The sequence below is a fragment of the Loxodonta africana genome, chromosome 9 (genome assembly GCF_030014295.1).
Source record: "Loxodonta africana isolate mLoxAfr1 chromosome 9, mLoxAfr1.hap2, whole genome shotgun sequence".
In the NCBI taxonomy this organism is placed as follows: Eukaryota; Metazoa; Chordata; class Mammalia; order Proboscidea; family Elephantidae; genus Loxodonta; species Loxodonta africana.
The window spans coordinates 94,937,581-95,009,669 of record NC_087350.1 but is presented as its reverse complement, the minus strand read 5'-3'; positions in this window follow the sequence as shown (position 1 = coordinate 95,009,669).

Below are 72,089 nucleotides of genomic sequence, written 5' to 3'. Positions count from 1 at the left end.
GCTAACACAAAGTTTGTCAGTTTGAACCTACCCAGTGGCACCACAGAAGAAAGGACTGACGGCCTGCTTCCATAAAGATTACAGCCAAGAAAACTTCATGGCTACTGTCTACTCTGTAACATATAGGGTAGCCATGAATCAGAATCAACCTAATGGCAATGGGTTTGGGTTTTGTTTTTGTTTTTTTCAGCTATTTCTTAGGCCTGGGACATGTCCTCTGGTGGTGTGTTGTGCCATCAGGAGGCTGAGCCAGGGAAGACACTTGTGTAGCCCCAAAATAAAGTTTCGTGAATTTGGGATAGAGAACTTTGGGACCTGTGTATCAGCCCACGGCCTAGAAGAAGGACTCACGGGGTCTAAGTGGACCAAGCTTCCCTTGGTCTTTTTGACTCATTGACCTGTGGGAAGGGGCACAATAGGGAGATTAGATCAGAGTAATTTGAAATGCAAGCTATAAAAGTGGTACTGGGTCTTACTATGACCTACTTTATCAAATAAGAAAATAAAAGCTCAGCCACTTCATGTGATTCAAAAACCTAGTAAGAAGAAGATCCGGAATGTGAACCAATGACTTTTAAAGTAAAATCCAAGACATCTTCCACTATACCAGTTGTCCCATTATGTTTCTATAGAAAACAACAAACCTCCAGAATATTTAACAGCAACAAATTCTCTCAGCTTCTCTGCAGGTAAGGCTGGACATCATTAAAAGTTTCACATCAACTTTATAACCTCTGGACCTCTGACCTCCAAAGAAGAGAATGGGGCTGATGGAGAGATACGAATTTGTAAGGGCTTCTGTCTCCTGTGGAGCAGGACTGTCAAAAGTGATGCTTGTTGTGTTGAAAGAAAATTGGAGTCTTGTAAGAGCTGTAATCAGACGCTTCTCCTTATCATAATAGGTCACTAATGCAAGTTGGATTCCAATCTGGACTGGATTGTGGGAAATGCTGGAGCATTTTCTTTCTTAGCCGTTGAAAGAACAGACTGAACACCGAAGGAATTCTTGCTATTTGTTTCTCTGGGTTCTAATTAATTTCCTATTTAAAGATTAATTCCTTTTAACTAGGTTTTTTCATTTTAAACATGGAGAGGGATACATTAAAATGTGAGGAAGGACTGGTACTAGTTAACTGGTGTTTCATGTTATTCTCTTTATGACTTAAACCTTCTCTAAACTGAAGAGGAAGATGGAGCATCTTATGGGTACGGCAACCCAGGCGCTAGGCAAAAATTCAACATAAAGTCACCAAAAATATGTGAAACCAGAAAAGTCTACCCCATGTATTTTTTAATATGAAAAAGGCCCATAAGCACATAGAATTGCCTATTGAAAAGTATTCAGATTTAATAAAGCCTTATTTATAAAAGAATTTTAAAGCAGAAGCTCAACTGTTTTCCTTCTACACTACTTAAGACGTCAGTTATTTTAAGTGAGTATTCTTATTTATATGTATTTGTTATTGTTTATAGAGTATTTGACAGTGATTTTCCCTGGTTACCTGAAAGTCAACTTAATGGAAGTCAAATAGGATTCTCTTTTGTCACAATGAACCCACACTCCCACATCTTCCTAGGATGTGCCCCTAAAATTAAAATGTAGTTACATTTGTGAAATATGTACACAAAACTATTTTTCGTGGATTCCAAATTAATGTTACTTATTAACTCTTTTAACATCATTGTTGTTAATATTAATTGAGTACTTACCAGAAGTCAATACCATCAGTTCTTGATCATATGCTGAAGAAGATTAAAACAAGTCCATGACGGCCAAAGTATGACCTTGAGTATATGCTATCTCCTGAAATGGTTAAACGTTGACCAATTCTTTTTGGTACAGTGACTCCGTGTATTCCTTCCATGTTCTTTTAATGCTTCCTGTGTAGTTTAATATTTTTGCCCACAGAATCCTTCAATATTTCAACTCGAGGCTTGATGTTTTTCTTCAGTTTTTTCAGCTTGAGAAATGCTGAGTATGTTCCTCCCTTTTGATTTTCTAACTCCAGGTCTTTGCTTATTTCATTAAACTACTTTGTCTTCTCGAGCTGCCCTTTGAAATCTTCTGTTCAGCTGTTTTACTTCATTTCTTCCATATGCTTAAACTACTCGACGTCCAAGAGCAAGTTTCAGAGGCTCTTTTGATATCCATTTTGGTCTTTTCTCTGTTTTAATAACCTTTTGCTTTCTTCATGTATGATGTTCTTGATGTCATCTCACAACTCATCTGGTCTTCTGTCATTAGTGTTCAATGCATCAAATCTATTCTTGAGATGGTCTCTAAATTCAGGTGGGATATACTCAAGACCATACTTTAGCTTTCATGGATTTGTTATAATTTTCTTCAGCTTCAACTGGAACTTCCATAGGAACAACTGATGGTCTGATCTGCAACCAGCCCCTGGCCTTTTCTGACTGATGACATTGAGTTTCTCCATTGTTTCTTTGCACGGATATAGTCGGTTTGATTCCTATGTATTCCATGTGGTGAGGTCCACATATATAGTCTCTATTTCTTTTGCTGAGAAGGTATTTCCAATGAATAGGTCATTGGTCTTGCAAAATTCCATCATGTGATCTCTGCTGTCATTTCTATCACCAAGGCCATATTTTCCAACTACCAATCCTTCGTTGTTTCCAACTTTTGCATTCCAATCACCAGTAATTATCAATGCATCTTGATTGTCTGTTTGATCAATTTCAGACTGCAGAAGTTGGTAAAAATCTTCAATTTCTTCATTATTGGCATTTGTGGTTGGTGCATAAATTTGAATAATAGTCATATTAACTGATCTTCATTGTAGGTGTGTATATCTTCCTATCACTGACAACAGTGTACTTCAGAATAGATCTTGAAATGTTCTTTTTGACAGTAAATGCAATGCCGCTCCACTTCAATTTGTCATTCATGGCATAGCAGACCATATGAACGTCTGATTCAAAATGGTCAATACCAGTCCATTTCAGCTCGCTAATACCTAGGATTTTGATGTTTATGCATTCCATTTCATTTTTGACAACTTCCAATTTTCCAGATTCATACTTCATACATTCTATGTTCTAATTATGAGTGGGTGTTTACAGCTGCTGCTTCTCATTTTGAGTCATGCCACATCAGCAAATGAAGGTCCCTAAAGCTTGACTCCAACCACATCATTAAGATCCACTCTAAGGAAGACGAGCCAGCTCTTCCCCAGTCATATTTTGAGAGCCTTCCAACCCGAGGGGTTCGTCTTCCGGCACTATACTATGCAATGATCTGCTGTTATACATAAGGTTTTCACTGGCCAATTTTTTCAGAAGTAGACTGCCAAGCCCTTCTTCCTAATCTGTCTTAGTCTACAAGCTCCGATGAAGCCTGTCTACCATGGGCGACCCTGCTGGTATTTGAAATACCAGTGGCATAGCTTCCAGCATCACAGCAACACAAAAGCCATCAAAGTATGACAAACCGACAATAACAGTTGAAGACTGACCCATGCCATGCTATTTTCAATCACCTCATATGTGTGTGAAACCTGGACAGTGAATAAAGAAGACTGAAGAAGAATTGATGCCTTTGAATTATGATGTTGGCAAAGAATACTGAATATACCATGGACTGTCAGAAGAGCGAACAAATCTGTCTCAAAAGAAGTACAGCCAGAATGCTCCTTAGAAGCAAGGATGGCAAGACTTTGTCTCACATACTTTGGACCTTATCAGGATAGACCTTATCAGGATGTCCTAGAGAAGGACATCATGGTTGGTAAGGCAGAGGGTCAGTGAAAAAGAGGAAGAACTCAGTGGCTGGAATGACTCAGAGATGGAATGACACAGTGGCTATAACAATGGGCCCAAACATAGCAATAATTGTGAGAATGGCACAGGACCAGGCAGTGTTTTGTTCTGTTATACATGGGGTCACCATGAGTCAGAACTAATTCGAGGGCACCTAACAACAACAACCGGTACTATATTATGTGCTTTGCATATATTTTCTCCTTTAATCCTCGCATAACTGGGAGAGGAAATTTTTTTTTAAACAAATGTTGAAAATGAGGCTCAGAAAGTTTAAGTACTTTATCTAAAACAACTTAGCTAAGAAGTGGTTAAATTGGGATTCAAACCAGGTGGGCCCACCTGACTCTTCCTTAGCTATTTGTCTTTTATATTTAAAACTCATCTAATTGAGATTGAAGTATTTTTATTTATCCATGTATTTGAAGTCTCTATTGATTATTTTGATGCAAGTGAAAAATGGATCGTATTTATGTTATCAACCCTACCACAGGGTTGATAACATAAATATATCTCCTTACATGTATTTACAAAGCTTTGAGGAGACAACTATTTTCTTTGACATCTACCTTCCATGCTCCAAAACAAAGAAGATAGTTAAAAAAAATTTTTAAAGCCAACATACTGGGCCTATACTTGAGAAACATATGTCTAGATTTGTGAGCCTAATATACAATTTTACTTTACTAACCATCATGTAGTAAGTAGGCAACAAGTTTCCAGGTCTCTGTATGGGTCGGCACAGGACCTGGACAGGTGTCTAGGTTTCCTCCAACTATTCCTAGTTGTGCCATAAATCCCAGCAGGGTGAACTGTGGGTCATTTTGCATTCCATTTTCAGCTCATCCTGGAGGCTTGTTGGAAGCTCTCGTAGAGGGTACTGATCATTCAGGCTTCCCTGCCATGCAGTCTCTCTACCCTTCCGAAAGCACATATCCCAGAGGATGAAGTAACTCATTTTTTCCTTAGGGAACCAAATCCAAACACTAGACCTTCTCTTGCTGCCTGTAATTAAATCTGGTGGGCAGGTCACCAGTGCCACTGGGTCAGGAAAGAGGAGAGAGAGGAAGTGAAAGAAATGGCATTAGTTTCTTGGCTGGTGTTGGTGCCTCTCTGAGAGGTAGACTCTGGCAGCCACACAGTACAGTCCCTGTGCCCAGAATACTTGTGCTTGCTTGGGGACTGCCAGCTGGCTCTAAAATGGTTCTTCCCAATCAAGGGCTTGCATGCTCGCTCAGCACTTGAGGCTGAAGCACTTTGCTGGTGGTCTGTTGCTGGCCCAGAAGATCTTTTTCCTGATTCATCACTCAGATTATAATACAGCAGAGCTTACGAAACTTTAGCATGCTTCAGACTCATTTGGAAGGCTTGTTAAAACACAGATTTCTGTACTCCAGGCCTTAAAGTTTCTGATTTAGTAGGGCTAGAGTAGGGCCTGAGAACCTACATTTCTTACAAGCTCCCAGGTTATGCTGATGCTGCCAGTTCACAGCCACACTTCATAGTACCACTGGAGTAGAGTACAAGGGGCAGTGGTGGTTCAGTGGTAGAATTCTCACCTTCCATATAGGAGACCTGGGTTCAATTCCCAGCCCATGCACCTCAGGTACAGCCACCACTTGTCTATCAATAGGGGCTTGTGTGTTGCTTTGATGTTAAACAGGTTTCAATAAAGCTTCTAGACTAAGACAGACTAGGAAGAAAGGCCTGGCAATCTACTTCTAAAAATCAGCTAATCAAAAGTCTATGTATTACAATGGTCCCATCCCACTGTGCATGAGATTGCCATGAATTGGAGCCAATCAACAGAGCTAACAACGGTAACACTATAGAGTACAGCCTGCAGATGGTCAAGGGTGGAGAAAATAGTTGGGATCAAGTGTCCAGAGATTATGAAAACAAGAAGGAACTTAAAAGACGGTGTCCTGGGGAGGATGTGGAAGAACTCTGTGGTTCTTCAGGCTTAAAATCTCTTCCATAATTTTCTTCCAAACGATAATTGAGGGTATTGATTTTTTTCAACAATTGAGTAACTGAGGAAAACTTCGTCTCTTTTCTAATTACATAATACGAAATGCACAGGTATTGGTGTAAAGTTTGATGATTTTTGACAAAAGCTCACACCCATGTGGTCATACCTCTGTAAGATATAGAATATTTCCATCACCCCAAAAAGTTCCCTCATGCCCCTTCCCAGGTAAATCCCTCCCTTCACCCCCAGGAAGCCACTATTGTAATTTCGCCTACCCAAAATACTAGTTTTTCTTATTCTAGTTAGTACTTCATATAAAAGGAAAAATACAGTATATTCCCTCTTGTGTCTTCTGGCTTCTTTTGCTCAGCATGGTCTTTTTGAGATTCTTCTTGCTATTGCAGGTATCAGTAATTTGTTTTTTTTTTATTATTCAGTGGTATTATCTCTGGAGAAGGACATAATGTTTGGTAAAGTAGAGGGTCAGTGAAAGAGGAAGACCTTCAACGAGATGGATTGACACAGTGGCTGCAACGATTGTGAAAATGGCGCAGGACACGGCAGTGTTTCGTTCTGTTGTACAAAGAGTTACTGTGAGTCAGAACGGACTGGACCACACCTAACAACAATGGTATTCCATTGTATGAACATATTACAATTTTTTTATAGATTGCCTAATTGATGAATATTTTGGTTGAGTCCAGATTTGACTTTTTTGAGTAAAATTCCTATAACATTCTTATACAAGTCTCTTGGTATAGGTAGGTTTAACCTTCTCCAAAGTGGTTGCATCATTTTACACACCTATCAGTAGTAGCACATGATAGCTTCTAATCCTTTCCACCATTTCATGTTGTCAAATTTTTTTTTTCATTTTAGCTATTCTAGTGGGTATATAGTGGATACTATTGTAGTTTTAATTTATATTTATTTCTCTGATGACTGATGATGTTGAGCACTTCTTCACATGATTCATAGATGAATATATATCTTCCTTTTTGCTCAGTTTTTTTCCCACTTTTAAATATTTGAGGTATTTGGCTTTTTAGTTTTGAGTAGTATGAATTCTTTCCCCTCGTGTCTGTCAGTTTGTCACACTGTGGTGGCTTGTGTGTTGCTGTGATGCTGGAAGCTATGCCGCCAGTACTCAAATACAAGCAGGGTGACCCATGGTGGACAGGTTTCAACTGAGCTTCCAGACTAAGATTAGGAAGAAGGACCTGGCGGTCTACTTCTAAAAAAAATTAGTCAGTGAAAAACCTAACAAATAGCAGCAGAACATTGTCTGATATAGTGCCAGAAGGTGAGCCCCTCAAATTGGAAGGCACTCAAAATATGACTGGGGAAGAGCTGCCTCCTCAAAGTAGATGCATTAATAATTAGTGGTGATTGGAATGTGAAAATTGGAAACAAAGAAGAAGTATTGGTATTTGGAAAATATGACCTTGGTGGTAGAAATGATGCCTGAGATCACATGACGGAAGTTTGCAAGACCAAGGATGACTTCACTGTAAATACCTTTTTGAACAACAAACTGCAGCTATACACGTGGGCCTCATCATTTGGAACATACAGGAATCAAATCAACTACATATGGAAAGAGATGGTGGAAAAGCTCAATATCATCAATCAGAACAATACCAGGGGATGACTGCAAAACAGACCATCAATTGCTTATATGCAGGTTCAAGATGAAGTTGAAGAAAATTAGAACAAGTACATGAGAACCACGGTACAACCTTGAGTATATCACACCTGAATTTAGAGGCCATCTCAAAAATAGATTGGATGCTTTGAATGCTAATAACTGAAGACCAGATGAGTTGTTGAATGACATCAAGGACATCATACATGAAGAAAGCAAGAGGTCATTAAAAAGACAGGAAAGAAAGAAAAGACCCAAATGGATGTCTGAAGACATTCTGAAACTAGCTCTTGAATCGAGTAGCTAAGGCAAATGGAAGAAATGATGATGTAAAAGAGCTGAACAGAAGATTTCAAAGAGTGGCTCAAGAAGACAAAGAAAAGTATTACAATGACATGTGCAAAGAGCTAGAGATAGAAAACCAAAAGGAAAGACCAGGGGGAGAGGTAGAATTTGAAGACGTAAGTCCTAGAAGAGGCTGACTATGGGAAAATAAGGGACTTATTAAGACAGGACTCTTTTTTTCTGAAATGTGGGTGAGGGAGGAGAAAGACAAAAGATAGACCTAAACAGGTTTGAGATGGAGAGAGGATGTTCAAGGAGTTCATAAAAGACTGAGGTTTCTAAACAAAGTTGGAGTTGAGGAATCTGCTAGAATTATGAGTTTAGGAACATGGAAAGAGAATGAACTGCTGCTCAGGGCTAGAAAAACATACCCTTGCTTAGCAGTAGTGAGATCCCAGCTGAGGTCAGTGAGCATTAACTTATAATAAACCAAGGCTTCGTTTTGGGGGGATTGAAAGCAGAGAGGGAAGACAACATGGGTTTTCCCGGGCTAGTAACTGATACTGTGGTCATAACTGCAGTGTTGGCCCACTGACCAAAAGTGATCATTTGGGATGATGTATAAATGTCCCGTGAGACTAGTGGATTAAGAGACCGTTGAAGAGTTCAAGAGAAAAATTATAATAAGAATCAGGAGCAGACCCAAGTGAAGGAATTGGACAGACAGAAGAACAGAAGGCTGCAATCAGAGAGGAAGATACAAGAGCCTGAGAACTTTGGAGAGGGACAATGTAACTGCCATGAAGAACAATGAGGCTAAACACTGAGCACAGTCAGCACCATGATGATGAAGTCACTGACACCAGTGGCTGGCGATGAGATGAAGGATGAGACAGAGAAACAGGTCGTGAGCCATGTAATGAAATAATTGAGAATAAAATAGAGAAAATAAGAAAATTAAGTTGGAGAGAGACTATGCATGGCTCAATAATAACAACGTGACAAAAAACAGAGAAATATATGTATTTCAGTACTCTGCTACTGAATACACACACTATAATAGGGAAGGTGGCAACACAGGGCCAAAAGATGGTTTTGAGGAGGATAGGTAGAAAATAGCAGAAGCAGGAGCATTAATCTGCTGGTCCAATGTGAAAGGGTTTGAACTAAGTATCTTTCAACTCCATTCAAAATCTAAAATTTTACATTGAATTATGGCACAGTGGTTAAGTGGTCAGCTGCTAATCAAAGGTTGGCAGTTCAAACCCACCAGCTCCACAGGAGAAAAACCTGGAGATCTGCTCCTGCAAAAATTGCTGCCTAGACAACCTTATAGGGCAGTTCTACTCTGTCCTATAAGGTTTCTATGAGTTGGAATTGAATCCACAGCACACAACAACAACAGAGGGTAAGTCTATGAGAGATGATGGTGAGAAATTTCTCTTTAAGTAATTTGTCCAAGTTCAGATACTTACTAAGACAGCATTCAAGCCTGGATCTGTTTGACTCCAAAACTCATGCCACTGTGCAAAATCATATTGGCTCCTAGGGTTCAATTTGTTAACTTCTAAAGGGAAAGATTGCTACCAGATAATTCCTGGTGTCTCTTTTGTCACAAGCATTCTGTAATGCTACATGCATAGAGGCATAATGGCCATAAAGGATAGGAGAAATGGAAATACGCCATTGCCTCACCTTGTGACACCGTTTTCATTCTAACTTAATGTCACCTCCTAAATTATAAGAGAAATAGATGTCCAAATCCAAAGTTATAGGCAGATACCAATTCAGAATTAGCACTGAAAATTGTATGAATTCTCCAAATAGACAATATAAACTCTGGGTATTCATTCTCTCTATAATTCCCAAAAAAAAAAAAAAATTCTTAAAAACAGAAGCAAAATTCCACGATGTAACAATGAGCACATCAGTTATTAAAATTCTCGTTAAGAAGCTTACTCACCAGATTTCAAATACAACACATTTCTTTTAACTGAGAGATAATTAAGCCTTTAGAGCTGATTTTCTTATTTTACTCTGTTGTTACTGCAGTGCTTTGTACTTTGATTGAAAGCATTAGACTTGTCAACGTATTTTCCATACGATGACGGGGTAGGAAGATGAAATGAAAGACAGAAAGAATGAGCCAGGTGAACACTCATCTCCAAAGAGGGTAAATTAAGAGCAACAACATTCCAGGCAAATGGGTCATTTTCTTTCTACATGGAAAAGTATCTCTAAACAGAATATTACACATAGAATTAACTGGACTTAGGAGGAAACCACCCTTTTGAAAAATTCCTACACGGGCATTTACTAAATATCATGATGATACTTAAAAGAATTATTGCCATTTGCATTTCTAATATATGAAGAAATTATGTGATAATTACAGTACTCTCTACAAACGCGATCAGCAAAAAAGGTGAACACAGGCTTTATATTCGTAAATTTAAAAAGTAAGTTTTTGTTAACCTCTGAATTCAGTTTTCAAGGGACTCAGGTTTGCTCCTTTATTACTAGTGAATCTTGGCTTTGTAAGGTAAATCGAGTTTGAACTGTAGTATTGGCAAAGAATATTGAATATATAGTAGACTGCCAAAAGAATGAACCAATTGGTCTTAGAAGAAATACAACCAGAATGTTCCTTAGAAGCAAGTACAGTGAGATTTTGGCTCACTTACTTTGGACACACGGTCAGGAATGACTGGTCTCTAGAAAAGGACATGATTTTTGATAGAAAGCCAACTAAAATGAGGGAAACGCTGCAGGAAACGGATTGACGCAATAGCCACAACAATGGGCTCAAACAGACCAATGATCCTGAGGACGGTACAGGATCAGGCAATGTTTCGTTCTAACAACAGTATCAGCAAACCCATAAAAGTCTTACATTGGGCGAGTGTTGTTGTTTTACAAAAGGTGGCATTTTTTCTTTTCCTTATTTTCCATTATTTGTGAGTCGATATCCACTAGGAGTTCTGACCAATCAAGAGATCTGACAGAAAACCCTTAAAGCTCTATGCCCTCAGATGTCACTTTTACATGATAGTCCTCCAGCACATTTCATCATGTCCCCAGAATGCATCACAGGTCACTCTTTGATTATGCCTACATTGTGGAGTTAAGCAACACTTGGAAGCATCATTTTATTATATCTGAAACAGACCAAAACAAAATCTCACATACTCAGGTATTTTATTCAGAAGTGTTTTGAAATCTAACATGAAACATCAATAGAAGAAATGCTTTCTTTTTTCCTTGATGTAAGTTGGTTGAAGATTGTAAGTTGTTGTTGATGGTATGTAAGCAGGTATTTTGTTTAAATCTTAAAAACTTCTAAGTGATTCAGCTAATTCCTACTCATATTCAAAGATAGTATTCCACATGCAAGTATAAGAGCTTAATTTGTTAAATTCTCCTGTCCCACAGCCTGCCAAGCCGTGGGTGGAGGACCAGACTTGCCTAAACCAACAGGAGGTGAGAAGATTCCACACGCTGTACGAGGGAGCTGAGTGCTTCTGATCTGGTTGGGTGTGGAGAGAGGGAGACAGGTACAAGCACAGCTTTCTTACTTTTCCTCTCCAGAGAGCTGGGATAACAGCTTTTACCTCAGACAAAAACTTCGGAACAAAAATCGGGTTATACTTAGGTCCTGAGAAGTGTCTGCAAGATGGAGAAGGCAGTTCTCCCTGACACATTTGGGAAATACAGCATTTTACACCAGTATGAAAAACTTAGCCGGGCACTGGATAACACTTTAGAGGCTACAAAAATAAATCTTTTCTTTTTTTATTGTGGTAAATATATATGAAATAATTTGTTTGCCTTTATTACATTATTATATTAATATTAGTTATATTTCTCATGGAAAATTTGGAAATGGAATATTGGGAAAATAAGCATTTTCTGAACTTTCAACTTCTTAATTATGCCTCTGAAGTCAAATTATCTACCACAGAAAAGGTAAGGGAAATGGAGCTGCAGAGGATGCAAATTTGAGTCTAAATCCCTGAATATTGCAAGGATGGGCATAAAAAAAAAAAAAAATTTTTTTTTTTAAGGGGTGATAATTATGACTGATCTCTTCTGCCTTTCATGCCTACTTGCTTAGTCAGCTGTGATTAAACCGTAATCAACTTGGAACACAGTTATTGTAAATATCATAGCTAAATACACTGAACACTGAACGAAGCATGAAGGATTGCATGATTTTTATCAAAAAGGCAAGGTACAACTCATCTCTTACTTTCCTGTAAGTAAGCGACCTGAATACCACGCTCACCCACTGGAAGATTAAGTCCAAAATGTGTCATCCTTCCTGTGCATCTTCTCTATCAAGTTGTCCTCTTAGATTCTTTGGGTGACTCTTGTGAATCCTTTCAAAACGGATCAGAGCAAGCTTTGGGGTATTTTATCTTTGTGACACTATTTAAATGTTGGATTCAGTTAAAATTGAATTAAAAAATCATTCAGGTAGGTGGTAGAAGTGAAATAGCTGAGGGACAGTCTGACAATCGTCTTTGTTGATAGTATTTGAAGGTTTCTTTCGGTTTGCAAAAGCAATTCATACTTAAATATGATGTCTTTTTGCATAATTGCTCAGAGGAAGACTTTCTCAGGCTTCTGGTTTTTCAAACAATGTGGTGTTTGTAATAAATCCTGTACAACTCTAGCACAGAAGCAAATTTTCTTAAAATGAAATATTTTCTCTCTTTTTTTTTTTTTTTTTTTCCTTCTGATGAGAATACTTTCCATGGCTTCTTTGAAATATTCTGTAAGTAGAATATGAGTGGCCTAAGCCGAAATCGTGATTACTGAGGGTAAGAGAACTTTACAAAGGCACACACTGGCGTTGGTATTACATTTATTTCCAGATTCTCAGCTATGTAGACTCTGTCTTTAAATGTGCTTGAGTAGTGTTAGATTTCAGGGGTTTTTTTCTCTCAAAATGAAGAGCCAAGTTAAAGTCAAAAGCTGCTTCTACTGTACTATCAGGTTAAAAAGCTGTTTTTGCCTTGATCAAAATATTAATTTGATCAAGGTTATTTCGAGTGATTTTAATACTTAAGGAAACCCTGGTGGTGTAGTGGTTAAGTGCTACGGCTGCTAACCAAAGGGTCGGCAGTTCGAATCCACCAGGTGCTCCTTGGAAACTCTATGGGGCAGTTCTACTCTGTCCTTTAGGGTCCCTATGAGTCGGAATCTACTGGACGGCAGTGGGTTTGGTTTTTTTGTTTTATAAATATTTAAAAGGTCAATATTTAAAATATTAAACATATGAGGGAAATTTACTTTTCCTCTATTTTTACTTCTTGCTTGAAAATTAGAAAACAAAGTTAAAGTTTGCATATATTCTGTAAGTTTTCAGTGATACAAAACATAGTAATGCTGGAATAGAACTTAAATAAGTTTTATTTCCCTTTGATAGAAGAATTAGGTATATTCATCACCAGAGTGAGCTGCTATGATTTGAATTGCCTTTCTTGAAAGACAACTTCAGTGTGAACTTCGATACCAAATTCAACTTTAAAGTATATTAGGAACTGAACATTCTCATGGTTATACAACACTTTTAAAAGTACACATTTGTTTAATGTACATACATACATTTTCATGCGTGCCGCTATTCTTCTTCAAATAATTTCTCATCTGATAATCTGCCTTGGGTTTTTGTAACTTTTATAAGAATGAGAAAAAGAATCATTTTATTTTGTCTGGTTAAAAACAGAAGTTCCATTCTACGGTGATATGGGAGGCTGGAGGAGGGAGATCCCTTCATAACCAGCAAAGCCTCTCCTAAGAGATTTTGGGCTTTCCTACAGACTTCAGTCTGGTAAGCACAGAGGCCACACAGCATCCAGGCTTACAGCGTGCTTGATATCTGAAAGTCCGAACTGCCTTTCCCAGGGAATTCTGGCAGCATCCAGGCCCTAGTGTGTTCCTCTGGACAGTTAGCGTATTTATTCCTGCGAAAAGAGTACGAGGCAGAGGATTCTCCTTGGAACACTCTGCTTCCTGGAAACCAATTCCAGCCCTGAGAACAATGGTCTGCAAACTTTCCGCTTGTGCACTGCCCAAAGAAATTTTGAAAACGACTTGCATAAAGTTAAGCTGACTTCTAAAATTTGTCCAGAATGTGAATAGTTGCAAATTAGGTTACTTCCAACTTATTTTCGATACTGATATCCTTAAATAAAATTATTAATAATCTTTTAAATGTATCATATAGAATATAAATAACAAAATGATTTAATTTCCTTCCATTGTCTATCTAAAAATGTAGCAGTTCATAAATAAGACCTTTAATAATTGGACATTTTACATCTTTTTTTTTTTTTTACTCCTTGAATTCATTTTTCCGTTTTCCTTCCCCACCGGGTTTTATCCTCATTACATACAGTTTTATTCCTGAAAGTCTACTGACCATCCTATTACACTGCATCACAACAAAAATATAAACTGAATTAATTTTTCAAATTTCCTAATAGACTCCTAATATTTAAAAATTCCTCTTGGTTAATATCACAATAATTACAGTGAAATCCATGACAGCCAGAACTCAGCGGGACTCCTTGTTTTTCTGGGTTTCGCCAGTTTTCCGCCTTTGAATCGAGTGCAGTCTTATCACTTTTCTACTGCTTCTTTTAGTAAAAAATATTTGAGTTTTCCCTCTTTGACAGGTTTCCACCTTACACAGGTTCCAGCTTTTACAGGTTTTACTGTATTAGTAAAAAAAAAAAAATTAGTCAACCCTTGATCAAATGTTACGTTATTAAATTATGCTTAATATAATTATAATAAAATATTGATAAATACATATTAAATTGAAAGTGAAAAAATAAGAATTACTTTTTTAATTAAAAGCATTTTTTTAAGTTAAAAGTAATTAAAAAATTAACTTTTATGGGATGTGCCTCCCTAAATGAGATAGATAAAGCTGGGCTTTTTCCTCATGGATCTGTATATGAACATTACTAATTGCGAGAATGAGTTACGGTTAGTATTAATACTATTCTTGTTTGTCGTTTTAATTGAAGTAACTGCTAAAAGAAAAATTTACTTAACTGAAGGTGGGAATGGAAGGGCTTTTATTACAGTTATGACTCTTTATTTTTGGACTTTCACCTAAATTTTATGCCAAAAATTACATAGTGATCTGTTATGCAAAATTATCTTTAAAGATCTATTGGCTGAAAACAAGTTTAGCACCTCCCTTAATTTTTGTGGAAAGTAAAGAATTAGATCCCACCTGTGATGTGTTACCCAGACATTAACTTCTGTCACTCTTCCACACATACACCACCAAGGTATATTATTGGTACCTTATTATTCAGCTGCTGAAATTTTTCACTCCAGAGTAATGCACTGTAATAAGATTCCAGATGGATGTAAAGTGTGACTTTCTTTCGTAAAGTGGCAAAAGGGCAAGAATGAATGGGGATACCTTAAGGACAGGCCTTTTCTTAGGGAAGAATTCATAGGGAAGCTGTGACTCTGGTGACATCCTTAATACTGTTCATGTTCTTGGAAAGTCCTTGTGAACACCTATGTGAGTATTCTTGCTTAAAGACCACTGCCTTGAAGTAGCTTTGATTCCTTGGTGGCCTGAGAATTATTCAAGGACAAATAGGAAGATGAGCTGTTTTCATGGCTTTGCTACTGATAGTTTTTTTCTATAACATGTTTACTTTGTGATTATTTCTTACAGCCCTGCCTTAAACCAAAAAACCAAACCTGTTGCCGTCAAGTTGATTCCGACTCATAAGTGACCCTACAGGACAGAGTAGAACTGGCCCATAGAGTTTCCAAGGAGCACCTGATGGATTTGAACTGCCAACCTTTTGGTTAGCAGCCGTAGCACTTAACCACTTTACCACCAGGGCTCCCACAGTCCTGCTTTAAGGTAACTAATATAAGTCAGTATGATGTAGTAGGTAAGGTCTAGATTTAAGAGTCCAAAAAAAAAGCTCCATAGACTCATCCAAACTCCCTGAGGGACCGAATTGCTGGGCTGAGGGATATGGGGACCTTGGTCTCAGGGAACATCTAGCTCAATTGGCATAACATAGTTTATAAAGAAAACATTCTACATTCTACTTTGGTGAGCAGCTTCTGGTTTTTTAAAAGCCTGTGAGTGGCCATCTAAGATACATTAGTGGTCTCCCCCCTTTGGGAGCAAGGGAGAAAGAAGAAAACTAAAGATACTGGGGAAAGATTAGCCCAAATGACTAACGGACCACAACTACCATGGCCTCCACCAGACTGAGTCCAGAACTACTAGATGGTGCCCGGCTACCACCACTGACTGCTCTGATAGGGATCACAATAGAGGTTTCTGGACAGAACTGGAGAAAAATGTAGAACAAAATTCTAACTCACAAAAAACATCAGAATTACTGGCCTGACAGAAATTGGAAAAACCCTGAGAGTATGGCCCCTGGATACCCTTTTAGCTCAGTAATGAAGTCACCCCTGAGGTTCACCCTTTAGCCAAAGATTAGACAGGCCCATAAAACAAAACCAGACTAAAGGGGCACACCAGCCCAGGGGCAAGGACTAGAAGGCAGGAGGGGGCAAGAAAGCTGATAATAGGGAACCGAAGGTTGAGAAGGGAGAGTATTGACATGTCATGGGGTTGTTAACCAATGTCATAAAACAATATGTGTATTGACTATTTAATGAGACGCTAGTTTGTTCTGTAAAACTTCATCTAAAGTTCAATTTAAAAAAAAAAAGGTCCAAAACGTAGTTTTAACTACTAAAAAGCCTCTAGAAAACATCACTTCACTTCTCTAAGCCTCAGCTTTGCTATTTGGAGGCTGGTCTAATTTCCCAAACCTAAGTGAGATAATAAATAATTCTAGATGGTACAAGGACAAACTTCATTACACATTTCTTTTACTGTTTATCAGGAAAAAAAATTAGCATACTAAATCCATGATTCTGGATTCTTGAATATAGTTTTTTAGAATGTATCTGAAGTAGATATTTAAAAGAGAATCTAGTAAAAGAAAAATAGTAAAAACCATGTAGATGGCTATAGGAATTAATGAAGCTTGAGAAACTGGAGTATATAGTTATGATGGCTATGGGTGCATCAGGGCCCAGCTTTATAGGATTTATGAAAACAGTCAAAAGGAAAAAAAGGAAGGAAGAAAGGATGGAAGGACTTTATAGATGATGTGTATATTTCTGCACAGGCTCATAAAGTGCCGTAATCATATGTAAATACCAACCCACATAAGAAACTCCAAAAGACAAGTTTGGGCAAATTATTCAGTTAAGCAGTTCATAGGTAGACATTCTAAAGGCAGAATACCAATGATGCAAGTCAGGCTTTCTCAACATTCTGAGCATGAGCTAAAAATCCTCACCATGTCTACACGGCCAAGCAATGTAGAAACTTGATGTAATTACCCAGGCAAGGCAGGCAAATAAAACTTACCACAGAACTTGGGGGACTGAGTTACATACTTAAATCAGCTGTCTTTACTAATCAGACTATCCAGGTAATCTACGAACCTCCTTGTCACATTGCCTGTGTTACCACAGCCAATTCCAGTGCTCGAATTCTAATTAGGACAACTTATTGAGAATAAATTCCCTCCAAACAACCACGGGTTTTTACAGATTGCTAAAGAAATTCAACTTTCAAAAACGTTACTCATTACTCAGAGATAAAGAATAGCTCATGTTAATAGGTATTAATGTGAGCAATTCTCTAAGCCTTGGAGATCTTGAGTATAACTTGTAAATACATCCAGCTAGTGAAATGAAGTATTTCTAGCTTTATTTGTTCTGTGCAAGTTCTCTGGATTTTTTTTTATAAGACACTAAGAAAAAAATCAAACTTTCATTCTTCTTCCATCCTGTGCCTTAGTCCTTCTTTAAGAATCAGTGAAATGAGAAATCTTGAGCCAAATAAAAATCTTTAACATGCACATACACACATACACAATCAAAGCAAATTTCTTTTAGAAACACTATAGTTATACATACCAGAAATGGGCTAATCGAGGAAGTGTATAAAATAGTGAATCTCAGCTATACCTTAATTAAGCTAATTTCTTTCTTGCCTTCTTGTCTTCTAACGAACAAAGAGAGGTCACTGTATTGGGTATGGCCTTCGGTGTTTCTTGAATCTTAAATGCCTTTTATATTTTATAAAACTTTGTATTTGTAGTTTAACAAATCACTTTCCCACCCATTCTCTCCCTTTAATATTCTTTAGTAATTCTTTTCCCTCTTAGATGTTCCTATCCAAACCTTATGTGATAGAGACACCTAAGGGTAACTGGCCAATTTCTCTGAGCATTTCCTTTTGCTAATGAAGAGCAGAACATTAAGAAAAACCATTTTAATAACAGCTGCCATTTATTGAACATTACTATTTAGGAAGTTTATATGTGCAAAAATCTTTATCATTCCTCATAACACTGTAAAGAGGTGTTATTTTATTTTATAGATAAGTAACCAATGCTCTGAGGTTAACTAACATGCCCAGGGTCATACAGAGTTGGAATTTGAACCTAAGTTGATCTTCTGAAGCCAAGGGAGTTTCTTCTATTTCACACTTATCCCTTTTTGCTAATGTTTCCTATTTAGTATTTGTTCAGTGAAACCTAATACTCAGACATGCTCTTTCCAGATGGGCTTTGAAAGCAATGTCAGTCCAAATCCCTTAGGTAACCAGGATCAAGGAGACGAAATGGTTGGAAATTTTCCGATTGACTGAGTAATAGTGAGGCAATCTGGGTAATATATAAACTCGTTCACACCAACTCTTGTCCAAATTCCCCAGAAGCGTTGTTATTTAGCAGGGCAGGCCAGAAAGGCTGATTGGCTGTGTCAAAGGAAAGGGTGGGGCAAAAAGGGCTTTGCTCTATAATAGACAAGTCATTCTGCTGCCAATACAATCTCGGAAGATTGTGGTTTTAATAGATGTCAGTTCTGGAACTATCAACCATTGATTAAGCCATACCATTAGTGACAGTTCTCAGTTCCCCTAAATACCCAAGCATGCAGGCAAGCTGATAATTTGAACATTCAGTGGCAAGATATATGAGGATTATGCTGCTTAGTAAATATATGAGGATTACATAGGTTGTCACCCAATCCCTAGAAAAGGACATCATGTTTGGTAAAGTAGAGGGTCAGCAAAAACAAGGGAAACCCTCAATGAGATGGACTGAGACAATAGCCAGGACAATAGGATCAAACATACCAACAATCAGGAAGATGATGCAGCACCCGGTTACATTTCATTCTGTTATACAGAAGGTTGCCATGAGTCAAAGCTGACTCAACAGCAGCAAGCAACAACAACAACCAGCTGTCATATGCATTATTAACAGAAGTAATCACGTCCTATAGGCATTCTGAGTGCTGATCTATTACATCTATTTCCAAATTGCCAAGGACTGTGACAAAAGATAACAGCAGCAACCCCACATCCAGACACTGGAAAAAAGAGGGAATGGGCACATCGCCCAGAGGGAGTTAGATTCTGCTAATAAATCACGTGTGGGATGCACTTTCTCCATCTATTGCTTTCTCTGGTCTATAACATCCCTTTACAGCAGGGTATGACATTTTTTCTTTTTTCAGGTTAAAAAACAGGCTCAGAGAGTAACTAAGATTTATTAAATGATAATTGCGTGCCAGGCTCTGTGTTGAGAACATTGCTTGCATTATCTTATTTAATCCTTGCAACAATCTTAAGAGAAGAATGTTATTATATTTATTGCATAAGGAAACCGAAGGTTACAAAAGAAAATCTTCCAGAGTTATGTGGTTGCTAAGTGGTACTCTGAGGTTCTAGCTCAGGCCAGTCTGACTCCAAGCCCCTCTAGTACCATCCTGCATTTATTTGCTAAGAACTGAAGTGATTTTCCAAGGGTTCCTAATCGCAAACCCACCTGCGCTAATTTCAAAGCCCTTTATTTATCTACTTTCTAATTTAGTTCAAACCTGAAAGAGGGTTTTATTCAAGGAATTTGTGGATTCTTCCTCTCTCACATTCTCTTCGTCCTTGTTAGTTGCAGTCAAGTCGATTCTGACTTATGGCTACCCCACGTGTTACGGAGTAGAGCTGAGCTCCATAGAGTTTTCTTGGCTGTAATCTTAATGGAAGCAGATCACCAGGCTTTTTCTTTCACAGGTGTTTTACCCTAAGAGAGTTTCTGTGTCCAGAAAAAAGGCGTATCCATTAGGGAATATTTTCTGGGCATCTACCATTCACACCACACTGTGCTAAACACTGTTGAGTTCACCAAAATGAACCTGACAGCTTCTGGGATTTCCTGACAGCAACAACTTTCCTTGAAAACCAGTGAAAATACCTTTTCAGGTTTGTCTACTATTAATCAAAAACCCACTGCCATCAAGTCGATTCCGACTCATAGCGACCCTATAGGACAGAGTAGAACTGCCCCATAGAGCTTCCAAGGAGCACCTGGTGGATTCAAACTGCTGACCCTTTGGTTAGCAGTTGGTAGCACTTAACCACTATGCCACCAGGGTTTCCAGCGACCCTATAGGATGGGGTAAAACTGCCTCATAGGGTTTCCAAGGAGCAGCTGGTGGATTCGAACTGCTGACCTTTAATTAGCAGTCGTACCTCTTAACCACTGGGCCACCAGGACTCTCTACTATTAAAGAGAAAGGAAATAAAATGATTCCATTTCTCTTTGTGCTATTTGAGGAACAGAAGTGAAAGCCCAGCTTCTTGACTTTGAATCACACACTTTGAACCATAAAAAGTCGGGCAAATTGGTGGTCACCTTCAGGTTCCAACCTGCAGAGCAACCCACCTCAGGAAGCCTTGTCATTTAGGCAGATGAGTGTGCCAGGCTTCACAAACCTGGACTTGCTGGTGGAAGGCCTCCCCAGCCAAGAACAGCACAGCCAGCAAGGGGTGGTGGGAGGTAGGAAGCAAGCTCTCGGTTGGCAAGTGGGCAGAGTGAGTCACCGCTTTGATGTGCAGTGGTTATTCCAAACATGGCAAAGGTGAGCCAGCATTTCCTCCCACTGACTACCCTGAATGCTGTACAACAGCCCCTTCGTGTAGGAAACTGAGTCACAGGACGGGAAGATTTCAGAGTTGAGTGGAAGGAAATAGCTAGTCTGTATTTTAATATAAATTTTACCAAGTTGAATTTGGCCTGAGCCTGGTGACATTTCAGTCTGTCTTATGGAAATAAACTAATTTTCCCCATATTTCCAAAGGCTTTCTCCACCACTCCCCATTCCTAGCAAAGATGGCAAGTGAGAGGTGTACACATACAGCAAGACCTTTCAGCAGAATTAACTGTTTAAAGGAATCAATTAAGTTTAGTAAAAAGAGGACTCTGATTCATTCGTGTGATCATTGTACTGAGAGAATGAAAATGCCGTAAGAAAAAAATTATTAGACCAACTAGAGGCTCCTGGAGGTCCTTGGGTGGCACAAATGACTTGAACCCAACCAGCAACACTGCAGAAGAAATACCTGGCTATCTGCTCTGTAAGATTACAGCCAAGAAAACCCTCTGGAGCTCAGTTCTACTCAATAATACATGCGGTCACCATGAGTCAGAATTGACTTGGCAGGTGTCATGGATTGAATTGTGACCCCCCAAAAAATGTGTGTATCAATTTGGCTGGGCCGTGATTCCCAATATTGTGTAATTTTCCTATATGTTGTAAATCCTGCCTCTATGACGTTTAATGAGGGAGGATGGGCAGCAGTTGTGTTGGTGAGGCAGGACTCAATTTACAAGATTGGATTGTGTCTTGAGGCAATCTCATGAGATATAAAAAAAGAGAAGTGAGCAGAGAGACAGGGGGACCTCATACCACCAAGAAAGCAGTGCCAGGAGTAGAGCGTGTCCTTTGGACCCAGGGTCCCTGTACAGAAAAGCTCCTAGTCAGAGAGAAGATTAATGAGAAGGCCAACAGAGAGAGAAAGCCTTCCTCTGGAGCTGATGCCCTAATTTGGACTTTTAGCCTACTTTACTGTGAGGAAATAAATTTCTCTTTGTTAAAGCCATCCACTTGTGGTATTTCTGTTACAACAGCTCTAGATGACTAAGATAGTAGGTTTTTTTGTTTGTTTGTTCTTTTGTTTAAAGAGGTTCCTAGAATGCCTGGTTCTTTTGTAAGAACAGAAGAGTTCAAACCTGGGTAGTGCTGGGATCCGTCTGGCCCAGGGTGAATGGATCTGGTCTGTTGTAGAAAACAGAGGGCTACAGGCTGCAGAAAGAAGTGCCATTCCCATGGGCTCCAACTTTGTGCTGGGTTGTCTGTTAGCATCTCAGCATGCTTCCTACTGCCTTCTGTGCTCTCCTGGTAACAGAGCTGAGAAGCCTGAAGGCTACATTTCCTAGCCTCCTTCTAAGCAGTGCTTTGTTTAGCACCCTCGAATGAGAGGCACTAGTGTTAGATTTGGAAGGTGGAAGAGAAGGCACCGTTATTGTTCTGGCAGTAGCGGGCAGGCACAGTGTCTCCTGCAGATAGCAAAGCTGAGGTTTTTTCAGCGGCGTCTGGGGGCCCTCCTGCAAACAGAGGCGTAGTAAGTATAAGGAGCTCCCAGGGGCAATCTCTAAATTTGTGCTCCTCCCTCCCTCCCTTGATTCTTCAGGAGTCTTGTCTGGCTCCCCTTTGGACTTGCGCCCCGGGAGCAAATGCCCCCCTCTGACCCTCCTCTAGCTATACCTCTGCCTGCAGGTCACCCACTTTGGCACTGCAAGCAGCTGAGCTACCTGGTGAACTTCTCTGCAACTCCTACACTTCCTGATTTTCTGAACTTTAGTGGTAGTCCTCTCATTTTCTCACCTTCTAATGATTAGCAATCCCCTAAATTAAATTCCTTCCTTATTGAAATAGCTAAAGAGGTCTCTGTTTTCTTGACTAAACCATGCATGGTACGTATTTCAAAAGGACAAAGAATGATCCCAAACAATTCACTTTCTATAAATAGTTAAGGATTTCTTTCCATCTAAGAATTCATCTTTTTCAAATTATTTGTATTTTCATCATATACCACCTCTTGTGGCAATGGAACACAAAATGGACTACCCGATCATTTCATTTATTTGTTACCAGGCTTCAGAGCATCTCTGATATAATAGTAATTAAGTACATATTCACTTTCCCTATGCCCTTCATCCCATTGTGGATATTGATCATGTTTAGATTGAAGAGTTCTAATTGTTTAGCCTGCTCTTATATCAGAGAATATAAATATACACACACACAACCTGAATTTGTTATTTAGCTATCCTTGTCTGAATCCTTTCTGAGCATAGGAGAGAAAGCTAAAAATGAGCTGAACTCTTGCAAATACCATCTAAATTTCTTAATCATACAGACAACAGTACAAAGGCTAGATAAGACTTTCAGAGAAAATATAATCTTTGTGAATTAACTTGCTTTTCACCCTGGCTTTAGGCTTAATCTTTCTTCTTTCGCATCTGTTTTAAATTCATTTTATTCTCATTTCCCAATCAGCAACGGAAAAATGCTTAATTCAGACACTATGTACCTGAAGCAGCACTGTGGTTAAGGGGACCTATTCTCAGTAGCTTAAAATCATTATTGAGTAAGCATCTAATCAAAATAAAATATCTTGGCATTAATAACTTTGATATTCTTGGATATGCTTTATTTTTGCAGGTGAAGAACACCGTAACAGAGAGAAATGTTCTGTGAGAGATCACAGATTATGTCATTTGATTATTTGCTTTCTTAGAAAATAAGCTTAGATGTTCACAGTCCAAAAGACCCCATTTCTCCTTCCCTTGGATTGTGCTATGAGACTTTATGAAAATGAAAATCAGAAGTGGCAAATTGAAAGCCCAGTCCACAGACCAAGATGGCCTGCAGATTGATTGATTCATTCATCCACTCAAAAAATATTTATCAAGCTTCTACTATGCGTAGAAAAACAGACTCTGTTTTAGGAACTGGGTATGTAGACATGAGCAAAATATACCAAAATCTTTGCCCTTGAGAAGCTTACATTCCATTGAAGGGACACAGGAAAAAATCAAATAAATAAAAGATATATATGTTAGATGGTAATAAGAGTTTTAGAGCAACAGCAAGCAGGAAAGAGAAACAAGGATTGTGAGGAGAGGGTGTCATTTCAAATAGGGTGGCTAGGGACTTACTGAAAAGGTGACATTGAAGTAAAGACCTAAAGGAGGTGAAGTGGTAAGTTATGTGGCTATTTAGGGAGAAGTTGCCAGGTGAGGAAAATGATGGTGCAAAGGTCTTGGGGCAGGAGAGTCTATTGCATGATCAAGGAACAGCCAGGCCAATGTGGCAATGACAGAGTGAGTGACTGAGTGAGAGGAGAGCTATAGGCAGGAGGGCAGAGAGGTGACAAGTGTGTGGTTGTGTAGAGCCTTGTAGCCATTGTAAAGACTTTGGTAGATGTGTTCCATTCATTAGCACAGTGGTTTAAAAAAAAAATTAGGGTATTTTATATAAACATCTGATTTCTAATTTGTCTAGAAAAATGGAAAGATTTGTCAACACTCAATGTACACTACCACATCGTGACAGTGAAGCTGACAGTGGCTGCTTCCTTTAGATGGACCCAGTGCTCTCCAGTGCCCCTTATCCCGGGGCTCCCTATTTTCTCACACTTGGCCTGCTTCACTAAGAGCTCAAGGGATGTTTGTTTGGACCCCTATAAATCAAGGGTTAATTGGTAGTCTGTTTAATATAACTCGTGAAATACTCTTGGAGCTGAGCTCCACTGACTCTTGTCTCTGTATCCCAGCTTCAGCCAAGATCTGGCCCATACCAAGTGTTTAATAACTTGTTGATTAAATAGATACATGAAAAGAAATTAAGAATGTGACCTTGTACAGGAAAAGATGAAAAGTTCACTCTTCTCTCATATACGGCATCTCTTTTCATAGCCAAAGTCTGGATGGACTGACTCTGGGCCTTGGTGGGTCTAATCCTAGCTGGGGAACCATACTCCTCTGTGAATGACTACAAGCCACATGTATTAATCTGCAACAAAAATTACTATCTCAGGACAACAACTTTACATCTAGGTGTCTGCCAACTGTGTAGTCTGGAAGACACATGGCTGTGCATCGGCATACTGGAAACTCAGTTGTTCCTGTTGGCTTTGGGCATTCAGGGCTGCTCTTTGATATGAGGTGTTGGGTTTTTTGTTGTTCTGGTTGTTTGTTTGTTTATATCTAGAGTTCAGCTTTATTCCACAGATATCTTTAAGGAATACAGTTTAGTTGTGTATCCATATGTATGTGTGTGATAGAGGTGAACAAGTAGAGAGGTGAAAGAGGAAGGATCTTGTTCATTATCAAATCAAAATATAAGATACTGGTATACTTGACACTCTGCTAATTACCAACATCCAGGAATTTATCTGGACTGTTTGAGAATTCCACAAAGTTTAAAAATGATCACATCGTGGCTACTTGGATTATTTTCTGTTCATTATAAAATTTATTACTCTATGGGTGGATGACTCAGAAGTTATTATAGTTTTATCTTCCTAATTCTGGTAGCCAAAAAGGAGGGCTGAGTCAGCCAAATGTTTCCTAAATGAGTTACAGAACGTACACTTACTCATGAGAAATGCCATTGTGTACAGCAGACTTGTTCTGGGTCAGTACCAACTTGTGCCTAGGACATTTACGTACTCAGAGTTTGTTTTTTTTTTTTAAGTTTAAAGAACATGAGTAAGAATTATTTTTATAGCTAACCTGAGCCTTAATAAGTCAACATTATAGAATAGTCATTTAAATGACAGTTTAGAAGATTCAAGTTGAAAACTCCAGAGTAAATTTAACCCAAAAACATTTTAAGGTGAAAAGGAAGTATGAATGTTTAGTAACTTCTTTAAAATTACTCAGGAAGATAACAGATTCAAACCTAAAGGGTTGGCTTTCACACTTCTTCGCCTGAGTGGAGAAAACACTTAGAAGAGTAAGAATTGCATTCTAAAGTGGATCTAATGGGGGTTAGTGGCTTCTTTAGGAGTTGTGGTTTCTCTAGTTTAGCCAGGACTCTGCCAGCAAGCATACAGAAATAGCCTTCATGGTGTAAAACACTAAAATAAAAGGGTCTCATTGGGTATGATAGAAGTAAAGAGAATTGCAGCAACGGCTATAGTAAATGTAAGGCAGAGAACTGAACATTTAGCAAATTTAGACTTTGTAAATTGTCAGTTTGAAAAACGCAGGACAATTTGCTAAAATTTGATGTCTACTATGTTGATGTCTTAGATCACATTTCATGGGAAGAGACATGGAGACAGACACCTGTGTACTGGAAGTTTATTGGAGACACTCTTGGGAGTAACACTTGTGAGAGAGTGAAGGAAGCAGGACTGGGCAAAGGGAGAAGTTAATCCATGATTTAGTAGCAAAAAAGGATGAACTGGTCATGTGGGAAGCTCTGGAATTGGAACCAGCCAATGTGAACCTGGGACCATGACGGCCTGTCCTTAAAAGGGAATTGGGGTAATTCATTTCATCATCCAGTACAATCAATGTAGTTTCTTCCAAAAAAGGCAGGGCAAGCAATGGCATTGGAAATGGTGAACAACCCATGGGCCTTATTGAATTAGCACTATACAGTGAGCATGACAAGAAGTGTGGTATAGTGTGTCATTGGATACAGAAAACCTAGGCTCAAATTGTGCCTTGATCATTTATTAGTCCAAGGCAGGACCAGCTATGTAATTTTCAGGGCCCAGTGCAAAATGAAAACGTGGAGTCAAAAGGCTGGAAAAATTAAAGTTACTAAAATATAAAGCCCCTCCCCACCCTGGGAGTCTCTCAACTTGCCATGGTGTTCTTATGTGCTATTTAATGTTGTTCTAATTTTTTTTTTAAGTAAAGAAAAATTTTAATTCAAATTATTGCCATGACTTTTACCATTTATCTTTATATTGTACAATGTCACTTTTAAATGCAAAGTTAAGAATATTTAGCTTGTACATCCCTGTGTATTTCATTCTTACCAGAACAGTGAAAAATTTGCTGCACAAAACTAACTCAACAGTTTTTATTTCACTTCTTGATACACACACATTCCATCAAAACTCCCTCCTTTGGACTTACTGATAAGCAAGCAAGGACTTAAAAGATTTTAGTTATCCTATTTTTCTCTTTTCTTCTATCATAATTTCCAGCACATACAGTTGGTTAGTACAAGGATGTAACGTGAGTATGAAAGGATATGATACAGTTTCTTGGTTGTTTGTGTTTCTTAGAGCACCACTGCCTTCTTCCTGCATTCAAAGCAAATTCTTATTCAAACAGAAAGCGTGGTCTCTTGGGGCTGTCAGTGACCCCGCTCGGTCATAGACATAACAGGTTTACCCTGTACTCACTTTGAATGCCACCGAATGCTCATGCCTCATGGATCTACCAGAAATCTGTGCTCATGGAGCAACAGGCACACATTATTAGATTTTAAAATATTTCAAAAGTAGGCACTTGATCTAAGGGATGACAAGGCCCAAAAGAGCTGGTGTGTAAAGGGACTTGTAGGGAAAGGTCACTGGCATTCAGCAACTTAAATCACTCTCAAAAAAATGACATATAATAAATTATATCCAAGTCACAATGCTAAGCTCAAACCTTTTACACAAAGAAATCTTCCCTAATTCTTCCATCTGGAAAGAATTTCTTCTTCGTTTGAACTCACATAATTCTATCTGTGCCTAAATCATACAATAATATTCTGGTATATGTCTTATTCCCCCACACCTACTAGACTGCCTGCTTAATCTTTAAATTTTCTTAAAGCACCCAGGATAGTATCTTGCATATACGAGGCACTCAATTTAAAAGATGTTGAATACATTAATAAATGAATATAGTTAAAAAGAAAACTCCAAACATTTCTGAACTTGTAGCTGAGAAGTAGCTTTTGTTTCTGTTGTGCCAAAATGGCATCTATTAAGTGAAAGTTTTTGAATGTTTAGGTTCCTTAAAAATTTGAGAATCTTTTGAAAAGAATATAAAATCATATTAAATTTCAAAGAATACTATTGTGTTTCTCAATTCTGAAACTAACTGTATGTTAGATCTAGCTATAAGGTGGTAGCATTGCATTGCAATCTTTTTTTTTCCCCATATAAATCAACAATATAAAAAAAGCATAATTTTTAAAACTGGAATGCACCTACTGGTAATCATGGCTACGTGATTAATTTATACTGGCTTACAGTCCTGCTAATTGGAAGATTCTACTGACACAGAAAAAGAATTAGAGCAATGCAACCAAATATACTATAAACCCTAATTTTAATTGTTGTTTGACTTATCGAGGGGAAATATAGGTGAGATTTTGCTACATTTCAGTTCATTCCACTTGAAAAAGAAAATTACATAAAAATGTATTTTCTTCCAAGAAGGGAAACCTGTCTGGTTTCTGTTGTTAGCAATGAAATTATATTTAACTGTTGAGTCATTGTTGTCCTATAATCCTGAACATGCTTCTCTTGCACCCAGGAAAGTCTATTTGAGTTAAGTAGAACACCTGTGAATGCCCTGACTACGAAAACCTAACTGCATCTGAGCATATTTTAAAAGACGAGTCTTATTACTCAGTTAATATCCTCTGAGTCATCTACTGCTTAGAAATTAGAAAAAGTTGTTGAATTAGAACCTAGGTTAAGACAAGAAATCAAATTCATTTATTTTGTTGTTGTTGTTTTAGGTGTCATTGAGCCAGTTCCAACTCATAGCAACCCCACGTACAACAGAACCAAACACTGCCCAGTCCTGTGTCACCCTCTCTATTGTTGTTATGCTTGAACCCATTGCTGCAGCCACTGTGTCAATCCATCTCATTAAGGGTGTGCTGACCGTCTACTTTACCAAGCATGATGTCCTTCTCCAGGGACTGGTCCCTCCTAATAACATGTCCAAAGTATGTGAGACGAAGTCTTGACGTCCTCACTTCTAAGGAGCACTCTGGCTGTAATCCTTCCAAAACAGATTTGCTCGTTCCTCTGGCAGTCCCTGGTATAGTCATAATATTCTTCACCAACGCCATAATTCAAAGACATCAATTCTTCTTCGGTCTTCCTTATTCATTGTTCAGCTTTCATATGCATATGAGGTGATTGAAACATAACATAGTTTGGGTCAGACGCACCTTAGTCCTCAAATGTTATTGTTGGTTTGTCATATTGTGGTGGCTTGTGTGCTACTGTGATGCTGGATGCTATGCCACTGGTATTTCAAATGCCAGCACTGTCACTCATGGCGGACAGGTTTCGGCTGAGCTTCTAGACTCAGACAAGGAGAAGGACTTGGCAGTCTACTTCTGAAGAAATTAGCCAGTGAAAACCTTATGAATAGCAGTGAAGCATTGTTTGATATAGTGTTGGAAGGAGAGCCCCTCAGGTTGGAAGACACTCAAAATAAGACTGGGGAAGAGCTGCCTCCTCGAAGTAGAGTCGCCCTTAATGGTGTGGATGGAGCCAGGCTTTCAGGACCTTCATTTAAGGATGTGGCATGACTCAAAATGAAAAGAAACAGCTGCAAACATCCATTAATATCAGAAATGTGGGATGTATGAAGTGTGAATCTAGGAAAATTAGAAATCATCAAAAATGAAATGGAGGGGGGATGGGAGGATAGAGAGAGAGGGAAGCTGGCAAAATTGTCACGAAAGGAGAGACTGAAAGGGCTGACTCAATAGGTGGAGAGCAAGTGGGAGTAGGGAGTAAGATGTATGTAAACTTATATGTGACAGACTGGATTTGTAAACGTTCACTTGAAGCTTAATAAAAGTTAATTAAAAAAAAAAAAACTATCCCAAAAATGAAATGGAACACATAAACATCAATACCCCAGGCATTAGTGAGCTGAAATGCACAATCATATAGTATACTATGCAGGGAATGACAAATTGAAGAGGATTGGCATTGCATTCATCGTCAAAAACAGGATTTCGAGATCTATCCCGAAGTACAATATTGTCAGCGATAGAATAATATGCATACACCCACAAGCAGCCCTGGTAATGCAGTGGTTAAGAGCTTGGCTGCTAACCAAAAGGTCAGCAGTTCAAATCCACCAGCCATTCCTTGGAAACCCTATGGAGCAGTTCTGCTTTGCCCTATAGGGTCGCTATGAGTCAGAATTGATGGAGGACAATGGATTTTAATGGGTTACAAGGAAGACCAGTTAATATGACTGTTATTCAAATTTATGCACCAACCACTAAACCAAAGATGAAGAAGTTGAAGATTTTTACCAACTTCTGCAGTCTGAAATTGATCAAACACGCAATCGAGATGCACTGATAATTACTAGTGATTGGAATGTGAAAGCCGGAAACAAAGAAAGAGGAACAGCAGTTGGAAAATATGGCCTTGCTGATGGAAACAATGCCAGAGATTACATGATAGAATTTTGCAAGACCAACCGCTTCTTCATTGCAAATACCAGTTTGTTTGTTTGTTTCTTTTTATTTATTTAGTGTGTTGAAATGTGAGTTTTCCAACACGGTATTGTATTATTGTTACGTGCCATCAAATTGGTTCTGATTCATACCAACCCTACATACAACAGAAGGAAACACTGCCCAGTCCTGTGTCTTCCTCAAATCATTGCTATATTTAAGCCCATTTGTTACAGCCTCTGTGTCAATCCATTTCTTCAAGGATCTTCCTCTTTTTCACTAACCCGCTACCAAGCATGATGTCCTTCTTCAGGGACTGGTCTCCCCTGATAACATGTCCAAGGTATGTGAGACAAAGTTTCACCGTTCTCGCTTCTAAGCAACATTCTGGCTGTACTCTTCCAAGGCAGATTTGTTCATTCTGGCAGTCCATGGTATATTGAATATTCTTCTCTAACACCATAATTCAAAGGCACCAATTCTTCTTTAGTATTCCCTACTCATTGTCCAGCTTTCACATGCATATGAGGCGATTAAAAATACCACGTCTTGGGTCTATATCAGGAAATTTGGAAAACAACTTCCTGGCCAACCAACTAGAAGAAATCCATATTTGTGCCCATTCCAAAAAAAGTCATCAGCTTTTTTGATACTGTTACACTGCTCATTTGGAGAAAAAACTGGACTATGCACTTTGTTCATCTACATTTAAAATGTATCTATGCTACCCACTGGATTTTTTTTTTATGTAAAATTTACACACAGTGAAATTTATGAATCCAATTCAATGAGTTTTGTCAAATATATATACCCATGTAGCTAACACTCCAAACAAGATATAGAACATTTTCATCACCCCAGAAAGCTCTATGACTCACCTTTCCAGTCAATCCCCATCCTCCCTAGGCAACCATGGCTTGTATTTTGTCATCATAGATTAGTGTTGCCTATCCTTGAACTTCATATAAATAGTATTATACAGTAAGTACTTCTGTGTTTGGCTTCTTTCATTTCAATACTTTAGAAACGGTTTGTGATCAGCTGCTAATCTAAAGGTTGGTGGTTCAAACTCACCCAGCAGTGCTGCAGAAGAAAGGCCTGGAGATCTGCTTTTGTAAAGATTACAGCCAAGAAAACCCTATGGAGCAGCTTTACTCCGTAACACATGGAGTTGCCATGAGTCAGAATCAACTGGAAGGCAATGAATTTTGTTTCGGTTTTGGTATCCATATTGTTGTATTCTTGTTTATTTTTATTTATTTATTTATGATCAAATCCTATTATAAATTAACCTCTAAATCTGTCTCAGGCCTCATCTCTTGCACTTATTACCACGTACATTTTATACCCAAAACCTAAAACCTCACAACAACCCTATAGGACAGAGTAGAACTGCCCCATAGGGTTTCCAAGGAGCAGCTGGCAGATTTGAACTGCCAGCCTTTCAGTTAGCAGCCAAGCTCTTTACCACCTTTTATCCCAGGTACTGCAAAATTCTCACTTTTCCTTATATGCTTTTACAAATATTGGTCCTGCTTTCAAACATCCACTCTTCCATTATGCCTCCTGGTAAACTTCCCTTATTCCAGACACAGCACAAATATGGTCTCCTTCTTGAAAAATTTCCCACTTTTAGTTCACCAGATGCCATTGACAACTAGATGACATGTTAAGAGATTATGCAGACTGGCGTCTATAAAAATTTTCTGTGTGAAAGACACTCAGGTTTATTGTACTTCCCCTCACATAGAAGTTTTATAAGGCCACGGATATGCCTATAAGAGCTCTGGTGATACAACAGTTAAAGCGCTCAGCTGTGAACCAAAAGATCAGCAGTTCAAACCAAAAGATGTGGCAGTCTGCTTCCATAAAGATTTACAGCCTTGGAAACCCTATGGGGCTGTTCTACTCTGTCCTATAGGGTTGCTATGAGTCAGAATTGACTGGACGGCAGTAGGTTTGGTTTTGGTTTAGATATACCCACATATTGTGCCTATACCTTATATCAATAGAATGATTCTAATGACTTTGGACAAAAGTATAAATATATATATAATAGACCAATTATTCTTTGCTTTACAGTGGAATTTGCCACAGGATTTCCAATATGCTCCCCTGGTAATAATAAACCCCTTTGAGATCTGATAAAAATCCCCAGAATCCTCTTTCTAGAAAATGGGAATATACATACTTATACATAAACCACATTTTGGATATAATTTTGTGAACTCATAGACTATGTGAAGTTTGTTCATGAATCTCGGGTTAGGACACAAACCACTTTTTAGGGGCACAAACAGCATGCAGCAATCTGGCCAGCTAGCTCTAATAAAAAATAGATAGTTCTGGAAGAGAAGAGACAGCTTGGTGCCTAATAAAGGCCTTTTAATGGGTTCCATAGATGCCGGAGGCTGGAGGGAAGCCCGTGTATCCCTCCGGTTTCAGCAGGACTGCCTGCTGCTGAGGCTTGCCTTGGAAAGTCATCCTTAGCTCACCTCTACCTCCGCCCTTCCTTTGCCCGGAATAACATTTTGACTAAAGGATAACCAGGTGAAAAAACATCTTTGGGCTTTTCTTATTTATTCCCATTAGCAGAATGTGATTTGCTTGGGTACTTCCCTCTATGATATTTTTGCTCTTTGGCTTCTGTGAGTTAGTATTAATTTTGTACTACATATCGAAAAGCAGTTATGAATGCATTTATTTAACGAATACTTCCTGAGCCCCTACCATATGCCTGGCACATTTCATAACGGTGGGTCCAGTGAGTAAACGGATCCTGCTTTCATGGGGTAGACCGTCTAACGAGGGAGATAGACAATTATAAAAAAGAATAGCAGAAATCGTTACAAGAGGGACAGTGCTATGAAGGAGAGTTACATAGAGTTATGAAAGCATATAACGGCAATATTGGACAAATTAGGAGGTCAGAAAAGGAACTGCATTAGCTCATATTTGAAGAAAGAATGAGAGTAAACCAGTTGAAGGGAGTAGGGCTAGAAAATTATTCCGTGCAGAGAAAGGAGCCTGTGCAAAGGCCCTGCGACTTGAAAGAGCAAAGTAATTGGAAGCACAGCTGTAGTTCGTGTTGCTTTTGCAATTACATGACTTTTCACTCAGAGACTAAGCCTCAGGGGAGTTCCCTGAGGTGCCTGCCCCTAAGACTGGATTGCTCCTCTCCTTCTGTGTCTAGACGTGAAGGCAATGCGACTGGAAGGAGGAGCTATGGATCTCAGCCTGAGAAAAGCTGCCCACGAGCAGCTGTGCCCTTGGAACAAATCACTCACTCACTCTTCTCAGGCCCTGATGTTCTTTATTGGGAGAATCCAAATAGGAACAATTTAGCAAATGCCTTTAGGAGTTAGCTTTAAAGAGACTTACAAACAGAGCTTCAAACCGGCTTGGTCCAGTTCGATCCCCTGCTGAGAATTTCCATTTCCGTCCCCTGTATACTCAACCAGAATCTACAGTTTAACAAGACTCCCAGGTGATTCTTATCATTTTAACCAGCCCGCTAGATAAGCCCTGCTCACAAAATGTAGTGGATGAGGTGTGGTGATAACGTCAGTGGTGGTGCTATTCTAAATAAGCCCTTCTGAAACTCTGTCCTGCTCAACATTTGCTATAAAGTGGCTAAATGACAGCCACAGGATTTTCGATGCTGTGGGCTAAGGGTGGGGAGATTTTAACCTTTAGAGAAAGTTATATGCGTCTGTACAACGAAGCACCCATTTTTTGAATTTCATATAGAATGAAACTATTGCATGTGTGTTCTAGGGCAATCGGTGCCCTAGGCACACACATACAATTAAATTGCTGTATGATCTCTCACGGCTGGCAACGGAAACCTTGATGGCCAATAGAAACTGCTAATTGGCACCCCACCTCAGGCTGTGCCCAGGGCACGCACCCTACCTCCCTTCCATCTCCTTATTTAGGCCTCTAGGTGGGAGGGTCTTTAAAGTTTTTCTCCTTTATGATCATGCATGGAAGAGCACTGATCCACAGAGAGAAGCAGCCTCCACAGAGGACATAGTTTCTAGCGCTTCAAAAGTTCAGGTAGGAGAGCCAGAGCCAGGAATTTGCAGAGTATTTTAAAGGGAAGTAAAAGCTATTGAAGAAATCAAACAAGAAACAATCAAGACGTAGTACTTTGGACAAGTTTAATGCTTAGGCCACGGTTCTCGCAAGACACCAACATCTGAGCACAGACCAAATTGAGTAAAACGCGAACAAGTCAGGACACACCACAGAGGATCTTCATTGTACCAACACAGCATCTTTTCCCCTAGGCAGACCTATAAGGATCAGTCCTCAGTGTCTAGGATCAGAAGGCCATCTCAGCACCCGGCGTGCATTCCCCTTGGTTTGCAGAACACGTCCACTGGGGAAACGTTATCCCGATCTCATCTAAGAGTTCCAGGTACTCTCAGCAAGTCCATTTTGTTTCATGAACTCCTGAGTAAAAGAAATTCTTACAAAGAGATACCTCCGCTTGGTAAATCCTTCTTCACTATTGTTCAAGACTTTGGTATTGCGATTGAACACAGTCAGCTAAGAAACCGCCTTGACCAGATTCTACCTTGATTTCTGTTTGGTAACCTACATGTTACCTTATATTATCTCTTGTAAAATCCTCATGTTCTCACATTCAAAATTCTCCAGTAAATTGTATATTTAAATCCAAAGTGAGTTGGGACTATTTTAATTGAGCCAGTTATTGCCAATGTTTATTGATGTATTTATTGCTTTGTAACCCATACCCAGTGTTACCTGTCTCTCTCACTGACAGGGTTAATGGGAACGTAACCCAGTGGTCTATGCTAAGCTGTTTTACCTTCCAGCTGAACAATGCTCCCCTTTAAGAAGCATCCCAAAACCACCAGGGTTCTTAAGAAGCATCAGAGAACCAAAATTACTAGATGAGACCTGACTCAACTTGTTGCTCTATTGTAGTATAAGATTAAAGCATTTTTTACCTGCTTCCCCCCACCCCCACCCCTCCTTAATCCTCTATCCGGCTGATTCATAACAGCCGTTAAATAACTAGACATTTAGGTAAAGACAAACTGAACCTATAAATCAATGCTTGTGATATAATAACCAACTCTTTCCAGCAGAGCTTTGCTGACGCTGACTTGGTTTGCTTTTTTTCTGCTGACTTCAGCTGCAGCATCTGTTTGAAGGGGTTTAGCACAATTGTAAATACTAATCTCCAGGCTGCCAACACCATTATGGAAATAGATATAAGTAAATGAAACTCACAGGGCATTCTGGAGGTGGTGTGGGAGATTTTGAAGACGTGTATTCCTCCAAGCTGTTACGGTTCTCCTGGTTGTGAATATTTGTTAGGATTATCTTGGTTGTAAACTGCAGAAACCAAGGTCAGCCAATTTAAGCTGAATACCAGAATTATAAGGATACAAGATGTCTTGGGGAACCCAGGTGCAGTGATGCAGTAGGTCATCAGGAGGGGACCAACACCAGAACCTGGAAAGCCATCGAGAGTTTCTCTCCATTTCATCTCTCTTCCTCACAACCCATCTGTTCATTCTTTTTGCTCTCTGCCAGCTGGCTTTCTCTGTGTGGCAGACATTGGCTGGTTGTTCAGCCAACCCATATTCCTTTTCTTCTAGGGAACATCTAGACTACATTTCCCAGTCTTTGTTATTATGTGTGACCATTTGGCTCAATTCTGGCCTCCACTTCAAAGCCTAGCCCATAAGAAGCTTCTGTGTAATTCTCTACTCTTCCCCCTGGAAATTTGGAATAGAGATCCATAGAGAAAGCCTTTTTCATTTAAAAAAAAAAAAAAATTGGTTGTATTTGTATATATAGGGTTGCTATGAGTCGGAATCGACTCAATGGCACCGGGTGGGTTTACTTGTAAAATATAAGCTCAGAAGCTACATTTTGGGGGTTTTCCATGAAAGGGAAAGTTGACTTAGAGTGAGGCTAGCTGCTATAACAAATAAACTCCCAAATCTGAATAGCTTAACCGAATTGAACAAATTTCCAGAAACCAAACTCTGATTGAACTGGTGGGCCAATTCTACTCTTGATACAATCAACTTTGACTAAGAAAGTGGGGTTGCATGTAAAAATGGCACTAGAGGGTTTGCCATGTGAACATGAGCTTCTTAAGAGAATAAAAGGAAGAATGAGATTTGTGTGCCTATTCCAGCTCTACTGCAAACTTGGCTAGGTAGTCTAAGCAATTCACTTAACCACTCTGGTTTTCAGTTCCCTCATAACAAAATGAGAGATTCAGAGTAGATCTCCAAGATCTTTTGTACCTTTGTTATTATATAACGTCATAAAGAAGCTTGCTAAACCTAGAAAACAACTCAACTCTTGCACAGTGAAATGAGAGTTCCCTCTTTTTTTTGAGGCTTAGCATAGCAATGTCCAAAATACCATGGAACATTTTTGTTTTTCTCAGATATCCTGCTCAGTGTCCTAATAAGACAGGGAGCAAAGGCCCTGAGATTAGAGGGTGACTGTTTGAGAAATACCGAAGAAACTGGTATGGTTAGAGGAGAAACAAGTAAAAGAGAAATAGACTATATTATAAGGGAGGTAATAGGGGGTTGAGTGTGGAACCTAGAGGCTTAGTAAGGCAAGGAACAGAGTGGCCCCCAAATCTGCAAACAAAGTAACGAGAAATAGGCCAGGGCACAGAAACAAAGCCGTTCCCCAGAACAATGGGGCAGGGTATCTAAAAATAATCCACAAACTTCTTTAAAGTTGCCTTTCAGAAGCTGCTGGAGAAAACCAGGCCCAGGGAAACGTGTAGAACATCCACCTGTGACCGCTGTGTGACCTTCCACCAGGGGCAGTGAGGGGCTACAGCCCCAGCCAGGGAATCAAACCCAGGAAGCAAAAGACTGTGCAGGCGTGACACCCCATAATAAGTCCTGCTATGAATCCCAGAGGCCACTGGGACAGGAGCCATCTTGGAAAGCTGTTGAATGCACGCCTTAGTTAACATATCCCCGCCTGTGCCTATGAATAAACATGAATCTTGTCCCACCCAAGGACTTTTAAAAACTCAGGCCTATCTTTTGTTCTGTGAGATGAGGGTATATGCGTTGCTCTAGACCCTCCTCGTCTCCACTTACAAGCCTCTTCAATAAAGCTTTGCTCACGTGGAAAACTACATATCTTACCTGCTCATTCTTGACCAGTGAGAGGCAAGAACCTTATTCCAGTAACAGTACTGGTATAGTAAGTTTATAGTCTTTAATTTTTTTTAACTTAAATTTTTCCCACTTCCACTTATTCATGGTCTATAGGACCTCATTTTTTGCCATTTTATCAAAATGGTTAGATACAGCATGATACATACGTACCAGTGGCTCCCTATTTGGTCCAACAGGGCTTGCTTTACAATAATCCCTTTCCCCGCAGTGGGGATTATGACTGCTCTGGAAGAAGCCAAAAACAAAAACCAAACCCACTGCTGTCGAGTCAATTCCGACTCCTAGCTACAGGAGAAGAAAAAGTGAAGTGGGAGGGTTAAAGATCTGGCACAAAAGCTCAGCTCTCACAATAGCCTGGGGAGGATTCTACGTCAGCCACCTTTGTCTGCCAGAGTTCTTGTATTTCCCATTTGTTTCCCTTTGAATGTCTCTTAGAAAACCCAGCTACTGCAGCCATCAAATCAATGTACACGTTCATCTGTTCTTATGGGAATTACATCCAGGAAATCTATATTAATCCAAGATCAAAACTGCCAATGTAACCAGTAGATCCTCCTCTGAATCTAGACACAATAACTAAGTCAACATACAATTAAACATTTCAAAAATTATGATTCCGAAATTTGAATCAAATAAAAGTTCTTAAGTAAAGGCATATGTTTTCCTTGCCCAGATGAATGAAAATCTATTTTAGAATTAAAATATCTCTACAATCTTGCCAATGATTCCAAAATTGAAATTATTTAGGAAAAGTATGATCATTTAGCATTGGTTTTTAGTTGATTTAGATTAAGTGGTCAGAATGTCAGAGGATCCACTTCCCCAGAATTATTGGAAAGGTGCTCAATATACTTGACCCTAAGCACTTTAAAACAGGCTTTGTATAAAAAGCCTGCAAAACAAGTTGGATGGCTGATGATAACTTTCACATCGAACATTCACACTGGAAACCAGTCTTTTAAATGAACTGAAGTTTTAAATTGTCAGTTTCTGGTAATTTCTTCATATGTCTGTTAGACAATTTTTTTATCTTTCATAAATGGAGTCTGTATCACTGATTAAGTTTTATGGATTATAGATTGGTTAATTCTATGAAATTTTAAGTGACTCTTTAAATAATTTCTGGTTTATGTGTTTATTAAACCATGCATCATCCTTAATAATTAAGCTAAATTACCAAAAACATATTCTTAATATCCCACTTATTGAAAGGACAATTACCTGACTTCAACATTAATAATATTATCCCAGTCTGGATCCTAACTGCTGCCATTGCCAACGTGGCAATGTAATGCCTGCTCCAAACTAAAGAGAATACCCCTTCCGATGATTCATTAAAAAAACACTTAAAATATTGAGTTATAGCCCCTTGTCCCAAATAAAGGCTTTATATGGCATATCTTTAGTTCAAAGGGAATTAAAAGTAGGCATGTTTTGAAAGTTGTCATTATTTTGTTGGCAGGGGGAGGGTGAATTGATAGGTGATTACAAATTATTGATTCACCTTAAGAGTACTGTATTGGAAACTAAAACCAGTGACCCAGTGCTGTCAAGTCAATTCTGACTCATAGCGACCCTATAGGATCCAACCTGGTAGTTTCCAATACTATATAAGTGTTGGAAACTACCAGGTTGGAAATAAAAAACTACTTACATTGGGTTTTCTCATAGTCCTTTAGAGTATAGAAGAATTACGTAGTGGTGGGATGCAGCATACTAATTCCCAAGCAATGTGCCAAGATCACGTGTGAGGTATCTGACAAATAATTTTTTACTATAACAAGAAGAAATTAAGCCATAAGATTTGCAGTATTGCTCCTGCTCCTTCTCTCTGTCACCACTTCTAAGAAGGAAGACTTGTTGCTCTCTGAGTCAGCTTTTGGAAAATTTCACCTCACTGCTGTATAGAATGCACATAAAGGAGGGGCTCAGAAATAGAGGCAAGAAAAGCAAAGTTAATCTACATGATAATGAGCTGATCCAGAAAGCTAAGGAGAAAAGAGATAAAAGTTAATCAAATTAGGCTTGTGAGAGTTTGTTGAGGGCAATAGAAAAGGAAAGATAGTTGGGGATATCTGGGGGTGTTTGGAAAAAACAGATAGCGAGGGAGATGAGGAACAAGAATTTATTTGAAAGACATTTACTGCGCACCATGGATGTAGAGTTGGTCTGTTTGTTTGGCATTTTCAAGAGATGTAAATGATTAAATTGTTTCTCAATTATTTTGAACGCCAGACTGATTTCCTCTGAATGTGAGTCCACGCAGAGAAAACAGCCAGTCTTATTTAGGTTACATTACTAACAATAATAATTTACATATTTTCAATTAGTTTTTTTAAAAGTTGCCATTGAGTCGATTCCAACTCACAGTGACCCTATAGGACAGAGTAGAACTGCCCCATAGGGTTTCCAAGGAGCACCTGGTGGATTTGAACTACCAACCTTTTGGTAGCAGCTGTAGCTCTTAGCTGCTATGCCACCAAGGTTTTCTTAATCAATTGGAGTAACATTATTTTTATTTAGTTGCACTCTGATATGGTTTTAAAATTAAAGCACTCCTGTCAAATACAACACAGCCCATAATGAACAGCTAGTATTGTTGTACTATTGTTAGTTGTGGCCCTTTCAGTGTATTGGAGAGCTTACAAACTGTAATTAAAAAAAAAATCTTCATATTGTTTTATCTCTTACTGATGTAAGTTTCACACAGCTCATGTCAGAGTAAGAATTAGAGCTCAGATTTTTTTTTTAATTATCATTACAGTGCACTGCGCTGTCACTAGTGAAAAAACAACAAAAAGTACCATTGACATTTCCTTTATCATCTTTTCTTCCTCCAGATATACTGTTGTATAACAACCCAGCAACACCTGAACCCAAGGTCAGCCACATCTCCAAGAGACGGAAGAAAGACCCCAGAACCAGCGATCACGACATATGGTTTATTTGGGGAGCTTACTCACAGGACAGTGGGTCCAGGGCAATGGCTAGACCAGTTTAATGCTCTTCAACTGCCTAGCAAGGGACACAAGCTTATATACCGTTCCAGCTGGGACCGAGGCTCATTATTTTCCTCCGAAGTCCTTGGGCAGTCAGCACTCCCAGGGACTTCACGTCCAGGCCCAGGTGTTTTTCATATTTTTCCTAAGGCATTCCTCGGCTTGGCCACCAGCCTAGTCACACCACTCCTGGCCTTGTACCTTAGCCTGAGTCCATCTGGAGTTCATCCCCAGCATGTTTCAGGGAAGAGCAAAATTAACTCCATTAGGAGGAGATGTGTATAGCTGAATAGCATTACACTACATATGCAGATAAATCAAATGCAATAAATTTCATAGGCGGCAAGTATTTTTTAATCAACCCATTAAATTGCCATCAATTATTCTTTATTAGTCTGCATTCTCCAGAGAAACAGAACCAATGACACAGAGAGAGATTTAAGAAATTGGCTCACTCACTGTGGGGGCTGGCAAGTCCAAAGTCTGTAGGTCAGGCAACAGTCTGAAAACTCCAGCAGTATTGATTCCAGTAAGCCAAGTGGTAGGCTGGAAACTCTGGCTGTTAGTCTTGAGGCTGAATTCCTCCTCCCTCAGGAAACCTCAGTTTTTTCTCACTAGGCCTTCAACTAATTAGATGACATCCACCCACATTATGGAGGGTAATCTATTTTACTTAGTCAACTGATTGTAAATATTAACCACGAGTAAATACTTTCATAGCAACATCTAGACTAGCATTTGACCAAACCATAGCCAAGCCAAACTGACATAAGATTAACTATCACACCTTCCTGTATTGAACAATATCAAAGTGATTTGATTAAACATTGGTACTAATTACTTGGCCACTAGTTGTTTGGTATTAAAAGCATGCTCCACAGTCCAGCACCATATGCATCACCTGGGAGCTTGTTAGAAATGCAGAAATCTCAGGCTTCACTCAGTTGTACTGATCAGAATTTGTTTTTAACATGATCCCCAGGTTACTTGTATACACAGTGGAGTTTAAGAGGCATTGCTCAAATTCACAGAATTTCTTAAAGTATGGATAGTGACTGCCTGCATTAGAATCATCTAAGGTGTTTATCAAACATGCATTTCCTGGGCCCCACCTGGTAAAATACAGAGTGAGCAAAAAAGAGGAAGTCCCTTAATTAGATGAAGTGACACAATGGCTGCAACAATGGGCTCAAACATAGCAACAATTGTCAGGATGGTACAGGACTGGGCAATGTTTCGTTCTGTTGTACATAGGGTCACTATGAGTAGGAACTGACTCTATGGCACCTAACAACAACAATCTGAGATTTAGTGGTGACTTCGAATACAAATTCTTAATAATATTCCACGTGACTGTGACGCATATTAAAGTTTGAGGAAGAAATTGCTGTGCACTTTTGTATATCAATATTTTTGTCCATCTGCAGCCTATTTATTTTTAGCTCTAAGTTCATAGTCATATGACTATTGGCTTTGCTGTACTTACTGGGGAGCCCTGGAGGTACAGTGGTTAAGAGCTCGGCTCTTTTAGTTGACAGTTTGAAATCACCAGGTGCTCCTTGGGAACCCTATGGGATAGTTCTACTCTGTCCTATAGGGTTGCTATGTGTTGGAATCGACTCAATGACAATGGGTTTGGTTTTTGGTTTTGTACTTGATTTGTTGTATTTCTTTGATATAATATTTTTTGGTACCCCATCCTTCCTGAGCATCTAAGGCATAGGCTCATTATACTTGGAAAATTCTTTTCTGACTTAGTCACTGGTTTTTCCTATCTTCCTATATTCTATTCAACTATTAGGGCAAAAAGGGTTTGAACGTGGATGAAAACCAGGGTTTTCAACATCTTGAGGGTAAAAAGTCCCTTCTCAAAGAAATACCTGAGAACCCCTCTGTAGCTGATTCCGTTGGAGTCTTTTACAGGAAAGATTTTTTTTTTTTTTACTTCTTAAATATGCTATAAATTCATAAAATAATACTAGAGGCTTCCAGCCTAGTTTGGGGAAAGGGCAGTGCAAGAGAAACTACACCACCTACTCATAGTGCCTTCTTCTACCACTTATTAGTTACTGGCCTTAGACAGATTATGTAACGTTTCTGAGCCTCCTTGCCTCATCTATGAAATGGGATAAATGAAACTTGCCTGAAGGTTGGGCACGTCTCCAGACTATCCCTTGAGATCCTTTCCAACTCTAAGGTCCATGATTCCATTATTTTGTCAAGTCTACATATGTAGTAGTAATCACCATTTTGTGCGTCTACACTCCTGGCCTCTTTCATCTCATTTCCTTTCTCATCTGTCATCTCCTTGCAATCACACACCTCTCCCTTGTAACTATTTCTAGTAGAAGTGAATTTAGGATATTTGCATCAGAGAAATATACTTTCACTGTATATTTTAAATATGCTTGTATTTAAGATAATTAACCTGTCACAGTTAAAGGATCATATGTCTATTAATTACCTAGTTAAGTAGGTGCAGGTAAAATGAATGGGTGTGGATAAAAAGCCATATTTGAAAGTTTTAATAGTACCCACTTAATTTAACTACCCACTGAGCTCATCTAAAACACATGAGAACAAAATGGTAGGGTGGAGCTTCAGGGGTTTCACCTGTAGTGGGAACAACTCAGCAAATACCATTAGTGTGTAAGAACTCTGAAAAATTCAATGAGCCATTGGAACACACAAACTAGGTACTTAATTCCTTTAAATTTCTGTATATAAAAAATGACCTGATCTCATCTACATTTGTTGAGTTATTAGGACTAGTAAACTCTACTGTTTCCATAACCTCTAATGTTCCTAAGTAGGAAGACAAGGTACTTGTTAAGCTATAAGGAGATTTGTGTGACTGCTTTTACTTTGAAGAATACTTGTCTAAACTTTCTCTGAATGCTGTACCTAAGTAGCTGTCGTAGTACGAAGCTTATAAAAGACTCTGTTACCTCTCATATTCATCTCTTACTAAGGCATATGGCTGAATGATGTATTCATTAAGAGCAGAGCATAGGAATCAGATAGACCATGGATATGGAATCCTGGATCACTTAAGATATTACTTTGGCAAATATTTTAAGTTTTCTTATCTGCAATGATCTTAATAATTCTTCATGAAGCCCACATTCTAGTGGCCTATCACATTTCCTGGCTCATAGTAATCAGCCAACATTTGATGATAGTTATTATTGCTATTATGTTATTATTATTAAATGTAAATTACTTTAATTCAAAATTAGATGTTAAAACCATTGAACACTATAACAGCACATAGTAATTAATAGATACTTTGCCCGTTGCTAATATATCCTATATGCAAGTGGCAGCATTTCTGCATTCATTTTCTATTTAAAAAGGCTAAAATCTGAGTTACAGGCAAGAGTCCTGAAATTCCATCACAAGGAAGAATTTAAAATGAACTTTAAAATTAAAGTTGTATTGAAATTGCCCAGAAGAGCAGTATAGTGCGATGCTTAAGAACATGAACTTCGGAGCCATTTGAATACATTGCCATTTGGCATTTACTAGTTTAATGACCTTGGGTAAATTACTTAATATACCTTTGCTCAATTTTACCAGTTATAAAATAGGAATATTAATAGTTCCTACCTTAAAAGGTTGCTTTGACTATTAAATGAGTTAATACTTGTAAATTCCCTATAACAGTACCTGCTGAAAGCTAGGGATTAAATGAGTGTTCTACTCTGACACATATGGGGTCACTATGAGTCAGAATCAATTTGATGGCAACTTTTTTTTAGCCAATGTCATTATTATTATTACACCCACTCACTTATCCACATGGTTAGGTTCCAAAGACCAGGTGGTTATGCAAAAATTGGTGTTATGAGAAAATTGAGGATGACCACATCATTGTATAACTGCCATATTACAGCATTGCATAACTTCCAAACCACTGAGAATGAATACTCAGCCAAGCTGACACATAACCTTAATCATCACAGCCATTGTTACTCTTAACTCTCTCACTGGCATTCATTACTGCCAGACGTACATCATTAATGCGCAAAATAGTCCGATAGTAGATTTTTTACTATTGTCATATATGCAAAATGTCAGCATCTTAGGCTGGGTTCTCTAGAGAAGCAAAACCAGTAAAACATATAAATATATAGAGATTTATATCAAGGAAACAGCTCACGCAATTGTAGGGGTTGGGACAACCCAAGTCCTTAGACCAGGATAGATGCCTTTCCCAATTCACAGAGCTGCAGAAGCTGGTGAACCCAAAATGAGCAGGTCGAGGAGCAATGTTCCGCCTCACAGGCTGTGAAGGTCGAGGAATCCCCAAGGTTGGCAGGCAAGGCCACAAGCTTTCTCCTGATTCACTTAGCTGCAGGGACTGGTGAACCCAAGATAGGTAGGTCTGGGAACAGACTGTTGCTCGCAGGCTGTGAAGATCGATGAATCCCAAGATGGACGGTAAGCTGCTAGCTCAAGTCCCAAGAAGGAGAGGTCAAGTGAGAGACAACTTCTGGACCCAGAATAAGCCAACAACCTTTGCAAGGTGAGCAGGAAGGAAGTAGGCAGCAGAAGGCAGAGAGTTGCAGGCTGAGGGGGCAGTGAGCCACCACGGGCCCCACCCCAGCTGGTATCGCTCAGCAGATTTCATCATGGGGATGATCACATACCAAATTTCAACAGGAAAGTGATCACATTATACAACTGTCAAAACACTGAGAACCATGGCCCAGTCAAGTTGACACACCATCTTAACCATCACAGTTGGATAACAAGATTGTCGATAAGTGAGGACCAAGTGTATTATGTTTAAAGATATGATAAAACATTTACCGTTGGCATATAGAGAGAAATGTAATATTAAATAAAAAGAATTTCTTCTGGATGGTGCAGAGGGAGTAATTCAAAGTCCTTTGCCATGATGACTGGTTTAACTCTGGGGAAATCTGCCACTCATCTTCCTCCATCTTGCCGCCCACCCACCACAAACACTATCACATTCTCCCATCTTAATGATCCCTCACACATTTCCAGCACTGATAATCCTTCTAGGAAATATGCAGCAATGCCTCTCCTAACATTTTCTTCAACTTTCATTATTAAATTAATATAACATGAGGTAAAATATTTGCATTCTCCCAACACAGTCTACAGCCCTGGACCTAGACTCTTACGTCCACAGAAAATGAAAGTTGATGTTACAGATAACCTGGTATGATGTTTTCAAAAGCATGTTGTACAGGTTATTATTAGGCATTTGGCAGAAAAAGAATTGCTTTACTGCAGGAATTCTGATAGCCTTTAATGTACAAACAGATTTATAATTTCCTAGAGGGTTAAAGAACATAATGTTTTTCAAATGTATGTGCTAATGGAAACTTTTTCCCTAAAACACTCTTTGGGACAAGTCTTTCATGGAATATGCATTGGTAACTAATGTCATCTTCATATTGTTGTTAGGTGCTATCAAGTTGACTTTCGACTCATAGCTACCCCATGTGATAGAGTAGAACTGCCCCATGGGGTTTTCTAGGCTGTAATGTTTTTTAATGTTTACAGGAGCAGATCACCAGGTTTTACTCCTGCAGAATCACTGGGTGAGTTTGAACCACAAACCCTTCAGTTAGCAGCCAAGTGCTTAACCATTGTGTCACCAGGGCTTCTATCCTCATATTACAAAAGGGGAAAACAGGATCCAGAGAGCAGCAGTTACCTGTCCAGAATCCTTCAGAGATATATGGTAAAACATGTACTACAACCCCTGAATTCTCTTTCTCACACTCGAGTTTTCAATAACTTTGTGAGGGTCTAGCCACACCCCTTACTTGGTTCTTGTAATAATCAATAGCCATGTGTAGCCAGGGAACCCATTGACCAAAACTCATCACCATCAAGTCAATTTCACCTCATAGTGACCCTATAGCACAGAGTAGAATGGCCCCGTAGGGTTTCCAAGGAGTGGCTGGTGGATTTGAACTGCTGACCTTTTGGTTAGCGCCAAGCTATTAACCACTACATCACCAGGTCTACAGCCAGTAAACAAAGTTAAAAATGCTAGAGAATGGAACTTTGTAAATGGGACTCAATACCATGCTCCTCACAATTTTGTTAATGTAGGAGATAGAAATAGGCCCCAATATACCCAAGATATTTTTAGACCGTCCAAGTTTCCAAGAATTTATTCCATCTTCTCTATATCAAAGTTCATATTTTTTAAATTTTTGATTGGGAAAATCAAGTCACTATACACCTCAACATAAAGAAAACAAAAATCTTCAAAACTGGGCCAATAAGTAACATCACGATAAAAGACTGAAGTTGTCAAGGATTTCATTTTGTTGGATCCACAACCAAGGTCCGTGGAAGCAGCAGTCAAGAAATCAAACGACGTATTGCATTGGGCAAATCTGCTGCAAAAGACCTCTTTAAAGTGTTGAAAAGAAAGATGTTAATCTGAGGACTAAGTGCATCTGACCCAAGCCTTGATATTTTCAAATGCCTCATATGCGCGAGAAAGCTGGACAATGAATAAGGAAGACCGAAGAAGAATTGATGCCTTTGAATTATGGTGTTGGTGAAGAATTGAAGAATATTGAATATACTATGAACTGCCAGAAGAACAAATAAGTTTGTCTTGGAAGAAGTACAGCCAGAGTGCTCCTTAGAAGCAAGGATGGCGACACTTCGTCTCATGTACTTTGGACATATTATCAGGAGGGACCAGTCCCTGGAGGACGTCATACTTGGTAAGGTAGTAGAGGGTCAACGAAAAGGAGGCAAACCCTCGACAAGATGGATTGACACAGTGGCTGCAACAATGGGCTCACACATAGCAGTGATTGCCAGCATGGCTCAGGACTGGCAGTGTTTCATTCTGTTCTACATAGGGTTGCTGTGAGTCGTTATCACCTAACAACAACAAATAGACCTATAAGATACAAGAAACTTGGCAATAACAAAAGACATGCACAAATTTAACTGAGCACATACAATATGCCAGGTACTGTGTTAGGCCCTAGGAATAAAATCATGAAGAAACCAGGTACAATCCCTGGCATCATGGAACTAACTCTCTATTTAGGGATACCTACTAGTTCACTAGTGAAAAGGCAACAGCAATGCAGTATAAGGTGATGTGAGAGCACAGATAAGGGACAACTAATCCATACTTGAAACCAAAGAGGCTGAAAAAGACTTCACAAAAGAAACAATGCTCAAGATATACCTTAAAGATGAGTAGGAGTTATGAGGTAGAGGTGAGAAGGGTTGAACAAAAGAAGAGAGTGTTCTAAACAGAAACAACATTTTTAAAAACCCTTAGACCAAAGAGAACTAGACATGTTTGAGGAACTGAGAGCATCTAAGGTAGAAAGGGTAAGATATGAAGCTGGAATGATAGTGCTGCTAGATCCTAAAAGGCCAGGCAAGCACATTAAAAATTTGTTACCCAGATGGGATAGAGAGCCACTAGAGTGTTTTAAGGAAAAGATTTTTGAATTTAAAGATTCACTGGGCTGCAGAATGGCAAACCCATACGGGAGTCAAGATTGGAGGCAGAAAATCAGGTGGAAGGCTGTTGCAGTTATCCTAGAAAGAGATAAAGATGACCTTTAAGTGCTACAGCTGTTAACCAAAAGGTCAGCAGTTCAAATCCGCCAGGCGCTCCTTGGAAACCCTATGGGGCAGTTCTGCTCTGTCCTGTAGGGTTGCTATGAGTTGGAATCGACTAGGTGGCACTGGGTTTGGTTTTTGATTTGGTATGCTAAGGGGAAAGAGCCCTGATGGTAACAGCAGTTAAAGCACTTGGCTGCTAATTGAAAGGTCAGTGGTTCAAACCCACTAGCTGCTCTATGGGAGAAAGATGTGGTAGTTTGCTTCTGTAAAGATTTACAGCCTTGGAAACCCTATGGGGTAGTTCTACTCTATAGGGTCACTATAAGTCAGGATCAACTCAATGGCAGTTGGTTTTATGCTAAGGGAGTAGCAGTGACGATAGGATGAAGTGGAGAGAGTTTATGAGGTAGACTAACAGGACTTGGTGGTTAATATGTTGGTCACGGTGCTACAACGTCAGAAATGACTATTAGATTTCTGGCCCAAATAGCCAAAAGATGATGGTACACTCACAGAACAAGCAACCCATTGAGTGGGAAAATAACATTTGAGGAAGGGGAAATAAGAATATATTAATAGATATGTTAACAGAAGACTGTTATGATCATATTTCTTAGGTTAGCATTCTCTGAAAACAAAATGCAGAATGTATATTGAAAATTTATTTATGTCTGAAGTCATGCCATTTTACTATTGTTACACATCAGTAGAAAATATAATGGTAGAGAATTTATTTGACTTAAGTTAGTGAAATCTGAAAACAATATTTGCCTCTCCCCTGGAAATATACAGGTTATTTCTAAGCCTCAACTACTGTGTAGTACCCTAGATCTCCTGCTTTTAAATATCTTTTTTATATAACAAAAGAGAAACTAGAGATAGTTTGTTTAGTTTAGTAAACAACTTTATCAAAGAAAGAAATTATCAAGCAGAAACAAGTATGAACTGTGAGCTATAAAAAAACAAAAAAAAACATAGATGGACTAAAATGTATAGGCATTTCATGTTTGCCTTTTTATAAGCATTGTATTCATAATTCCAGCTTGTTTTTTGCTCTCTTAAATCTCTTTCTAACAGTTGGTAAAAATCCCCCATGTGGGAATACTTACAATTATAGCAGCTGGTGTTTATAGCAAGTGACAAGGTTGAATTAAACAATTATTATCTCCATTTCAGGATGGTTTTTAAGAACAATAAAACCCTTTCAAGAAAGCACTGGATTTTAAATGATGCCCAATTGAATTTGTGCTCCTATCTGCTTGGAGCAATAGTACTAACCTTGGGACCAAATAGAATGCTACCAACATGGAAAAGTGACAAAAATTGTGTTTAAACAGTTCATAACAAAATATATTCTGAAAACAAATTATAAATTTGGCGTGCTAAATTGGCAAAAGTCAGGAATTTTCATATAAGAACTCTAGTTAATTCCTAGTTACGAAAAATCAGTAAGAACTTTATACCCTTTATACCCAAGGAAGGACATGAAAAACAACAGTTTTTTTTTTTTTTTTTTTAAAGAGAAAGCATATCGTAAATTGGAAAACTGCCTTTTTTTTTTTTACTATAATTGTGCTTTGCTTATTTATCCCCATTTTTGCTTTATAATATTTATTTACACAATATTTCAAAGTAAATAAATATTTCACAATATTACGTCCTTTAAAGGAAAGAGAGCAAAACATTGAGGGGAAGAATTCTAATTTATAAATTTTTATTTATTTCAATCTGGTTGTATGAGAACTACCTCTACATGTTTTAGAAATGCTATTCAATGGTGGAGAACGTCTTTTACTGATCAGAACATCTCAGAAGTTAAGTATACGAGTACAAGATGTCAAATGACACGGGGTTTAGTAGCAGCAGCCATTAGGAGGTTTCCTTCTTCTCTAGCTCTAAAGAATATGCATGGCTAATCCATTCACATTTATAATTAGTTGACAAACAAAACTTAATTATGTATTTGAAGGCAGTTAAGAGTAACCAAACAAATCAGGAATTGAAGCTGCTACTTTTCCCTCTTGGCATATTTTCTAATTCACAGCTCTGGGCATCAAAGCCAGATAAAGTAGTATTCTAAAATTTGTAGGATCTCATCAAATTAAAGGACCAAAAATCAGAGTTCAGGGCTACCAAGACAGCCATTATTTAAGGGACCAATATTCTGGTGAAACGTAAGCCTGATATTTTGTCTGCAGTTTCTCCCCAAGCAGTTGTCAACTGTCAAACTGTGCATAAGTGACAAGGAGACAAAAATTGGAGTTTAGAGTCTGTCAAGGAGGTAGAGTCTGATAAATACTCCAGAATTTTATTTAATATGCTTAAAGACCTGTTTCCTAGAAATACAGGCAAATTATAAATGTATCAGTTTTCACAAATGCCGAAATCTACCTTTAAATCAGTTCAGTCCCTAATTGGATCAAAATAATTTTCTTATGTTATATCAACTCTCTTTGGAGGAAATAACATCCCCTACAATTTTTCATAAACAATATCCAACAGTCAACCCAAAATTAACGGGTATACCGGTACAAAGAATCATATGCCTGAAGGCCAAGAGTAGAAATTGACCAATGAATGATCCAGATACTGAAGTTATCAAACACAAAATTTGAAACAACTATGATTAATATTTTCAAGAAAAGAGATAAAAAGGGAAAATTTCATCAGAGAACTAAAATCTACAAAAAGCATCAAATTGAGATAATAGAACATAAAGATATAATAACCATAATTTAAAAAATTCAATAAATGGATTTAATACCATAGTACAGGAGACTACAGGATTAATGACCTGGAAGAGTATCCAGTTGAAAATATCCAGATTGATGGCTAGAGAGACAAAAGGAGAAAAAAGATGGAAAAGAACATAAAAGACATACAAGACACAGAGAAAATATCTAACATATTTGTAACTGAAGTTCCTAAAGAAGAATAGAAAATATATTGGCCAAGTGTCTTAGGCTGGGTTCACTAGAGAAGCAAAACTAATAAAGTGTATGAATACACATATAGAGAGATTTATATCAAGGAAATGGCTCACAGGGTTTTAGAGGCTGGAATGTCCCAAGTCTGTGGGTCAGGCTGGAAGCTTCTCCTGTTTCGCATAGCTGAAGAGGCTGGGAAACCCAAGATTGGCAGGTCAGACAGCATGGTTCTGGCTCACAGGCTGTGAAGATCGACAAATCCCAAGATCAGCAGACATGACAGCAGGTAAGCTGCTAGCTCGAGTCCCAAGAACCAGAGGTCAGACGAACAGCAGCCAGCCACAGGATCCGGAGCAAACAAAAGCCTGAGAGCCTTGCCAGAAAGTCCACCTATATTGGATACCAGCCACACTCCCAGGGAAACTCCCTTTCAAATGATTGGCTACTCACAGCAGATCCCATCATGGAGGTGACCACATTATATCAAATCTCATCATGGAGGTGATCATATCATCATATGACAGCCAAACTACATCATAATGCCAAACCACTGAGTTCCTAGCCCAGCCAAGTTAACACACAACCTTAACGATCACTCCAAGAATTTTGCAAAACTGATGAAACACAGCAGAAATTTAAGAAGCCTTTTGTACAAATCAGGATGACTACAAAGAATACCATGCTTATACACATCATAGAAAAAATACTGAAAGCCCAAAACAGAAAATCTAAAAAGCATTTAGAAGAAAAGGACACATTACCATCAAAGAGACCAACAGCCAACTTTTCAAATTTTCCGACAGAAATTATGGAGACCAGAAGAAAACAGAATAACATCTTTAAAGTACTAAAAGGAAGTAACTGCCAACCTTGAATTATTTATCTAGGGGAATATCCTTCAAAAATGAAGACAAAATGAAAGTGTTTTTTAAGAAAACAATTTTTAGCCACTAAAGTAATATTTGGAGCCCTGGTGACGCAGTGGGTAAGCACTCAGCTACTAAATGAAAGGTCGACAGTTCACACCTACCAGCCACTCCACAGGAGAAAGATGTGGCAGTCTGCTTCTGTAAAGATTTACAGGCTTGGAAACCCTATGGAGCAGTTCTGCTCTGTGAACCATGAATTGCTATGATTCGGAATCCACTCAATAGCAGTGCATTTTGTTTTTTTGTAAAGTAATAGTTAATGGAATTCTTCAAACAAAGGAAAATGATCCCAGATGGAAGCTCAAACATTCAAGAAGTAATAGAGTACAAAAAATAATAAATAAGTGGGCACACTTGAATGAATATTAACTGTAAAAGAAGTAAATAAAATTATTCCAAACTACAAACTGAATGTTGAAAAACACTGCCCCAGCCAGACTTTTGAGCCATGGTCTAGCTGTTTAGCCATGATCAAGGTAAGCACAGGATACTGTGGGAGGACAGAGAAAGGGTATCCAACACCTTGGAGACACAGGAGAGCTTTTCTTGAGGAAGTAATAAATATAGATTATTTCTGGTTACTCCCCATAATAGGAGCCCTTGTAGCACAGTGGTTAAGAGCTTGGCTGCTAAACAAAAAGTCAGCAGTTCGAATCCACCAGCTGCTCCTTGGATACCCCTTAATATGTTCTCTTCTCCTGACAAATTAAACAATCCACAGTACCTGATATATATATCCAATGGTTTCCTTGCTTAGAATGTTTGCTCCTGCTGTTCTCTCTGACTAAAATGTGGACATCCTCTTTACCTACCCACCCAATTCCCACATGTTCAAATTTTTCAGGTTTGAACTTAAGTGCCTCTATCTTTGCTAAGCGTCCCCTGGCCACACCCCACCTCATCCCCACCCCTCACTCCCAGCCCAAACTGCAAGAATCTCTGTCTTCTATAACAGGATTGTGTGTTTATGGCATCGGCAAGAACATTCATTATATCTTATTCATCATTTTTCACCCTCCGATAAATTTCTGTTGAATAGAGTGAGGGATGGATGGCTGGATGGACAGACAGGAAACCTTTATGACCATTCTCTGATGAGTATGGTTTTTGCTGTGATTTGTCGTTCGCTTAGTTATTAGTCAGGGTCCATCACGCTCTTTTTTCTCCATTCCTGCTTTTTACTTGTTTTCTTCTGGATCTCCAAATGCTACAGCAAGAACATGCCCACGCTAGTAAGAACTCCCCAATAACTCTTTTTTACCTTGAAACCAGTTGTTATTGTTGTTAGGTGCCATCGAGTCTGCTCCGACTCATAGCTACCCAATGCACAACAGAACGAAACATTGCCCGGTCCTGCGCCATCCTTAAAATTGTTGTTATGCTTGAACTCATTGTTGCAGCCACTGTGTCAATCCACCTTGTTGAGCGTCTTCCTCTTTTATGCTGACCCTGTACTCTGCCAAGCAAGATGTCCTTCTCCAGAGACTGATCCCTCCTGACAACAAGTCCAAAGTATGTAAGATGCAGTCTCACCATCCTTGCTTCTAAGGAGCATTCTGGCCCCACTTCTTCTAAGACAGATTTGTTCCTTCTCTTGGCAGTCCATGGTATATTCAATATTCTTCGCCAACACCACAATTCAAAGGCATCAACTCTTCTTCGGTGTTCCTCATTCACTGTCCAGCTTTCACATGTGTATGACGTGATTGAAAATACCATGGCTTGGGTCAGGTGCACCTTAGTCTTCAAGGTGACATCTTTGCTCTTCAACACCTTGAAGAGGTCCCTTGCAGCAGATTTGCCCAATGCAATGTGTCTTTTGATTTCTTGACTGCTGCTTCCATGGCTGTTGATTGTGGATCCAAGTAAAATGAAATCCTTGACAACTTCAATCTTTTGTCCGTTTATCATGATGTTGCTCATTGGTCCAGTTGTGAGGATTCTTGTTTTCTTTATGTTGAGGTGTAATCCATACTGAAGGCTGTGGTCTTTGATCTTTATCAGTAAGTGTTTCAAGCCCTCTTCAGTTTCAGCAAGCAAGGTTGTGTCATCTGCATAATGCAGGTTGTTAATGAGTCTTCCTCCAATCTCGATGCCCCATTCTTCTTCATATAGTCCAGCTTCTTGGATTATTTGTTCAGCATACAGATTAAATAGGTATGGTGAAAGAATACAACCCTGACGCACACCTTTCCTGACTTTAAACCACGCAGAATCCCCTTGTTCTGTCCAAACAACTGCCTCTTGATCTACGTAAATGTTCCTCATGAGCACTATTAAGTGTTCTGGAATTCCCATTCTTCCCAGTGTTATCCATAGTTTGTTATGATCCACACAGTCGAATGCCTTTGCATAATCAATAAAACATAGGTAAACATCTTTCTGATATTCTCTGCTTTCAGCCAGGATCTATCTGACGTCAGCAATGATATCTCTGGCTCCATGTCCTCTTCTGAAACCGACCTGAATTTCTGGCAGTTCCCTGTCGATATACTGCTGCAGCCGTTTTTGAATGATCTTCAACAACATTTTGCTTGTGTGTGATATTAATGATATTGTTCTATAATTTCCACATTCGGTTGGGTCACCTCTCTTGGGAATAGGCATAAATATGGATCTCTTCCAGTCAGTTGGCCAGGAAGCTGTCTTCCATATTTCTTGGCATAGACGAGTCAGCACCTCCAGCGCTGCATCCGTTTGTTGAAACATCTCAATTGATATTCCATCAATTCCTGGAGCCTTGTTTTTCGCCAATGCCTTCAGAGCAGCTTAGACTTCTTCCTTCAGTACCATCGGTTCCTGATCATATGCCACCTCTTGAAATGGTTGAATATCAACTAATTCTTTTTGGTATATTGACTCTGTGTATTCCTTCCATCTTCTTTTGATGCTTCCTGCATCATTTAATATTTTCCCCATGGAATCCTTCACTATTGCAACTCGAGGCTTGAATTTTTTCCTCAGTTCTTTCAGCTCGAGAAACACTGAGCATGTTCTTCCCCTTGGTTTTCCATCTCCAGCTCTTTGCACATGTCATTATAATACTTTATTTTGTCTTCTTGAGAGGCCCTTTGAAATCTTCTGTTCAGTTCTCTTACTTCATCAATTCTTCCTTTTGCTTTAGCTGCTCGACACTCAAGAGCAAGTTTCAGAGTCTCCTCTGACATCCATCTTGGTCTTTTCTTTCTTTCCTGTCTTTTCAGTGACCTCTTGCTTTCTTCATGGATGATGTCCTTGATGTCATTCTACAACTCCTCTGGTCTTCGGTCACTAGTGTTCAATGCATCAAATCTATTCTTGAGATGGTCTCTAAATTCAGGTGGGATATATTCAAGGTCATATTTTGGCTCTCATGGACTTGCTCTGATTTTCTTCAGTTTCAGCTTGAACTTGCATATGAGCAATTGAAGGTCTGTTCCACAGTCGGCCCCTGGCCTTGTTCTGACTGATGATATTGAGCTTTTCCATCGTCTCTTTCCACAGATGTAGTCAATTTGATTTCTGTGTGTTCCATCTGGCGAGGTCCATTTGTATAGTCACCATTTATACTGGTGAAAGAAGGCATTTGCAATGAAGAAGTCGTTGGTCTTGCAAAATTCTATCATTCAATCTTTGCCATTGTTTCTATCACCAAGACCATATTTTCGAACTACTGATCCTTCTTCTTTGTTTCCAACTTTTGCATTCCAGTCGCCAGTAATTATCAATGTATCTTGATTGCATGTTCGATCAATTTCAGACTGCAGCAGCTTATAAAAATCTTCTATTTCTTCATCTTTGGCCCTAGTGGTTGGTGCATAATTTGAATAATAGTCGTATTAACTGGTCTTCCTTGTAGGCATATGGATATTATCCTATCACTGACAGCGTTGTACTTCAGGGTAGATCTTGAAACGTTCTTTTTGACGATGAATGTGACACCATTCCTCTTCAAGTTGTCACTCCGAGCATAGTAGGCTATATGATTGTCCCATTCAAAATGGCCAATACCAGTCCATTTCAGCTCACTAATGCCTATGATATCGATGTTTATGCGTTCCATTTCATTTTTGATTATTTCCAATTTTCCTACATTCATACTTTGTACATTCGAGGATCTGATTATTAATGGATGTTTACAGCTGTTTCTTCTTATTTTGAGTCGTGCCACATCAGCAAATGAAGGTCCCAAAAGCTTTACTCCATCCACGTCATTAAGGTCGACTCTACAGGCAGCTCTTCCCCAGTCATCTTTTGAGTGCCTTCCAACCTGAGGCGCTCATCTTCCAGCACTATATCAGACAATGTTCCGCTGCTATTCATAAGGTTTTCACTGGCTAATGCTTTTCAGAAGTAGACTGCTGGGTCCTTCTTCCTAGTCTGTCTTAGTCTGGAAGCTCAGCTGAAACCTGTCCTCCATGGGTGACCCTGCTGGTATCTGAATACCAGTGGCATAGCTTCCAGCATCACAGCAACACACAAGCCCCCACGGTACGAGAAACTGACAGACACGTTAGGAGGGCACTATAAAGGAGAAAGTATGATAAGTTGTTGATATGGTGATTTGGTGAGGGGGAAATACAAAATACAGAGTGCTTTCTAATTTTTCATTTGGTTTACAATTTGCAGAGTAAAACATCAACAAATGCAGGTCCTTGAAATCAGTGTTTTTCTGTGCTGCTTTATATCTGAATCAGGACAGGGAAAGCAAACAATATTCATAGTAAAATAAAAACAAAACACTGAGCTGTTCTTTTGTGCAATGATCTGGGCTGCATACAAATAGATGGAGTTTGTAAAAATAACCTATTTCCAATGAAGTGCAGGTAAAAATTGCTACCAACACCAGCAATTTAGTGAGAGATATACTTCACAGGGAAACCCTTGCAATGTAGCGGTTAAGTGCTATGTCTGCTAACCAAAAGGTCGGCAGTTCGAATCCACCAGGCACTCCTCGGAAACTCTACGGGGCAGTTCTACTCTGTCCTATAGGGTCGCAATGAGTCAGAATTGACTTGATGGCAACGGGTTTGGTTTTTGGTTTTATACTTTGTATGCTTTCATTAACATAATGAAATAAACCTCCTAAACTAAATGCACGTAGTTTTCAATGTTTCTCTAGTAAATATTCAGACTGATGATCTAGGAAGGTCGAAATTTACCAGCAGTGGCTCTTGAAAGTATTTAAAAAGAACTTGTGTTTTGGCACATGTACATTGAGTTTTTCATAGCCCTTAGAAACAAAATTAGGCAGAACCCATAACGGATCCCCTGGGCTTTAATTAAGCTCCTTAGGTAAACACAATTTAAGGCCTGCCTAATATCCATTCTCCACTTCTACCTAACATTCATGACTTTGTTGGAGACTGCAATGTGCTCATTGGGCATAGTGATTAATATTTTAAATATTATGTCTCAGATGTGCAGAAAATACATAGTTTCTTTATTTTCTCTGTAGCTGATCTGATTTTTCTTACTACCTAGAAAAAGAGATACACTATACTTTAATTCAAACTCATAAATTTAGTCTGATACTATAATTTAAATAGTCTACTTGGGTAAAGGAAACCCTGGTGGTATAGTGGTTAAGAGCTATGGCTGCTAACGAAAAGGTCAGCAGTTCAAATTCACCAGGTGCTCTCTGGAAACCCTGTGGGGCAGTTCTACTCTGTCCTATAGGGTTGCTATGAGTCGCAATCGACTCTAAAGCAACAGGCTTGTTTTTTGTTTTGTTTTTAATTTGGGTAAATGTTTAATCTCTTTTAGGTAAAAGGCTCAGTCCTGCATGTTTACACTCATCCCAGAAGGCCTCTGGATATACGGAACGGGGTGGGTCTTACGTGACTTTATGATACCCTAGCAGAGCAGTCCCTCACGCATCTGTCAGTTTGTCATACTGTGTGGGCTTGTCTATTGCTGCAAGGCTGGAAGCTTTGCCACCAGTATTCAAATACCAGCAGGGTCACCCATGGCGGACAGGTTTCAGCTGAGCTTCCAAACCAAGACAGACTAGGAAGAAGGACCTGGCAGCCTATTTCTGAAAAGATTTAGCCAGTGAAAACTTTATGAATAGCAGCAGGACACTATCTAATATAATGACAGAAGATGAGCCCCTCAGGTTGGAAGGCACTCAAAAGAGGACTGGTGAAGAGCTGCCTCCTCAAATAGAGTCAACCTTAATGATGTGGTTGGAGAAGCTTCTGGGATCATCATTTGCTGATGTGGCATGACTCAAAATGAGAAGAAACAGCTGCAAACATCCATTAATAATCAGAACGTGGAATGTATGAAGTATGAATCTAGGAAAATTGGAAATCATGAAAAATGAAATAGAATTCATAAACATCAATATCCTAGGTATTAGTAAGCTGAAATGCACTGGTATTGGCCATTTTGAACTGGACAATCATATAGTCTACTATGCTGGGAGTGACAGCTTGAATGGTGTTGCATTCATTGTCAAAAAGAACATTTCGATGTCTATCCTGAAGTACAATATTGTCAGTGATAGGATAATATCCATACACCTATGAGGAAGACCAGTTAATAGGGCTATTATTCAAATTGACACACCAACCACTGAGGCCAAAGATGAAGAAATTGAAGATTTTTACCAACTTCTGCAGTCTGAAATTGATCAAACATGCAATCAGTATGCATTGATAATTAATGGTAATTGAAATGCAAAAGTTGGAAACAAAGAAGCAGCTTTGGCAGTTGGAAAACATGGCCTTGGTGATAGAAACAATGCCAGAGATCATGTGATAGAATTTTGCAAGACCAACGACTTCTTCATTGCAAATACCTTTTTTTGCCAACACAGACGGCAACTATACACATGGCCCTCACCAGATGGAATACACAGGAATCAAATTGACTACATCTGTGGAAATAGACAATGAAAAAGCTCAATATCATCAGTCGGAACAAGACCAGGGGCCAACTGTAGAACAGACCATCAATTGCTGATATACAAGTTCAAGTTAAAACTGAAGAAAATTAAAACAAGTCTATGAGAGCTGAAGTACGACCTTGAGTATACCACCTGAATTTAGAGACCATCTCAAGAATAGATTTGACGTGTTGAACACTAATGACTGAAGACCAGACAAGTTGTGGAATGACATCAAAGACATCATACATGAAGAAGGCAAGAGGTCATTAAAAAGACAGGAAAGAAAGAAAAGACCCAAATGGATGTCAGAAGAGACTCTGAAACTTACTCTTGAACGTTGAGTAGCTAAAGCAAAAAGAAGAAATGATGAAATAAAAGAACTCAACAGAAGATTTCAAAAGGTAGCTCAAGAAGGCAAAGCATTGTAATGATATGTGCAAAGAGCTGGAGTTAGAAAACCAAAAAAGAAGAACATCCTAGGCATTTCTCAAGCTGAAAGAACCTAAGAAAAAATTCAAGCCTCAAGTTGCAAAAGTGAAAGATTCTACAGGGAAAATATTAAATGATGAAGGAAGTATCAAAAGAAGAAGGAAGAAATACACAGAGTCACTATACCAAAAAGAATTGGTTGACGTTCAACCATTTCAGGAGGTAGCACATGATCAGGAACTGATGGTACTGAAGGAAGAAGTCTAACCTCACTGAAGACATTGGCAAAAAACCAGGCTCCAGGAGTTGAAGGAATATCAATTGAAATGTTTCAACAAACAGAGGCAGGACTGAAAGTGCTCACTCATCTATGCCAAGAAATTTAGAAGACAGCTACCTAGCCCACTGACTCAAAGAGATCCATATTTATACCTATTTCCAAGAAAAGTGATCCAACCAAATCTGGAAATTATCAAACAATGTCACTAATATCACACACAAGTAAAATTTTGCTGAAGATCATTCAAAAGAGGCTGCAGTAGCATATCGACAGGGAACTGCCAGAAATTCAAGCTGGATTCAGAAGAGGAAGTAGAGCAAGGGATATCATTGCTGAAGTCAGATGGATCCTGGCTGAAAGCAGAGAATACCAGAAAGATGTTTACCTGTGTTTTATTGACTATGCAAAGGCATTCGACTGTGTGGATCATAACAAATTATGGATAACATTACAAAGAATGGGAATTTCAGAACACTTAACTGTGCTCATGAGGAACCTGTGCGTAGATCAAGAGGCAGCCGTTCAAACAGAACAAGGGGATACTGCAAGGTTTAAATCAGGAGGGGTGTGCGTCAGGGTTGTACCCCTTCACCATACCGATTCAACCTGTATGCTGACCAAATACTCTGAGAAGCTGAACTCTCTAAGGAATAATGGGGCATCAAGATTGTAGGAAGACTCATTAACACCTGTGTTATGCTGATGACAAGACCTTGGTTGCTGAAAGTGAAGGAGACTTGAAGCACTTACCTATGAAGATCAATGACTACAGCCTTCAGTATGGATTACACCTCAACATAAAGAAAACAAAAAACCTGGCACTGAGTGGGTGAATAATATTACTATTAATATTTAATTAAGCTTCTGGCTGAGAACCCTGCAAAAGAATCTCTAAAAACTAACCTAACATCATTACTCTAACAAAATAAAAAATGAGACCTAAATAAGGAAATAGGAGAGTGCTACAGTGATTTCTCATCATACTAGATACAGTAGAGGTAATGTTGAATCTCCTTGGATTTAGTTCTTTTAAAAGAAAAAAAAAATTTTTTTTTTTTTTCTAGCCTAAGACTTTCTAAGATTGGTTCTTGGTGTCCAGCATAATTAAAGAGTCTGTGAGGTCTCCAGAATTAAACAGATAAGTTAAGCATTTTAACTTTCTATCTTGTAAAATGAAAGAAACAAAATTTTTTTAAATGACTTCTATTTGTTGTTGCAATTTCCCGTTCGCCTGTCTTACTTTCTGATTGGTTACTTACTCAACAATGGTTTCCGACATTTTAGCCTCAAGTTTTTCTTTCTTTTGCTTAATGTTCGGAATCTAATTCAAGAGTTGCTAAGATCCTTTTTATAATATGATAACTGCACCAAATTAACTCTTTTAAAAATGAAATGCTCAGGTACAAACATTAAACTTTCTGTGTAAGAATGCAAAATAAAATAAGAGAGTTCCCCATGAAGGGAGGGACACTTGCTATAGAAAAACCCTTTTGAAAACTTCTGCCCCAGATGGTAACCTGATATTTTTTGTAGGAAACTATCTGGAAACTTAAATATTAATTAATACTCAGTGGAGAAACAAAGATGGGGGTAGAGGGAGCAGTTGCCATTGTGGGGAGAAGCGTTTTATCACTGATGTTTAGATTCGCCACTACATGGTGAATATAAAAAGTAGATAGACTTTTAGTCAGTTTTATAGTTATTTTTAATTCTCAGCAGGCAATGCATCCCTTTATTGCCTGCACCTACAGTAGATCACCCTGCTGCTCCCCACCCCTCCACTTTCATTTGCTTCTGGGTGGTGCTGTTTGTACTAAGACCAATGAATCCCACAAGTAAGAACCCATGGCCACTACTTTTTCTGTGAATTCCCTGGAAAGTGGCTCAATTGAGAAGGATACCATGGCAGTGAGTAAGGCATCCTATAAGTCTAGGAATTTTGCAGGTCTGGCTTAAGTACGGAGCCCTGGTGGCACAGTGGCTAACAGCTTGACTGCTAACCAAAAGGTCAGCGGTTTGAATACACCAGCTGCTCCTTGGAAACTCTATGGGGCTGTTCTGCTCTGTCCTATAGGGTTGCTCTGAGTCCAAATTGACTCAACGGCAAAGAGGTTTGGTTTGGTTTGCTTACATACTGCAAGCACACAAGCAAATTTGAATCGGAATACTAATCTATTCCATGAGGACAAATCTCTGCCTCCTCCAGGTGGCTGGCTATTCTCCCCAGGAGTAATGACGTATCAGGTGCTCACTGTTGGCCTCTGTGTTGACAGTGAGGCACTCAGCAATGGCCACAGCCAGAGCAGCCTTGGTGAGGTAAATGCCACATTCTTGAGCCCAAACACAGCCATATTTCTGCCATTATAAGTGTTTTCTGGTTCTCCACCCCCACTTTGAGTTGGGAGTTCAAGGCCCTAAACATATTGTTTCCTTTTTATAAGCTCTTCACATAATCAGGTAGAGTGAGTACACCCTATAATCTTTATAATCACCATTGCGGTCATAGCAATCTCAGATGGAGCCATCACTTGATCATCCAAAACCTTGCTTTTCAGCAGCTCTCCATCTCATACCTCCACCAGTGATCATTTGAGAAATCATAGCAATACTGCATGCCACACATTGCCAGGGTCCAATTTATCCTGGCAAGAAGGCCATTCATGTGTTCCTCAAATAGGTGATCAACCCTAGTTTCAGAATGCCTTCCTGAAGGTGTTTTCTCAGACTCCTCTTGGTACCAGGCACTGTATCAGCCAGGGTCCTACCAAAGGAATACGGGCAAAGAGCAGGGCACAGAAGATGGAGAATGGACCTGAAGGGACAGAAAGGTCAAGGAGAAAAGACACTTAACAAGACCAATAAACAAAAACTGAAGTTATGACTTCCTTCATTTAAGAATTCTACTTTGTGGGGTTGTGGTTACAGGAAACAGAAGTTAAAGACGGTTAAATATAAAAAATCCTTGAAAACCTAGCCTTCGAAAACTTATTTATATTAAGTGTTTCTCATTGGTTCTACAACTCTTCCACAGCAATATATATGCATGATACTTTCTAACCTCTGCTTCTCCTTCCCACAGTTCTAGCTCTTGGCTTCTACATGTTTCATCAGTATCACAAACACTGCAAAAGTCTCAGGTGCTAGCACCCTTGACTAACTGTGTACCCAGGAGCTATTTATTTGAGTATCTAGCACAAGCTCTACACAGATACCTAATCCCCTAGATTTCTTAAAATTGTTGTTTTCCGCTGCATTGTAGGATGCTGCTTGGCCTAACATGATGGGGCATGACATAATAGGTATCAGGAGAGTCAGGAAAATGTAGGGGAAAATTTGTCCAGGAAAAAAAAAAAAAAAAAACACATAACTTTCTGCCAGATCTTTCATTCCAGACTTGCTGGAAACTCAGACCTACCATCATAGGCTTCGGTCGTCAAAGCAGACTTTGAATGGTGCTAAGAAACCTTTGACATGCATGAATTGGCAGCCTGTGTTGCTTCTGATTCAGCATAATTTCTTAAGCTGCTTGGCATGTTGGTTGGGGGTTATGAAGCACAGAAGCTCATGTCTCTTTCAAAGGAGAGAAGAGCCTATTTAGTGATTGGGATGAATAGTACAAGAGGATCAAGAAGGCTGGCATATAACATTCTTTGGTCATAGCTGGCTGCTCAGGGCTTTGGGCGTAAAGGGGCAGATTTCCCAACTCAAGCGTTATAATGAAACTAACATACAGACCTCTGCTTAGGGAAGTCATGGTTCTGCTTCACTCACATGCCATTTCCATGTCAGGAATGGTTCCTTCTTGGCCTCTCTAGGTATGGATTAGATACCCAGTGTTTAATACTACCTTAACATTGGTTATCAGGGACCAATTGATTTGCTTAGTGAGAAAACAGTTCTCAAACCACAGGGGTATGGTTCATTCCTTTTATGTTTTAAACTTGATAGCTTTTATGACCTCAGTTAATGCCATAAACCCAAGCAGCCAACTCACAGGTACATTGCAGGATGGCACAAAAAAGGTGCAGATGGACTAGTTCAATTCCTTCAAGAATTATTCCCGAGTGTGTGTGTGTCCTTCTGCTCTGAATACACGGTATACCATACCAGACCTGACCACACCATTTCATACCCTGTCAAGTTACCTGTCTGGCCAAGGGGAGCGGGGAGGAAGGTAGTTTTAATCTCTGGCTTTACTACAAAATAAATATTCAAAAATAAATATTCACTTGAAGTGTTAAATATAGTCAGAAGTAAGTCTTGTCTGGAAAGGATTCAATATTCACAAATATTTATTGAGAATCTATATCCAGCACTATACTAGGCACATGGAAACCTTGGTGGCACAGTAGTTAAGAGCTACTGCTGCTAACCAAAAGATCATACTTCTAATTCACCAGGTGCTTGGAAGGAGCCCTGGTGGTGCAGTGGTTAAGAGTTTGGCTGCTAACCGAAAGGTCGGAATCGACCCGACTGCAAAGTTTTTGTTTTTGTTTTTTTAATTAGGGTCTGAAGGCATGGAGTGGTTCAGTGGTAGAATTCTCACCTTCCATGTAGGATACACCTGGGTTTGATTCCTGGCTAGTGCACCTCACCTGTAGCCATCTGTCAATGGAGTTCTGCGTGTTGCTATGATGCTGAACAGGTTTCATCTTCCAGGCTAAGACAGGCTAGGAAGAAAGGCCTGGTGATCTATACCCAAAAATCAGCCTAGAAAATCCTATGGATCACAATGCCCTGATCCACACCTGATCGTGGGGATGGCACAGGACCAGGCAGTGTTTAGTTCCATTGTTTGTGGGGTCACCATGAGTCAGTAGCCAGCTCGATGGCAGCCGATAACAACATTCTAGGCACTATAGATACAACAGTAAACATAAACAAACAGAAACACCTGCCTTCTTGAAGGCTACATTCTTGAAGAAGGAGATATTAAAAATAAGAATATAAAATATATATAGTATGTACAATGATGAAAAGAGTAATGGAAAGAATAAAGTAGGAAGAAGAGTATCAGGGAGGCAGGCAGAGACCAGATTTAAATAAAACAGTTAAGGAAGACTTGACAGAAAAGAAGTCAATATTTGAGCAAGGACCCAAAGAAGGTGTGGATAAGGCCACGTGGAGATCAGTGGGAAGAGCATTCCCAGGGGAACCAGTGTGGCTGGAGCAGAGAGATGAAATGAGAGAAAGAGTGGCCATGGTGTAGGATGTTGGAAGCCACTGTGAGGACTTTACTGGAGCCCTGGTGGCGAAGTGGTTAAGAACTTGGCTGCTAACCAAAAGGTCGGCAGTTTGAATCCACCAGAGACTCCTTGGAAACCCTATGAGGCAGCTCTACTCTGTCCTATAGGGTTGCTATGAGTTGGAATTGACTTGACGGCAATGCGTTTAGTTTTTTGGTTTAAGAAGACTTTGGCTTTTACCCTGCATAGTAACAGGAAACCACTGGAGGATTTTGAGCACATGAGTGACTTTTTAAAAAATAACATTTTATTATCACTCTGTTAGAGTCACCCTGGCTGCTTTGTTGAACTTTGACTACCAGTAATGCCAGTACCAGTTGCTATCAAGTTGACTCCGATGTATGGTGACCCACGTGTGTTAGAGTAGAACTGTGCTCCACAGGGTTTTCCAATGGTTCATTGTCCAGAAGTAGATCACCAGGCCTTTCTTCCAAGATGCCTTTGGGTAGACTCAAACCTCCAACTTTTTGGGTTACAGCCAAGCATGTTAACCATTTTCACCACCCAGGGACTTAAAATTGAGCAAAGGTAAAAGGAGAGAACCCAGGCAGGAGGTCACTGCAATTATTCAATGAGAGATGCTGGTAGCTTGGACCAGAGTGGAAGCAGTTAAAGGGATGGAAAGTGGTCAAATTTGGAATACATTTTGCAGTTAAAACTGACATGATTTGTTGATGGATAGGACGTGGGGTGGGAAAGAATGACAGGAGTTAGCCAGATCCCAGTGCTTTTGTACTGAGCAACTGGAAAGCTGGAATCTAAAGGTTAAGTAGAATTACCTGGCAAAGAAACCAAGACAAGAATAAGATGGATTTATACATCTATGCCCACATGCAAAACTAAGCTAACTTGTAGCCATCTTCTTATGTCTTTTATAAAGCAACATGAATTAACTACTGGGGTGTGTGATGTAAAGAACAGGATAAGGTCTGCACACATTTTTAAGTTTCATAGCAGTAAATACTATTCCTGTATCGTTAATTGGGAGTTGACATCACCCTCAGTCAGCCTGTGGTTGAGTCTTGCCGGGAGAATGTTACTGAGTTTTCTGAGCCATAAGAAAATAATGTGGGCTTTTTCCTAATCTAAAATTAGGAGATATAAAGGAGGAAGTGCAACCTTGGATGCATGAGCAGAGATTAAATAAGGTACCAGAATATTTTAAAGTTGAAGACTTAATGCCTAAGTAATTTTATCCTGTTGTAAAGTTTTAGCTGTAATAACTTTTCTTTCAGTATGTTTTTCTTTCTTCCCCATACCCCTAGCACTTTTTCGTTCTCAAAAATTATAGTCAACATCTTCAAAATGAACAAGATATATAAATTGTCTTCCTTTTTTTTTCAACCATCAGACCACACAGTCCAAAAACTAATCACAATATTTAATCCTATTTTCAAGGAAATACAAACACCTGGGAACCCCAAAGGTCATCATTTTGCTTGACTATTCTCATGCCCTTAGTCAGTTTTGTTTTGTTTTTTTTAAATAATATCGTATTGCATTTTTGGTGAAGGTTTACCAATCAGTTTAGGTCCCATTTAACAATTTCTGCACAAATTGTTCAGTGGCATTGGTTACACTCTTCACAAGGCATGAATATTCTCATTATTTCCGTTCTGGTTGTTTCATTTCCATTAATCTGGCTTCTCTGCCCTCTTACCTTCTCATCTTTTTTTTTAAGCAATTGTTGACCATTTGGTCTCATAAAGATGATTTTTCAAAGAAGCACAGTACTTCTTGGTGATATTCTCAATTTTGTGAGCCAGTCTGTTCTTTAGCCAAAAGGTGACCTCAGGGGCTAGTTTCAGTTCAAGGTTTAAAGAGTATCTCAGGAGAGTAGTCTTAGGGAGTCCTCCAGTCTCAACCAGTCCAAGAAGTCTGGGTTTCGTATGAATTTGAGGTTCTGTTCCACATTTCTTTCCTGTTCTATCAAGATCCATCTGTTGTGGCCCTGATCAGAAGAATCAGTAGTTGTAGCTGGGCACCATCTAATTCTTCTGGTCTCAGGGTAGATGAGGCAGTGGTTCATCTTCAGTCAGTTTTGGGTTGTGAATATCTGAGTCAGTATTTTTGAAATCGTGTGGAAAAAGTTTTGAGAAGTAGAAAAAACTCAGACCCTGTAGTAAGTCATACTTAGGAAGTGTGACTATGAGGAAGTGACTAAAACACACTTAGCCTCAATTTCTGTTAAGGATAATAAGGAGTAATAATACCTGATAGAGTCGTTTTAATGCTCAATTAATGTGTATAAATTAGGCAGCAAAAAAATATGAGCTCAATAAATACAAGCAATTATTACTATATGCACCTTCAGTACATATCGCAAAAACAAAACCTCCATGTTTTAGAAGAAATATAATTTTGAGATTAGCCCAAATTAATTTTAAAAAGAGATTTTTTTTTCCCTATCATAAAACAAGGCCTGGATTCCAAAAACAAATGACTGACCGTTATTCCATATCTCCCGCCCCATCTCATTTTTATGACCCAGGCAGGACATTGAATGTTTCACGAACATGTCCTGCCCATACTTTATTTGCTAGATCATAATTCTAAACACGAAAATCTAGAGACCGCTAATCATTTCATCAAGTCCTTGAATGTGACATTCTTAAATTACTTTATCATAAAGAAAATAAGCAGATGATTCTGTAATACCAAAGAGGAACAGTTTCTTTAAAAGCTCCATTCTCCCTTAATCAAAGAAAGATTAGTAAGCATTGATTGTTTTAGCCTGCTCAGTGTGCCTTCCTCGTGTCCTTCTGGAAACAGACTCAACCTGCCTCACTGGTTAAAGGGCTGGGCAGCTACCACCTGCTCAGTTAGATTCCTTACCCAGAATTTTTCATAGTTTTGAAAATTACTGTGAGGTCATTCTCCAGCTGAAATTGGGGTGCAGGTATCTGCAACACCTGGGAACTTGTAAGAAGTAAAATTGTGGGCCCCAGCCCAAAGCTACTGAATCAGAAACTCTGGGGTGGAGTCCAAGAATTACTCTCAGCCTCAAAAACCACTGGTATAAGCTAACCTGGGTACATCATTCTTGTAATATATGAAACTGTTTTCCTGGAGAAAAATAATGGAATCCATGGTATATCCAAATATATGTAGCTATGCCATAGCAAAGGAGCCCTGGCAGCACAGCGGTTAAGCACACAGCTGTTGAGCAAAAGGTCAATGGTTTGAACCCACCAGCCGCTCTGTGGGGGAAACATGTGGCAGTCTGCTTCTGTAAAGATTACAGCCTTGGAAACCTAGTTCCACTCTGTCCTGTAGGATGGATATAAGTCAGAATTAACTCAACAACAATGGTTTTGGTCTTTTTTGTATACAATAGCAGAATCCCAGACTACTTGCCTATCTGCATGGTTTATTAAACTAAGAAGGAAAATGTCTTGAATATATGTTAGTTTCTGATTTTAAGGACCTTTTGGTTTATAGATCCAATAATAGTTATTTGCTTCCATCTGAAACCTTCGTCTACCGAATCCTCCCTTCATAATTGAATTCATTACAAATTTAGACCTTGCCTGTATTTATAATTGCTTCACAGCACCCAGAAAAATATAGCCTATACGTTAAGTTTGAATCCAAACTCTCATACAAGTTTCCCTCAGCATTGTGACTTTTAATCAGGAAGTCATGAAACAACTATTTTTATACTATAATGTTATATGTCTGGTGTTCAAAGAGATGCTGTGACCTGTCAATGTGTTTATTCCTAAAGCCTCAAGTTTGAATGTTCAAGCAGCTAAGAAATGAGTGAAGCTTGCCAGGTGTAAGATAATAGAGGGTGGCAGGGACTATAGCAAACTGGATGCCTGTATGTCTTGAATTCAGAGATTCAAATTTAAAAATTGTGATAACACTGCAAAGGCCAAATAAAACATGTCAGTTGTTGGATTAAAATTATGGGTCCTAATTTATGAATTTTTATTTATTTCAATTGCATTCCTGTAGTTGCACACTTGAGGACTTGGAGGTAGAGTAAGCTTAGATCAGCCACAGAAGCAGCAAGGACTATTCTGTGAAAAACAAGTGTGTTTCTTGCTTAATTTCCTCTTACCCAGGTTATGCCTATCTAGGAAGCAGGCTCAAAGCCCAAAGTAAAATTTCTTTTTTAAAAAAAAAGCTTTATTGAGATAATTCCCATGCCATTCAACATACTCATTTAAAGTATACAATTCAACGGCTTTTAGTATATTCACAGATATGTACAACCATTACCATAGTCAATTTTAGAACATTTTCATCATCTCAAAAAGAAACTCTATGCTGTTTAGCTATTATTCCCCTACCCTCAATATTCCCATTACCCAAACCCATTGCTGTTCAGTTAATTCCAATTCATAGTGACCCTATAGGACAGAGTAGAACTGCCCCATAGTGTTTCCAAGGAGCGGCTGGTGGATTCGAACTGCAGACTTTTTGGTTAGAAATCAAGCTCTTAACCATTGCGTCACCAGGGCTCCTCCCATTCCCCAGCCCTAAGCAAACACAAGTCTACTTTCTCTATATATGTATTTGTTTATTCTAGACCTTTCATATAAATGCAATCATATACGTGGTCTTTTGTGACTGATTACTTTCACTCAGCATAGTGTTCTCAAGGTTCATCCATGTTGTAGCATATAGCAGTAATTCATTCCTTTTTATGGCCAATAATATTCCAGTGTATGGATACAGCACATTCTGTTATTCATTCATTGGTTAGTGGACATTTGAGCTGTTTCTACTTTTTGGCCATTATGACTAATGTTGTTATAAATATTTGAGTAGAAAATTTTTTTATAAGGGGAAAAGCCTCATGTTTCATTAGTACTGAAACCTGCCCGAAATGGACACAGTGACAAAAACTCCTATATTCTTGAGTTGACTTGGCAAAATTCCATGTTTCATCTTTTCTCTAAACCTTTCCCATCATTATTTTAAATAAGCTATCATCACCCACTCTAACAGGCTGACTCATGGTCTATTTGTTCAATAATTGCATGGCACTGAGTTTACTGAACAATATACGAGGACCCTCGGAGGAGAACGAAGGTATCATCGTTAACCCAGAATCAGGTCCATTATGAAGCTCAGGCTGGGAAAACACATGCGGTTGAGTGGGTGGGTGGGTGTGAGTATAAAGGGGTGTATTTGTGTTCAGAAGCATAAAACGCCTCCCCAGGTGTGGAAGGGCTCGCTGAATCATGTTAAATTTAAACGTAATGGTTGAAGAGCTGCCAGGCAAATAAAGGTGTTTGAGGTAAATGAAGTACATCACTGTTCTTCAAGCCTTACATTAAGATATGATCTATCAGAACCCTACTTTACCATTAGTTGCAATATGAGCCAATAAAGGGTGGGAAGGTCACAGGAATCTTACTTGCTGCTAAATTATATGATAGAGAACCTGAAAGAAGAAATTTATAAGTACACTGATACAGCAGGTCACCAAGTCCCTGTTTTGACTAAGAATCTCTTTCTATTATTTTTGGCATGAGGAGTGCAATGTTTCACAAGGACAATCTCATGGAAATAATATGTGGGTGGGAATGTACATCATGTTTCATGGAAGCCTGGTAAGAATGATGGGTCACAATGTTACTTCAACAACTATTTAGTGAGCACAGTGCTTACTATGTGCTAGGCGTCATGCTAGATACTGGAGACACTGCTCTGACGTAAGAGATGCATGGTCCCTGCCCTCACATTGTTCCAAGGTTATTCATTGGCTTGTGGATTAGTGTGTTGTTCCTGACACAGCTACTGAAAATTCCAGTCCTCAACAATCTAAAAGCCTCTGTATCTATATGTACCAGACACCATGTTAAGCATAGCAAGTTCAAAAACAATTAAGATACTTGGTCCTTGCCTTCAAAGCACTCACAACCTAGGATGTGCACATATAATTAACTAAATAAATCACATGGTGGAAGATTCTAGAAGCGATGTATAAACAAAATGGGAGCACAGAAGTCACTTTCTCAACGAATATGGTGGCTGATTATGCAGAGAAGGGTCAGAGAGTTTTCACAACGTAAGTGAGGTGTAAACTAGATCTTGAAGGATAAAAAGAATTTGGGTAGGTAGTGAAGGAAATAAAGCGAATTCTAATTAGAGGGAACAGCTTGAGTAATGGCCCAGAGATGTGACAGTGTGTGATTGGAGGAATGGCAAGTAGGCAGACATTCTGTCTATTCTTTTCTCTGTCACATCCCAAAGAGGAAAGGCTCATACTCAGAGCCCGTTCTGGTAAACACTGCAGTGGAAAGTGAAGCTCAGTCTGTCATTTCTCATTTGAACACCTGGAAGGTCTCTAAGCACATCAGAGTACCCACAACTGTCTGGGGCTTACTACATATTAAGTTTCAATTTCTATAAAAGCAAATGACAGGTTTGATAGGCAAGTAATGTTGATTGATAGGATCCCACCATGTCAACACAAAGTAAAGACTAAAGTTTAAGAGGTAGTAGGTCCTTTTTTTTTTTTTTAGGTCCTTTAGCAAAACTGCCACTAGTTGGTCCTCCAATTTTCTTAATATCCACTTTAACTTGAATATAACTGGCAATGGTCTTGCCTTGTTCTTAATTGACAGGTTGTTGCAGGTCAAGGCCAAGTTGTGTTTAAACGTGATGAAGACAGTACGGCATTGTGATAGGCTCTCTAATCAGATTGCCTTGGTTCTAAATTCCAACTCTTCAATCTACTAGGTGGTAATATCCCCAAACCATGCAAATTCACTTGGCCTCAATTATATCATCTGTAAAATGTGGATAACAATACTACTTGCCTTCAGAGGCTGTTCAAAGAGCTAAACAGAAGTACCTGTATTCAGTCTGGCAGATGTATGACATCAGCCTAGGTGACTTGTTAATGTACGACAGTGGTGAAGAACCTGAGCATCCTTTTTCACCTAGATCTAAATTTTCCCTCTGAAGAATCTTTGGCAATTTATATAATTTCTAAACCTTGGTTTCCTTATCTATAGACAATGGACAATCACATAGAGTCATCATGAAGGTTAAATAAGAAAGTGTATGTAAAGTGATTAGCACAATACTTGACAAACAGTAGGTATTCTAAACAAACAGCTGTAATTATTATTAATATATCATTCATACTAAAGGGAAATTTAAATTTCCTCAGTAGACATATTTTCTAAATTTTTTTAAAATTAATTTTGGGGATGAAGTAATTTTGAACACATTCTTGATATTTAATAAGAGCTTTGGTCGGTCCTTTTGTATAGTAAAAATCCCTTGATGACCGTCTATTAATTTATATTAGAAATTTCATGGGGAGTTTTTGCTGGTCTACAGCATTTACTCCTTTCCATTTTAATATTTAGCCTTTCTAACTGTCATATCTGTTAATACATACATTTGTTTGGGGGAAGTGTCAGGGCTGGGTTCCCTGGGAAGCAGGCTCTGAGATATAGTGAGGAACATAAAAGGTTTATTGGGGAGAAAACTGAGGAGGCAGGATTGGGCAGGGGTAGCCTGCAGCCCTGCTGCAGATGGTCAAAGTCTCTAACAGGCCAA